Below are 72,089 nucleotides of genomic sequence, written 5' to 3'. Positions count from 1 at the left end.
GGTGGGTATCAGGGCCTGTCTCTACTCTCTGCAATAAGGGAGACGTCTGTTGTCAAATAAGCTGTCAATCCTCTGGCCCCCGTGGCTGCTCAGAGGCTCTTCTTCAAGGAGGTAATCAGAACCATCCAAACTAGTCTCTCCTCCATTCCCTTCTCTCCTGCTCTTGCTTTCTCTGCAGTTCTATCCCTAGCTGATATTTCACATATCTATTATTTCACTTTTAATCTTCATGTTAGCTCATTTGAGCCAGATTTTATCTGCCCTTTCCAGAGTTCTGTCCCTTACACCTTCCCTGAGCTAGCCCAAAGTTGGTTCCACATGTGTGCCCTACCACACTTTGTATGAATCCCTGGGTAGAACCCAGGGCTTCACACATGCTAGGCAAGCACTCCACCAGCTGTACTATATACCTAGTCCTCACAGCACTCCACCCCCCCCACACACACACACACGAGAGAGAGAGAGAGAGAGAGAGAGAGAGAGAGAGAGAGAGAGAGAGAGAGAGAATATGAACTTTATGTTCAAATCTTTATCCTTACCCCCCTCTACTCTCTCTCTCCCTCCCCCACCACCCCCCTCTCTTGCTCGCCCTGCTCCCCACCCCAGTTCAGTAGACTATTTTTTCCTGCTGGTTAAGCCCCTGACATAAGCTAACCACTTAAAAGGGCATTTTCACTGTGCTCTCCCCACTGAGTTTCTTGTGCCAGACCCTGCCCCCTTACATGTATGTATGTACATGTCTTGAGTCCCTGTGTCCTTTCCTTCTTTACCAAGCTTCCAGATTTTTCATAGCAACATCTAATTATTTTATATCTCCTAACCCAAATGCTTAAATGCCAGCTGCAAGTATCCAGCCAGCTAATGGCTGGTAACTGGAGCAGACAGGAGCAAGTTTCCTACAAGGACCCCGCACAGACAAAAGCACAAAGGCACAAGAAACCCAGTGGGGAGAGTACAGTGAAAACCGCCTTCCTAAGTCGTTAGCTTATCACCAGGGGCAGCGTAGCCACTGTGAAAAATAAAGTCTGTTCAATAGGTATAATTGCTGTTCATCCCTTTCAACGGCTGGAGTCCCCGTGTCCACACCTTGCCTCACAGCACACGCGCAAGTTTAAATGCCTAAAATACCCTGTTAATCTTCCAGAAACTTCTCTAGGATGAGATAGAGCCAGGATAAAAAATGTGTTAATCTCTAAAACAAGGACAGATGGCAAATTGATACCACTATGAAGTAATCAGAGGACGTAGCACGGGTTCGGAATGTGTCGCAGGCTACAGATGCTACGTTCGAGTTTACAGAGGGAAACGGGGAAACAACAGGAAGACTGAACTCGCTCCTTCACTGCAGAGCTCAGCACTCTCCAGGGGAGTCAGTGGAGCCAGGGCAGTTCATCCAATACTCACTCCTTTCTCTCCTCAGCACCTCAAAGCAGAAGAACAAAAGGTAACCAGAGCCCGCCCTTGGGATTGGCCCATGTGACTCAGGCCCGGCAGAGCCCCATACTGGCTCTTGGCAACAGTGTCCACGATAGTTTCTCTGCTTCAAGGTTGTCCACAGTGACACACATGAGCTTTTTTTTTTCTCTCTCTCTCTCCAGACATTTTGTCACGTTATAATATATTCCTTTCGTAGGTTCAAAGAATTGCCACCCCTCTCTCCTTCCTAGTTCTTGTCTCCTCTTTCCTCTTCACTGAGCCTCGGTCTCTCTTATTCCCAACACCGTTTCCTGTAGCCCAGCTCAGAATGAAAGAAAATGTTCTGTGTAATCAGGGACCTTATACCAGGAAGCTGCTTTACGGAGCTTGATTACTCGGCTCTATAAAAATCCTTTCTAAATCAAGCCAGTGCTTCCCAGCCTCTGGAACAGATCTTTTTGTAGGAGGATAGGGTGCTCCTCCTTCCATAAGCAGCCACCTTCTCCTCGCTACCTCCAGACCTCGGGAGGACCCTGATTCTGCCCCTCTAAGTCTTGGCTACAGAGGCAGGAAACTGTGGCTCACAGCGGAGCATGCTGGGACACTGATGGCTGGGTGGCCCGTGGAGAAACAGGCACCCCATCAACTCCATCTGTGCAGAACAGGGTGTGAGCCCAGCTTGCCCCGGCAGCCTCTGATGAAATGTGAAAGCACAGATTTGGAAGCGGGCCTTATGGTTAATAGCAAATATGTCCTCATCTTGGACAGATGTAAAGGATAAGGTTAATAAAATGTGCTGAGAAAGGAACTCTCGCCAGACCAGCAAAATGATGGTTGGTGCTGGCGGGGAGGGCACTGCAATCCAGAGCTGCAAGAAATGTAAACGGAGCCGCTTTCCTGTGAAAGCTGTTCCAGTAGGAAGAACACGCTTGCCCAGACATGCCCTAGTGAAGGCAGCACATTCCAATCAGATCCACGTGTGTCTTGTTTTAGTCTCATCATAGTTTCTTCTAACATCTAAATTACATATGTAGAATAAGTCGGAGTATGCTTCTTTTAATATAAGACATTTAATATGAGACATACAAGCGTCATCACTACAGGTTACATACATTAGCGTTAACATATATTATCCACTGGCATAGGCTAGCATACTCATATAAACGAATATATACTTATATAGTTCATGCATGCTAATACACATTGCTTTTAAGTATATGGTTTGATGAGTTTTAGAAAAACATATACTTTATGCAGCCATCCCCATAATTCAGTTCTAGAATACTTCTCTTGGCCTGAAAGACTGTTGGCAATTAGTGTTACATGTCCTTTAAGATCCGGTACATCCACTGCCTCTTTTGACGGCACAATGCATTCATAGATCATGCAATAGAAGATACTTTGGATTTAAATGAAGCTTTTGCTTTTGTCTCTTCTTTGCAACTTGGCTTTATATTGCATAAATAACTTTATCATATACTCTTTCCATTCATCTTCCTACTTTTGGCTATATTATCTCTGAAGTATTTTTGGTGTTTACTCTAGAGATTAAACTGTGCATTTTTCAAATAATTTTTTATATTCATGAATGAGTTTTTGTGTGGGTGTGTGCATGCATGTGGAGGCCAGAGGACGCGTCCCCTTCACCTTATTCATTTGAGGCAGGGACTCTTGCTGAGCCTGGTACTTGTATGTTTTTTTTACAGGTTGGTAGCCCATAAACCCCAGTGATTTCTATCTCTGTGCCTTCCTCAAGTATTAGGGTTATGGGGAAGCGTAAACAACCAGCCCTGGTTTGTCACATGGATGTGACAATCGGAATCAGGTCTTTATGGTTATGCAGCAAGCACTTTTAACCACACGGCCACCTCTCCCACCCTAAAGTTCCTATCTTTACGTTATCATCGGCCAAGTCCATATCGGTGTGTTTTTTAATGTGTCAATGCAATGTTCTGAAAATACATCTCTCATTGGACCTCACAGCCAGAGTTAATGATATACCTTGAGGCCACTGAAGACTTAAGACTGTCATCCTCCTGTGTACTCAAACTGTTTGTTTAACCTGACTTTAAGAGAACAAAATAACAGCCAACCTTACTTGCCTTGAACTCCCCATATAGTTAACTTTACAACTGATTCTAATGCACAGCTGTAATCTTAAGTTACACGCTCTTCCAAGCCCCAGACCCAGAACAATGCCTGGGCATCATTTGCTGAAAAGCAGCAAACATAGAAAGTTGAAAGAAACTTCCTAAGATCTACTATAAATGTTGAAAGCAACCATTTATGGATATTGGTTAGAAAACAATGTTATTTGTTAACTGGGTCTGTAAGGGTCAGTTGGAGACACTGACTTGATCCCTTGCAAAGTTCTATTAAAGATACTATATCCCATTCCTTTCCCTATGTGATGCTTTCTGTGCTGTTGAATAAATACAGAGAAAAACTCTGTTAGAGACAGACACACACAACCACACAGACAGACAGACAGACAGACACACACACACACACACACACACACACACACACACACACGGGTTGGGGGTGGTGGAACAGGCATACATAATGACAGAAAGGCATATACACAGCGACAGATTCACAAGACAGCCTTGGAGCAGACACAGATTCAGACTCGTACAACAGACAGGCAAGGCGAGCAGACACAAGGACCGTGAAGCTGAGAATCCAGACCTAGACGCGCACTTGGTTAAACGACTCCAAGGGGAGTGCTTTTATTTCTTTCCTTAATGCAACATCGGTGCATTACTGGTGACTCGGAGTTAATCGCTAATGTGTATAATCTGTGCCTTTAGCATGCCTCAGTGCATCCTTTGTGCTCCTGTGTCTTACATGCCATCCTTTCAGCCAGACGACATCCTTGGACGTTTCTTGTATCACAGGTCTGTCAGCACTGACTTCATGCTTTGCTGGTTTCAAGATACATGTTTTAACGTTCATTTTATTTTTGAAATATAATTTCACTATCTATAGAATTTTCAGATCGTTGTTTTTGCACTCTGTCCAGTGTTTTTTAGGTTCTAGTCATGATCATGTGGATATTGCCTCAGACGTTGCTGCCACGAGCCTCTTCTTTGGAGATTTTCTCCCCGTTTTTGGCTTTAAGCAGCTTGGGTGAGCTGCTCCTGGCTAAGGTCATCTTTTGTGCCTATTCTAACTGGGATGTGGTGACAATTTTGGGTCAGAAATTTAAAGTTTTCTTCAGGGTTGGCAAAAGTGTGGTTCTGTTGTTATCTGTTCCAGTATATTTCTGCCTCTTTGTCTTTCTGAAACTCTAAAAATGTAAAGATGAAATATTTTATATTTCACTATAGATTTATGTCAGCTTTTCTTCTCTCTTTTTTTTCAAGTTCACGGGTTTTTTTTTTCTTTTCTTTTCTTTGCAGGCTTAAATTTGCTGCCAAAGCCACACGTTAAAAATTTCATTTTAGTCAGGGTAGTGAGTATTTATTTTTCAATTTAAGGCAAGCTAGAAACATCTGAGAAGAAGGAATCTCAACTGAAAAAATGTCCCCATAAGATTGGCCTGCAGATAAAGCCTATAGAGTATTTTGGGGTTAAGGTTTGATATGAAAGGACCTAGCCCATTACGGTTGGTGTTACCCCTGGAAAGAGGTTCTTGGAGTATATTTCTTTAAACCACACTATGAGAGCTGGGAGGAACCGGCCAGTAAGCAGTGTTCCTCCACAGTCTCTGCACCACTTCCTGCTCCTAAGACCTTGCTTGTGTTCCTCCCTCAGCACCCCTTAACTAGGACTTCGAAACGGCAATAAACTTTCTTCCCCAACTTGTTTTGCTCAGTGGTGATTTATCACAGAAATAAAAACAAAAACTAATTAAGAGCGAAATTGGTACCAGGAGTTGGGTATTTCTGACTGACGTGACCCAATTGTTTTGGGGAGCACTGTGAAAAGAACTTGAACCTTTAGGCTGGAAAAGCTGTTGAGTGCTTAAAGCTTAGTGACCTCTGAGGTTGCTCAGGAGAGACTTGTGTGAGCAACGCAAATGACAGAAGGCTGGACTGTGAATTTTCAGAGGGAAGTTAGGCATTAATTTAAGACTTTGTCAGGGCCATTATGTGGTACACATCTGTAGCCCCAGTACTCAGGAGGGTGGGGCAGGAAGACCACGAGTTCTAGACCAGGGTAGGCTACATGGCAAAACCCTGTCTCAAAAACTGTAATAAAAATTAAAAAGAATTAGATTGTTTTTACTTTTAAGACATTTCTATATTAGAGTATATGTCTGCTCCATTCATTATTAGTAGCATATTTCCTTTATGCAAATGTTTCTTTAATTTTTAAAAATACATTTAAAGAAACCTGCTTTCTCAGCGTTGCTCAGCTTGACATCTCTGCTCACATGGATTAAGTTTTTATTAAATTCTGGTTTTTTTTTTTTCCTGAATGTTTGTGATGCGTTCTTACTTGTTTGTCTGTCTAGTGATTTTGGATTAAAATCTGACAGCATACTAATACATAATAGAAACCATGTGATTTGTTTTATTGGCAGGTTTTAAGGGGTGGGACTAGCTGTTTTTATTGACATTTCTTTTTTGTGTCTAGGCTAAATGGGATAGATAATTGCTTCAATTATATGTGAAATTGTTTATATCTCTGTCTACTATAATTTTGTTCAAAAAACACATGCTGTGCATAGTGAAGTGCGGTAAATAATTAATAATAAGAATGCATTCTGATACATTAGATATGTGATTCTGGATCCTTACCTACCACTAACACCTCCAACATCATAGGGCCTGATCCACTGTTTGACCTGAGTGATAGGAAATATGGACTAAATATTGAAATCCCAACTTCGTTGTTATGACACTAGGAGGTGAAACCTTTAAGAGGTGATGGTGCCAAAATCATTCTGAGTGAGGGTTACAATACCTTAGAGTTGTGCACACCGCATGAATGAGACTTTGAGAGCTTGTCTAGCAACTCGAATGCAGAGAAAAGATCCCCCGGTGATACATCCATGCAAAAACATCCATGGGAATCACACAAAAGCTCATACTTGGAAAACATATCTGCGCTTGTACACAGGAGACCTCATGGTGCCTATGAAAAGAGAAGGCCCAGAGAGCTGGAGAAGCTTTTGGAAGTACGCCTTGGAAAGCCTTCCTGCCTTCCTTATGAGATGCCGTCTTTTGGACCATCTAACCAAGCAGGAATCAATAGCAAGATTGAGTTTGCCGAGGATTCATCACACTTCCCTTTAGGACAGCCACAGCACAGGCCTCTGGGTTCCTGTCACAATGTCAAGTCCATAGCCAAGAATCCTAGTCCTACTGAAAGGCAACTCATGCATGAGCTTGTACACAATCTGGCAAAGAGCGATTTGTTTGGGAGTTTTGTTTAGCTCTCTGTCATTCATTTGTCCATTTGTTTGTTTGAGAACTCATTGACCCTCTAAAGCTACAAAGATCCATTGTGTCAAGCTACAGAGTTGGACAGGCTCAGGTGGGGTCTAGGATGGGAATGTTGCAGCTCCATACATAAGTAGAACCAGAGGGCACAAGCTGACTCATTGTATCCAATTGAGTTGCAACATCTATCTCTCGGTTCACACGCTGGCTACAAGGAGGATGTCAGCTGGAGAAGCAGGAAGAAGGCTTACTTGATGTATAGCTGGGTTGGTTGATCATGAGGGTGAGGGAGCTAGCTGGAAACGGGGCTATAGCACATAAATCTGCAGGGGTGACTTTAAAGCAGGAAGAAATGTCTCAATAAGTGGCCACTTTACTCATTTATTTTGAATGGAAGGAATAGCCTGAGCTAAGAATACATAAATATATGTTCTTTATAGTAAACACGTAGATATTCTTACAGTATATGTTAAATATGCTGTGTCTTATATCATAATATATAAGCTATAAAATCTTTAAATACAAAGTCAGAGACAAGACCAGAGTAGAGACTTGTGGATGGATGCCTGGAATTGAGAACAATGTGTGAAGTTTGTGTATCATGTTTCCACACCTGCCAGAAAGCATTCAACAGAAGGACCGTTGAGTAACAATGTGAACAAAATTATTTAGTCAGTTGATATTACCTACCCCTCATCACTGGAAACATGAGGGCATAAACACAGTTGTCATGGTGGCAGAGGCGGGGCTTCTGCTTTTGGAACCCATTTCACAGGAAACAATTGGTGGAAATGGGCCCTTGACCATAGCAATCACTGGCAATGTCATGTGCCACATTAGGAAGTGTACAGCACACAGTGGCCTCACAGGACACAGGAATGACTCCTGACAGCACCACTAAAATCATATTATGTATACCTACCGGATGAGACCAGTCTAATTACTACTGCTGCCTCTCAATGCAAAAGCCCACATCAGCCAGTGACAAAGTAGCATCAATAGAAGAGACTAACTGGTCACTTGTTGAAAGGGTTCCTACTTTGAGATTCTTCCATCTTGAAAGAGACAGTAACTTCCCGGATGTTTATTCCGTTATGGGCATACATTTCCTGGCTGCCTCGATTCTGTCAGCCCCATGATTCAGAGAATGACTACATGGTTGTGGGATGCTTCACACAAGTTTGGAGACCCACACAGAACAGCTGTTAGGGAATCCACTCCCTAGTAATAGATTCTATGTTTGTGAGCTCAGATGGTGTAACATATCCAGCCGTACAGTCACACTCCCTCAAAGGAAGACCTCATGATGTCATACCTGGATCAGTTTAGAGTCAAGGTTGCACAAGGTTGTACTCCATGGGTATTGCTCCATAGACTTCCATGTCTGCACTAAATCAGAGACCTATATAGGACCATATGGAAGACTATCTGAGTCTGGAGACCAAAGCTAGGAAAAGAAAGAAAGAAAGAGAGAGAGAGAGAGAGAGAGAGAGAGAGAGAGAGAGAGAGAGAGAAAGGTGGCTCCATTTGCCACTTGATGCTTCACACTCCACAACGGAGCACCACAGTCAGCACAGTGTTGTCTTGTTAGGCACCAAGCATATGTCCAGCTAATTTCTATGTTGTGGCTATTGCTTGTGCTTGGTGACCATAGAACAGCAGGAAAAGGAGCCATGATCTATAAGAAGGTGGGGATGTTCTCTCATAATCGAGCATGAGGAGAGCATTGTGGAAACCAGCTGACCGACTTGGCACCTCCTAGAAGTCAGTTTTATTACGAATGGACACATGCACTGAACGTGGCTTGAAAACTCTCCAACTCCTCAGTAATGGGCTGACCACTTCAAGAGTAAATTACCCTCTTCTGCAAAAAGGCTAGCTGAGAAAGGAAAACTAAGGCTGAGAGTGAAGAACTGTGGTAGCATGGGCTCATTGCTGGGTCCCAGGTTCTGCCTCGCTTCGCCAGCAGTGTTTGAGTATCACCAATTCACCGGCTCAGAGAGGAGATGGTGGAGTGCGAGGTCCACTTTTTCCTTCAGCGTGTCAGATGCCACTACATGCCAGACCGGAAGGGGAAAGCAGGGTCTGGGACAAATGCTGTGGTTCCTAGTCTCCTCTTGTATTCCTGGGTACCACTAGTTCACACCTGGAAAGGAAGTCAGGAACAGAGGTCCTCGGTCTATGTTTCTCCTTGGGGCATCTGCCCACCAGGCCGGAAGGGGAAAGTAGAACTGGAGAGGGGCAGAATCCGGTCTGATTGGGAGCACGTGCCAAGTAGTAGAGGGGCAGGAAAAGAGAAAAGGCCCTCTTCAGGAGTCTTAATGGCAGTGTCTTGGCTCTTTTAGGTGAAGGCCTTCCCCATGGTGATCTCTAGTGAAGCAGGTCACAGAGACAACCTTTGCTAGTTAATATTTCTTTATCGAGGGTCGATGTGAACACATACACTATTCAGGGCAAACGAGGAATTATATAATTTCAGGTGTGTGTGGGACACTATCCAGGGAGGGAAGGTCATTGGCTGAAGGCTAAGGCTATCTAGATACGTGGAGAACTCCAGGAGCTAAGGTAGATGACTGAGTGCCTGTGGTCCTTTCAGTTGGTGGTTGTGATTATGTGTTCCAGAGCAGGCACTGAAGGCTGGGAGGGGCAGCTCCACTCCATCAATCTCGGATATCCGAGATTCGTGGGGTTTGGACACGCCCACTTCACCAGTCTTACACCTGTCTGGTAGCGCAGTCCCTCGTGCTCTTCAACGGACGGACAGGATGAATATACCACATGCGGTTTGTTAGCACCTACAGCAACTGGCTGTTGTTTCCACTTAATTAAACCCTACCTTCTGTTTTCTCTTAGAGAAAGGGGCCTGTAGTTGCTTCTGGAACACACACAGAAAACTGGCTCTCTACAGTGTAATGAATGTTCTATGGTGGCCATGGAGGGACACTCCTTGGCTGTCCTTGTAAAAGAGGCTGTTGTGGAAAGATTGACAACTTCCAATCACCACTCCTCGGTATTCACCATATCGTCCTGTTTAGCTATAGCTTCCCTGGCCGCTGCCAGCCCTCAGCTAAGCATCTTGGGAATTGTCATAAGAAGTTCATTTTGACCCAATGCCAAACACATTGAATCACACCTTTGCTAGCTGGCTCCTTCAGCTCAATCCAGACTTCCTTGAAGCTCTGCTGCAAACTTTTCTCGTCTCTCTCATGTTGCAGAAGTCAAGCCTGTACTGCAGCCCGAGGGTGTCTCCTCTTCCTCGTGTTCTCTTAGCCTTTATCCTTCATAGATGCTCACAATGTAAGTAAATCCTCTGCCTAACTTCTATAAAAGATTGGTTTTACACTTATGCATTTATTACTTACATAGAGGAGTATTTCTGTCACTGCACATATATGGAGGTCAGAGGACAATAGTTGGGGGTTGGTTCTCTCCTTACATGGTGTGGGTCTGAGGATCAAACACAGGTTGTCCAGCTCAGTGGCAAGCGCCTGATCACACCAAGCCACCTCACCAGCCCATCCTACTGCATATCTAATCCCTCCTTGCTCTCCATTTTTTAAAGAACTCAAATCTTCACTCTCATGAGGAACTTCACTGCAGTCAGAGGTAGAAGAACATTAATTCAGAATAAACTGAGCTGATGATGTGTTCCCTACCATAGCAACAGTGTAGACAACAATATAGAACAAGGGCTTTTAAAATTTACATTCCATTGGTTGGTTGATCGTTTTGATTGATGGATGTATTTGCATGTAGGCATACGCACGGGCAGCTTCCAGGAGCTGGTTTTTTTCTTCCACTGTGTGGGAGCTGGGGTTGAATTCTGGTCCTCAGTTCGGGCAGCAAGCACCTTTACCTATTGAGCCATCCCACCAGCCTGTACATAGGGTTTGTTTTCTTAAGCCAATTGAAAAGGACTAAAGAAATAGTTTTTAAGTTATTAATCTAAGAGAAGTCAGGGGAATAAAAGCAGAAAGAAGCAAAAGAGCACAAATAAATAAAAAATCGGCAAGATGGTATACGTTAGCCCAACCATATTGATAGAATATAAATGGATTAAATACTCCAAGTATAATACAAAAATGTCAGGTTGAATAAAAGGAAAATAGGCAGCCATATGTTGTTTATAAGATGTATGCTTTAAATATAATGGGGGCTGGGGTTGGAGCTTAAGAGTAAGATTGCAATGCTATATGAAATTTAGTTGTGAGAAAGCTGGTATGGCTTTATAACACACAAAATAAGTCCCATGTGAAGAACAAGGAGGAAATGACAAAAGATGTTTCATAATGATGAAAATAACCAGTTCATTAAGAAGGCAGAAGTAAGCCCCCAAAACTGACATGACCAAATTAAAAGCTAAGTACCGATAACTCTGTGTATGAGTTTTAACACTTCCTCTCCCAGTAACTGAAGTAACAAGTAGATCGAAAGTTCAGAACACTCAGCACTGACATATGCAAAATTCAACCCGGGGAACCCGTGGAGCCCTCTGGCCATATGCGTTTGTGTTTGCACAGTCAATGACGGCTGTTACAGAGAGTCTGTGACACATGAAGATGAGAGAGACTGCTTCCCATTGTCCCAGGCAGGTATAAGAAATCTGAATACCCCAGGCAAGCAACTTGACCTAGTTACTATTAAACACCAAAAAAAGAAGAAAAATGCAGAGTTCACCTTCTTTTCAGATGCCCGTAGAAGAATGCATTACAAAACCCATCTCAGTTTAGGTGGTTGTATGTACATTGTCTTGATATGAAGTTAATAATTAACAATAAAAATGTATCTACAGAAATCCTTAATTATTTGAAAATTCATTAACACATTTTCTAAATTGCCCATGGATCAAAAGATAAACAAAAAAAAATTTTTTTAATGGGTCAAAAATATAAACAACTCTCTTGAGAGTCTAGCCAGATAAGTGTGGTCCTCACTCTTCCTCATGAAAACTTACTTCTGCCATAGTCAGAGATCATTACAGACAACCACAGCCAATCAAAGTGCAGAGTTCTGGAACCTAGTCCCAATGATTGCATCTACAATATATCTACGGTTGAGGGATCTTTGTGGAAGAACAGGAAAGATTGTAAGAGCCTAAGGAATGAGAGTTGGTTGTGAATTTATGTCTTCTAGAAATGGCAGAAGTTACACCCGTGACGCCTCACAGCTGTAACTACCCTGACATGACCGGCCAAGGACACCATTAAGCATCCTGGTATGGGACGGGAGGCACTTATGGGGCCTCAACTATAGACAAAGGACTACAAACAACTATGAATGGGAGAAGTGGGAGAAATGGTCTTTACCAGGGAAGGGCACGCCAACTGGTTGTCTAATACTGAATGGTGAGCCCAGAAAACATACATACAAGTAATGTTATATAGACTAAGCAGGTTCTCTTTATGTATTTAAGAATGTGTGTGTGTGTGTGTGTGTGTGTGTGTGTGTGTGTGTGTGTGTGTGTGTGTGTAAAACAACATTTAAAGAAAAACACTGAATTTGAAAGAGAGCAGGGAGAAGTACATTGGAGGGTTTGGAAGGAGGAAAGGAAAGGGGAAATAATGTAACTACTTACAATTTCAATGAACTGTTTCAGAAAACCAATGTTGGATTAGTATTAGGAAATCTATAGTTCCTATAGACATCCAAGGACAATAAAAGTTATAAATAAATTCAGTAATCTGGCTGATATAGTCAAATTTATTGAAGTATATAACAAAAGTAATGCAAGGAGAAGGATAAAATATGTCATCTACCTATTAAATAAACTTAGTTCATCATAATCTTCAGAAAAAAAATAAACCCTCGTAGGGCTGGTTTCCTTGGTGACATCTATTCAATATTTAACCAAGAAATAATATTATCCTCACATCAGCTGTCAGAATAGGAATGAGAAGGAAATATTTCATAATACCACATCAAGGCTGGTGAGAACACAAAGAAAGAAATTACAGATCGATCAGAACTCCTCATAATCCTAGACAGAGAGATTCATCTCAACATTGCAGTGAGTGGAACCAGTATGTAAAGAAGACGGTGCAGCAAGATTAAGTGGACTAGTACCGGGAGCCAAGGTAGGCTTTTGAAAACCCTATATGGAAGTGGATGCTCCCCTTCAGAAGCCTTTCCTAGTCACCTTCCTGGTGTTACTATTCACTTGTTTCTAGACAGATACAAAACATTTCTAACCAAACTGTGAATCAGTTTCTGTTACAGGATTACCAGCCACTGTCCCCAGAGGAGCCTGATGTGAATGTTTACCAAGCGGACCCTGATGGTGAAAACCAGCTACATCCCGAAATTTATGACACCTCAAGACAGCAGGAAGTAGCCTAAGAGACTTGGCACCCCATTCCCCTTTCACCATCCACCTCCCCTTTTCCTTCTTTTTATAATAAGTAAAAGGGAGGAATGCTGGCATTAGGATGGCTTTTACCCCTAGTGATGGCGCCACCCTCAAAACCCTCAGGTGACAAGAACCTGGAGCATCCATCACCATGGAAACAGCCAACATTCCCAAGATACAGCAGTTCAGGTACTCACTCACACCTGAGAGCAAGTGACATCACTAACCCATAAAATATCAACCCTCCTCCCCATCTCTCTCTCTCTCTCTCTCTCTCTCTCTCTCTCTCTCTCTCTCTCTCTCTCTCTCTCTCTCTCTCTCTCCCCTCCTCCTCCTCCTCCTCCTCCTCCTCTTCCTCCTCCTCTCTCAACCCTGACCCCTGTCCCATCATTCTATTAAACCTCTCCATGTGGAACCCTGTTGGTTTGGTGTGGTTTGTCTGGACGAGAGCCAAGAAATTTATCCCAACATCTATGTTAGCAGTAACACTAGACAAAAGAATGGAGACTTGGAAAGATGCATCGTATTCCTAGGTGATGACACTCGACACATTAAAGTACCATCTCCCCAGTTGAGCATTCAAGTAATCCCTATTAAAACCTAGTAGATTGATTTTCCTGGTAGAAATTGTTAATATTAATCTTTAGAGCAAATACAAAGGTTAGAATATAGAACAATCTTGAAAAACATTAAGCAAGTTAGATACACTAACACAGTTGGTATTTAATAAGAATAGACAGAACAGCGTGAAGACAGGAGTCCAGATGTGCATCTGTATCTGTACGGAAAGTAGGAAAAGAAAAGCCTTGCTCACAAACGATGCTGGAATAGCTAATCAATTGTCCAGCAAAAATGCACATTAGCTTCTACTTCACCCCATGCAGAAGAATTGACTCTAGCTAAAACATAAAACTAAGCTTAAATCTGAAATTGAGAAATCACAGGGACTCTCTTGGTGACCAGAGAGGACTTTGTTCTATTTCTAAAGGTTACATAAGCATTAACTATTAAAAATTAATTTATAAGTGGACCTTAACATCAAAAACTTCTGTTATGCTTTCTCCACATTTGATACAATGCACCATATTTGATTTTTGAGAATAGATTGATAATGATAGTATCCAAGGAGCTCATTGATAGCAATAAATAAAATGGACATATTTGGCCATTTTCCCTAAGACTCAGAGAATCATAGAAGAGGGATCAAAAAACCTGGAAGAGCCAGAAGACCAGGACCTCTGCTGTGAAACGGTGTCTTCTAGAGATGACAAGATGTGCCCATGAGTTCTCATCTATATGGTTGCCTGGACAACACCAGAACAATGACAATACCAGTTGACATGCTAAAGTGGATGGGGGGGGTTGCACAACCCCACCCCTAGATGAAGAGCTACAGGTGGTAATGTTTGCTGAGAAAGGGAGATTCTGTCTCCTCCAGGCACATGCTCCCACAGGTTTCCAATCCCAAGTGCTCCGCTCTGGGCACATATACATATGAGCAAAGTTGAATGGAGTCAGTTGTTTATACATACATTTGTGTGTGTTGAAGTATATTTTGGAGAGAGCATGAATGTGCAGGGAAGTGGAATGAGATGAAGAGGAGAGGGAGGGGAGACGGAGCAATGTAGATGCAGTGCCCGTGTATGAAGTTCTCAGATTTTTATTAAATAAAAGATAGGGAAATAATTAAAATTCAAATTACATAAAAACTGGCCAGAACTGAGCAGACACCCCACAAAACAAGATCCAGAAAATCCATCCATGCAGATGAAAATAATTTCAATATCACTGATCAGGGATACTGATTAAAACCACACTGCGTATATTTCACACACTATACAAGGGTTAAAATTAGAATGATTAACATCACCAAAAATTACTGAGAATAAATGTTACTAGGATAACTCCTATTGTAAAAACCCCTGTCCTTTTCTCATCAAACTATAAATGTTCAACTATCCTATGGCCAGCAAATCTATCTCTAGTTCTTCACCAGAGAAGGAAAACATTAGCTTGTAGTCATGCGTGTCCAAGAATATTTCTGACTGCTTTAATCAGGATCAATGAAGTCAGTAAACCAACAAGCTGTCATATTTTCACAAACATAACCTGCTCACCATGAGAAGAAATGAATCCTTGAAACCCACAACCAAACAGATGCAGATCATAAATGTCAAGTTAGACAAAGTCATAAATAAATGCAGGTGTACACATTTCATTTCAATTTATATAAACTCCACACTAATCCACAGTAATAGAAATCTTAGCTGCAGCTTTGTCTGAAGGAATACAGAGATCAGCCGTGACCTTAGAAAACATGTCGAGTGATAGAAATAATCTCATCTTGATTTGCATTTGAATTAGATGCATCTATACATTTGCCCAAAATTAATCATGCATCTGAGATCTGTGCATTTTAGTAATGCACATTATTTTTTAATTCTTAAAATAAAAAGAAACTAAAAAAAATTCTTGAGGATCTGCTATAGATTAGGCACTATTCCAGGGATATAATTTATATAGACAGAAATACCCCTGGCCTTGTGAAGGTTACTTCTAGACTATACATCAGGTGTATAAATAAAATTCCTATACGCTAAGTTAAAACACTGCCATCACAAGTTCCTCCCTGACTTAAAGGGGCTCAGAATGCCAGTCTTCCTCCAGTTCTCTATGGACCATCTTGCCACCTGGTAGGAGTTTTTAGCTTGTGAAGACAGGCCAGCCCACCTGTTTAGGAAGTAATGTGTTGATATTTGGGCTTCCCCATGGACCAAGATGTGCTGACTGAACTGAAAAACGGCCCGGGTAGAAAAATCCCTGGGGGCCATATTTCATGTCTGTGCAAAGCAGGATTCTTTTGATTACATGTCTTACGTAGGATTCTGGAGGCCTGGTTTGGTCTGGGCAAATGCTTTAGGAGAGGCAACAAAAAGGATGCCTCAGAGCCCATAGTCTTCAATGGCTAGTTCCTATGCCAACATCGTTTAAAAAATACACTTGGCAAGTTTCAAGAGATTAAGGAAGACACAAGCCACCTATTAAAACAGAAGCTTAACCTAGGCAAGTGCAGATTTCTCACAGGCTGCCAGACTTTTGTGAAATTGCTAGGTTTCTTGTTTGACCTTCGCAATAGTGTGATTCGACCGGATGATAGGCCATGAGATCAGAGAGGGTAAGAAATAGCTGTGGCTAATTCACTGACTGTGGACTTCTGTAGGATATGGACAAGTACCTCAGCATATGAGGGGAAATTCATAGCTAAGACTACAAGAAAGTGATGGTTAATAATGGAAGGGGGCTCTCCTGAGCTATCCTGGTAGGTGGCCGAGGAAGAAAGGCAGAAGCAGACAAGAAGGCCGTAGTCAAGGTTGTATGTGAGGTCAGAAGTCCTAGCTGAGGACTGCATTGCAAAGAGATCTCAGAAGAAACAGCATTTGTTAAGGCAAGTGACAAAGGACTGTTGAAGCATTTGCTTGCAAGAAGAGCTAGGGACAGCAAGCAGGAAAATTGCAGTCATTGAGGCCAGGTGGCCATAAAGACCACGATGACTGGTAATATCAGAGGGAGAGCAGCCACAGACTCTTGGGCACAGGAAATTATAGCTATGGTCAGTGTAAAATGATCCAGGGGAAACGGAGCTGAGGACAAAATGAAGAAGGTAGGGATAGAGAAAGAGGCTGAAGAAAGTCACTTAGGTTGAAGGTCATGTTCATGTGGTCATCAAATCCACTGATGGAAGAGATGGCCAGGTCCCTTGAAAGAAGAACTTGGTCTTTTCTCAGGGCCTGTGACCATCTACTTGGGCAATTAGTTCTAGTGGAAACCAATAACATTGCGGCATTTCACACAGTAAAATGTAGGACCTGAGTTGACAGTACATTCACTATTTCTGCATGAAACCTAACTAACAGGGATCTTGCTTACTGTTCTGGCTTATTGTTCATTGATCCCAGGGACCCACTTTTGGCATTTGGAGTGACCCTCATTAGTTGCCTGACCCTTGAGTAAGAATTATCATAATGGAAAAAAAAACACATAGAAGCATCTGAAGGAGATGCACCAGAAATACCATAAATACTAATAGTATTGCATGATAAGTTGGATTTTAGAGGGATGAGAGGTGGCAGAAATATGACTGTTAGAGACAGGGACCCTCAAATAAGACCTAAAAGATGCAAGAGTGGTTAGTGTTCTTAGCCTATCTCCATCTGAGCTATTAGTTTGGCCTCTGAAGATACAGATGCATTGAGAAAGATGTCCACAGACCACCAAAGGCCAGTAGACCTGTTTACAAGTGTTGGACACAGTATCTCCCTATCACTCAGTAGAGTTTGGGGGATACTCATATGTGACTACTAATTTGGCTTTTTTTTTTTTTCTGTTCAAACTAAAAAGTATTCTAAGAGACCTTTGCGTTTACACAGACTAGATAACATCATTTACCTGGCTTTGTCTCAGGCCTGTGTTAATTGCCCCATTCAGTGCAGTCACACAGTCTGAATAGATGAACTGTCCAGGAACTAAAGACCTTTCCAATAGCACACAGGGCCTTTGTTCTTTATCTTACAATTCTGAGCTCTCCAGGGTCAGAGGTTCTAGTCTGGAGGCAACTCTTGCCACAGGTTAGAGTTGCCATTGAGCAGCTTTGGACCTCTGTTTCCAAGAGATCAGCAACCCGGAAGAGGCAGAGATAATTGTCCCTGGTTATCAGGAAAGAAAACTACTTTATACAATGGTAGCAAGAAGAAATAGGAGCAAGAGTGGGGGAAAACCAACTAATCAAATTTTTAGTATTCTTTCTCCAGATGTACTATGGGTTCAGACCACTTAAGAAGAATGTTGAGTCTTCCACTAGCAGCCTTCAGATGAAGACATAGAACTCTCAGCTCTGCCTGCACCATGTCTGCCTGAATGCTGCCATCCTCCTGCCTTGATAATAATGGACTGAACCTCTGAGCCTTACCTGGCTCACCTTGAATGACCCACCTTGAGCAGCACTTTTTGGAGGTTTGTAACATTAATTCAGATTATGTCATCCATCTACCCTCATACTCCATATGGTAAGGTTTCTGGCCTTACATAAACCCAAGCAAGACCTGAAGACAGTTTTAGTTTTGTGACAGGAGAAATTGGACTCCATGTGTTACACAAACTAATGTACCAGAGGACTAGAATGTTACATGTAGATGTGTAAATGTACAGTTTTTCTTAACAAAACCTTGCTGTCCACCAAAGGGAGACCTCGGCACTTGTTTATCTGGCTGGATAATGTCAAAAATTTATACTTAAAAGCAAATTAGTCAACAAAGCCTAAAATACCTTTGGGTTCCACTAAGTAATTATGTCTGTGCCCGTGTGTTCCAGGCTTTTCCCCACTTTCTCTTCTATTAGTTACAGTGCATCTGGTTTACTGTGGAGGCCCTTGATTCCGTTGGACTTTAGCTTTGTGCAAGGAGATAAGAAAGGATCAATTTGCACTCTTCTGCATGCTGGCCTCCAGTCGAACCACCATCATTTGTTGAAAATGTAATTTTTTCACTGGATGGCCTTAGCTGCTTTGTCAAAGATTGGCCATAGGTGTGTGGGTTCATTTCTGGGTCTTTAATTCTATTCCATTGCTCTACTTGCCTGTCTCTGTACCAATACCATGTAGGTTTTATCACTATTACTCAGGGATGGTGATTTCCCCAGAAGTTTTTTTTTTATTGTTGAGAATAGTTTTTGCTATCTTGGGTTTTTAGTTATTCCAAGTGAATTTGCAAATTGCTCTTTCTAACTTTATGAAGAATTGAGCTAGAATTTTGATGGAATTGCACTGAATCTGTAGATTGCTTTCAGAAAGATGGTCATTTTTATTATATTAATCCTGCCAATCCATGAGCATGGGAGAATGTCCCATCTTCTGAGATCTTCTTTGGATTCTGGGGATTAATTCCATATACAGTCACCAAACCCAGATACCATTGTATATGCCAAGAAGTTTATGCTGACAGGAGCCTGATATAGCTGTCTCCCGAGAGGCTCTGACAAAGCCTTACAGATACAGAGGTAGATGTTATCAGCCAACCATTGGACTGAGAATAAGGTCCCTAATAAAGGAGTATTAGAAAATACTAAAGGAGATGAAGGGTTTTGCAACCCCATAGGAAGAACAATAATATCAACCAAGAAACACCCCCACTAAGAGCTCCCAGGGTCTAAACCACCAACCAAAGAGTACACATAGGGGGACCCATGGCTCCAGCCACATATAATAGCCTTCTTGGGCATCAGTGGGAGGAGAGGCCTTTGGTTCTGTGAAGGCTCAATGCCCCAGTGTAAGGGAATGCCAGGGCAGGGAGGTGGGAGGGAGTTGGTAGATGGGTAGGGGGGTCACCCTCATAGAAGCAAGAGGAGGGTGATGGGATAGGTGGTTTTTGGAGGGGAAACTGGGAAAGGGGATAACATTTGAAATGTAAATAAAGAAAATATCCAATAAAAAAAGAGTATTGAGCCAAACCACTGGGTGCCTATCATGATCTACTGAGGTGACACTGAGAAGGAGCAAATTAGATGGAAACAGTGACAAACTGTTGAAATGCAATTGAGTCCATCCACCTCTTCTCTCAGCTTCTTTTGGGAAGAGAAGCCCACAGGACCTGAAAGGGAGCTACTTAAAGCACATGTGTGGGGAAAAGGATCTTTGTGGCACTGGAAGTAGAGGAAGTAAACATTGTCTTAGTTACTGTTCTATTACCTTGAAGAGATACCATGACCAAGACAACTCTTACTAAAAAGCATTTAATTGGAGCCTGCTTACAGTTTCAAACGCTTAGTCCATTATTAACATGGCAGAGAGCATGGCAGCTCTCAGGCAGGCATGGTGCTGGAGAGCTTTACATTCTGATCCATAGGTGTACACACACACACACACAGAGAGAGAGAGAGAGAGAGAGAGAGAGAGAGAGAGAGACAGAGAGACAGAGAGACAGAGAGACAGACAGATAGAGAGACAGAGAGACAGAGAGACAGAGATAGAGACACAGACAGACAGAGACAGACTGAGACAAACAGAGACAGGAAGACAGAGACAAAGACAGAGATGAGAGAGAGACAGAGACATAGAGAGAACAACACTGGGCCTTGCAAGGGCTTTTAGACATCAAATTATACCCAATAATACACTTTCTCCAACAAGGCCACACCTCCCAGTCCTTCTTAAACAGTTCCACTCCCTGATGACTACGCATTTGACTATAGGAGCCTATGGAGGCCATTCTTATTCAAACCACCACAGCTATGGATGTGTGCCACACAGATCTCTCAGGAGAGCCTACTGTGAGCAGAGTGGATCTGGAGCCTCCAGCTGTGCACATCTGGATGAAATTTGGCATTTGTGCTGAAGCTCTACTCTCCATAGGCTGACCATATTCCTAGAGCCACACCTGTCCAACCTGGCATCCTTTGCTGGGAAATCTTCGCTCTGGAGCTCCATGCTGTCTTGGCTAAGAGTTTGGCTGGAGTCTAAGCCTCCTCCCACTCAGGTCTCCTTTTCTGCTACCCTGGTAGAGCTGACAGCCTCGCACCAGAGTTTGCATCCATTTCATTCTGCTTGCATCCTCTTCAGTTATCCAGTGTGACACAGGAGGACACAGGAAATAGCTACCCTTTCCCTCTACTAAACAAAACTAGTAAATTAATAAAGTCCTTCATTGCAAGGTGTGGAGGTGAATGGGTGGGGCTTCCAGGTGCCTGTTTTCTGGGCGTTTTTGGAATTTCAAGGGAATATGAGTAACTGCAGTGGAGAGACCCTCAAGTGCACAGCTCTGCCTATGTGTCTCCATAGTTCCAAGTTCTAAACTTGTCAGATAGAGTGCAGGTTCTCTGCTGTGATTGGAAGCTTTCCCTCAGAGGAGAGGCTAATAACTGAACCTGTGCTCCCGAACCTTAAATTTCAAGGAGACTGGTCTGACTCTCATCTTTTAGCTGTCTGTCTGGAACCCATGAGGGCAGATCTCCCCTTGGTTTCTACAGGAAGTCATGAAAAGAATTTGATACACTGCACTTTACAGCTTACATGAAAGATGGAAGAACTGCTCTTTATTTATCATATCAGTCCCTATTGCGGACCCCTCAGAGCTGAGAGAGGATGTTTCAGACATCATGGACAAAGTACAGGATATAAACGAGGCAGGGCACATCACCTCCTTCAGCCACACCCAGCCAGTGCTCCTGCAGACACTCTTTGGAGCACATTATTTAGCCACTGGCAGTGGTTGCCTGGAATCTCAGGTTAAATTGCATTTTCCTGTTGTCTTTCCCACTGTCTAAGAGTGTGGAGATACCAGATTAATAACGTTGGCTTTGACCCAACCTGGTCAACTTATTTGTCTCATGTTACTAGCTTAAAATTAATTTTAAATTCATCTTCCACATAGTTTTCATCTTGCCTGAAATCCTGGGAAGGTCATCCTTTGGATTCAAGAATCCTATTGAAAGTTCTTGTGGAATAGTTAGGTATTTAGTGGACAACTGTGGTAGAAAAATGGAAGTGGCTATAATATATTTGCTCTGCTTGTCTGTCTCTCTCACTGGTCACTGAGCTCACACAGGTTAAAAACTGCCTTTATCTCTGTGGGCTCAGAGCGTACTCAAAAGCTAAGCAAATGGAGACATCAATAACTGTTTGGTGATCGGATGGTTGAATGACGTGTCCAGAGTCAGAATTCACCAGCCAGGATGAGTTTGTTGAGTAGAAAAGAACATAAGGAAGAAAAAGTGGAGATTGTAAGTTATAAGGGGACCCAGGACCATTTCAGGGAGTGGGATGTGGTGGAGGAGAGAAAGTCACACACTTGGGAAAGGTGAGTCCTAAGAGCATCAGAGTCTATGTGTTCAGGCTCATGAGAATGACCTGAGGGTTCAGGTCATAAGGACTGACATGGCCAATGCTAGTGGGTAAGCAGTTGGTGCAAACTCCACCCCTTACTATACTCTGTGTCTGGCCTCATCATCACCAATGCAGCATCACAAATTGTTCAATGTGGACAAAGCCTTTGTTAAACCTTATGCTAGCCCTTGATTCTAGCTGAGCTTAACTGGACATAACCTTAGCAACAGTCTCTCTCAGCCTGCATCCTTACTCTGGGTTTTTGGTCTGATCTTTTATGTGAGATAGCTCACTCCAACAACCTCCTCCGTGGGGGAAAGTGAGTAATTTGAAATGCTTTTCCTATAAAAATAAGCAGCTAGTACCATGTGTGGGAAAGTTGTGAAATCCTTCATTCATTCACACTTCTTATTGGAATACGGTAACACAGACACACAACTCTCCATCTAGTGGAGTTGTTTATGTGGGTCAGTTCATGCCTTGACACTGGAGATTGTCCCCACCAAACAAGACATCAGGAATCATCATGAGGATGTGTACACATGGTAAGAGCAAACGGAGCCAGTATAGAGGCTGGGGAGCATTGAATTCTACCCTGCGAAGGACCAACGGTTTCCAGTTTCAGATGCCCGTGTTCACAGAATCAATTAAAGAATCCAATGAACTGTAAATCAAAGCAGAGTTTTAGGAAGACTGCAAATACGGGCTGCATGAAACCTGACAAGAACACATAACAGAAGTCCAAAAAAAAAAAAAAAAAAAAAAAAAGTCCCAAGTCATTGGTGCCACTGAGCGTGCTGTTCTGAGACCCATGATGATTTGATACTAAATAAACATTGTGGTCCTCCCATGACTCTGAGACTCTGACTCTGGGTTCCAGGAGGTTCTGCTGACAAGCATAGTACTGTATGGGGATTCAAAGACAGTACAAAGGATCAGGCCCACCAACTCCTGATTCTATCCTATGGTCTATCCCTGCAACCTCCTTCAGGCAAGACTCAATAGCTCTTTGGAAAGAATCTTTGCATTGTAAGTAGTAATTAACACAAATAGCTATTTCTAGTATTATAATAAGTTGGGCTAATACTTAAGTGTCCAGGGAGAAGGTCTTGAGTTGGCTAAATCTAAATATTTTGCTTTCTTTCACAACTGGAAATTAAACTATTAAATCTAAAGGGTGACATCCTTTGATGAGAAAAGTGTAAAGCTAACATGTAAGGCTAAAGACAGGTCCTAGAGACAGGGGGAGTCTTTCTCAGAGTCTACAGACCAAGAAAGGGCAGATGTAGTATCCTGCCTAGAATTGTCTGTGTTCTTGCCTGTATCTTCTGAGCTTGAAGGCTGCTGGGACATTTTAACTATGCTCTTTCTTCTCCCAAATCAGTAACAAAGGGGGGGATAGGGAGGGAGAGAGAGAGAGAGAGAGAGAGAGAGAGAGAGAGAATATTCCACTGAATCAAACCCCTTCTCAGAACTCAAGTCATTCCCATTCATGGAGAAAATGAGGCAGGGAGATTATGATGGTCTTTGAGATAATGATGGCTATGGTTTCCAGAGAGTGTTTGACACACCAAAGCTTTATCTAAGACACATTTATCCCACAAGGACACTGTAAGGTTCGTGTGGTTCCCTCTAAGACAGGGAGGGTCCAAGCAGGCCTGTGTGCCTCCAAAGACTGTCCCCTCCAGTTCTCTGCAGGAGGATCAGGGTGAGAGTCTGGGAGTGTTTTCCTAGAGCAATGGCAGATCCTTGTAATGAAATGAAACGGAAACAAAGCATCCACACTGAAGCCCAGAATAGCCGGCAGGAAGGAGAGCCTGGCTGGTAACAATGCTTGAACATTTAAAGACTAGCATATGTGTCTTCTGAACAACTGTGCATTTCATTTGAGCACATCATCTGGACCTTATTAGGACTCAATAGATGTTCAGAGCCAATAAATAAACGTGTACCTCTATCAAAATAAAATTGGCTTTCTGCCAGAACAATAGGTATCTCTGCCTGCTTTACATCTTCCTTCTCAGCCAGGGTCTTAATCTCCGAGTTTACGCAGCTCTCTGTAGTTGGTGAGCATGATTTACACAGAGCAACGTTATGAGGTTTGGACAGCAGAAATTAATTCTTTTATTTTTAGGACTCTGGGACACAGAGAGGTTAAGTGATTCCTCCAAAGTCACATAGCTGGCTTCATATTTACTCTTCTGCTGATAGGCAGAGTCTGCTTGGGAGAAATGTCCCTTTCTGATTTATCACTGAAGCTTAACACGGCCAGACCCTATACCTTGCACACAACAATCCATACTTACCTCTCGGGTGCTTTAATGAACGGCTGCCTATGGAAGGAAGGAAGAAAACACTCTACACAATGGCCCAGTGAAATTTGTACTGGAGCAATTTGCCTTTCAGATTTGGATGGAAAATATTCTAGAGGATTCCTTTGCCTGTGCACATTTCATTTGAGCGAGTGACCTCCCAAATGCTCAGAGATCATCTTGCCACACTCTTTTGAGCTGGAGAATGTTTGTTTTAGGTCATTTTGGAGCCATAAATCTTTCTAATCGGTGCCTAATGGTTCCGAGGATGACTCAAGCAAGTATCCCATTAATTGAAAAGAGGATGTTGTCATCTGCCACACAGCTTTCTTGTTACATCCTATCAGATTTAAACCGGAGCCGGGTTTGGAATTCTTTTATGAACAGTATAATGACATCCTATGGTGTTTGGAAGGAGTACTCACAATTAGCATCCCTGTCATAAGTGGGAAGTGATCCGTGCTAGACAGGAGCAGGGCCAGATGGGCCTCACCAAGACCCCCACCCCGCCTTCTTCAGTTCCATTCAATTAAGCAGTCCCTATGTGTGTGGAAAAGGCATAAATCAATCTTTTGCCTCCGTGAGTGTTAAACAAATGCATTGCTTCCATTAATTAAAAGTCAAGCATTGAGGTTTGCAAAGGTGTGGCAGAACCAGCATTTGTTCCTGAAGATTCCAGAGAACCAGCTAAATCCTAATGAGACGCCCCAGGCTCCAGGCAGGCTGAGTAACAAGAAGAACTCAGAAGACAAACAGCCTTTGTTGCTCTTGTTCTCAGAGGCAGGAACAGCAACCCAGCATCACCCAGGTCTTTGTTTTCTCACTACAAAGTAGCACCTCAGGGACCGAGCACCTCCATGGTGGGACAGAAAGTCTTGCCCTCATGAGAGAGATTCCTGGGCTTGTGAGTCCCACGTGACACATGTGCTCCAGTTCCCCCTGATTTGGATAAAGTTGTGTTTTGTTCTCTTCTTTACTTTGTCTTCTACCCCTGTCCTTCCCACATCTGCACCATCTTCCTGATTCTGTTTCTCCTTCATTGGCAGGGGCTCCTGGGTCACATGTCAATCAGTTATAATTTGGTAAGAGATACAGCCAGTGTATGCACACTTAGATATAGTATGCATATAGTATAGAAACTCCTCATGTAGGGGCACTATTAATCTTTGCACCTCGTTACACGGGAAATGATTTTGTTGTTGATTAAAGAGTTTTTCAAATATGCATTTTTCTCATATGTCAATGATCTTTTTTCTTCTGCCATAAATATAATAATGGACAAGGAGGGAACTTTACATGAAGAGTAGGAAAAATTTGTCTATAATTCTCTCTCTCAGAATTAGCTGCTACGGATATTTTAATGTACTTTTCTTTTGGATTATATCAATACATTTTTATTAAAATGTAGAGAATAATATATTAGGCATTTATATTTAAGTATTCAATTCAAGCAAAGAAAAAAAAAACTAGATAATCCCCAACCTTACATTTTTGGTTATGAGCCTAGCCTTTAATGGCTGAGCCATCTCTCCAGTCCAGTCCCCTACCTTAAACGAGTTAACAAGGATCCTAACTGTGCAGTGTTTTAGGCCTTCCTTTGTCTTTTACTACAAACATGTTTACGTGTTAATAAAATCTGATTTTGCTTGCATGCTTTCAAACTTCAGAAAAGCCTCCACACTATAACCATATGGCTTTGCACTGTACTGTACTCTTGCCATGTCTGTAAGTGGGACCACGGTGCCAATCTCTTGCTTCTGCCACTCACTGTAAGTTCTACATAGTGTGATGCTGTGCAAAGGAGCTTAACTGTCTCCTGCCCACTCTCCTGGTGAGAATGGTCCTCTAGGTTGTTAAGAAAAAGATAAAGAGAGTGGAGGGGGGGGTATGTTCTGTGGAGGTGTGGTGAGGTATGGGGGCAAAGATGCCTCTGGTAAACTCATGTTGAGGCATCCCTTTTCCCTGAGGGACCAGTCACAGGACAGTATAGTATAGAATAAAGTTTATTCAGGGTATGGGGAGGGGAGTTAAGAAGGTAGTAGGGGCAGAGAGAAAGAAGAGAAGAAGAGGAATAGAGAAGTAGAGGCCGGTCATAAGCATGTGGAGAGGGAGAAGGGAAGGAAATGGGGAGAGGAGGGATGAAGGGGGTAAGAGAAGAGAGAGCAAGAAAGCAAGAGAACAAAAAGCCAAGGGGGGAGGGGCAAGCAGCCTCTTTTATAGTGCCAGGTAACTGTGGGATGGCACATACCCAGCTGTTGCCAGGTAACTGTGGGGTGGAGTTTGGAGAATCCTAGCATAGGTTGTCACAAGTCTTTTGCTATTGTATATATAAAAAAATGCCATTTCTTTCAGCGTATATATGTAGGATTTCCACAGAGGATAAAGCTTGGTCTCAGAAACTGCAGCCTGAAAGCTGGTGGCATGCATCACAAAGAACAGATACGGCTACTTGGGCTGACTCCTGTGGAAGGATGCTACAGTGCTCACGGATGAAGGAATGTGCAATTCAGACTCTGCAGCTCAGGCAGAGGATGAGTCAGGAGATGCTATAATCTGGATATAGTCTGAGTGTCTCCACAAAGGTTCATACTGTAGGGAATGATCTTCAGGGCTGTGGCACTTAAAAGTAGTACATTTAGAAAATGTATATGGGTACTTTGCCAGTGCTGTTAACCACTCAGCATCTCTCCAGGCCCCATAGTCCAACTCCAGCAGATGCTAATTAGGTCATGGGGCAATGCCACTAGAAAGAACCGACCTGGTTGTTCTCATTAGTGGCCACAAAGGAAGATTATCATGAGAGAAAACAGGCACCTCACCTGAACTTGCTTTCTGATCCACATGTGATTCACTTGTATTTGCTCTAAAGAGTAATCCACCATTCTACTGGGTGGCCAGAAGTACTCAGCACAGTCTGAGATGACCATACAGTAGTGGGCTTTCAGATTGTAACAGTGAGTGAAAAAAAAACCTTCTTCCTCTTATACATTGTCCAGCCTCAGGCATTTTGCTATAACAACCAAAATGAGACAAATATAAAAGTTGACTTTAATGTTATGAAACAGTTTTGCAATCTATATATTCGGAGGATGAATAGATAGTTTATCAGTTAAGATGATGTTCTTTCAGAGGACCTGGGTTTGATTCTCAGTACCTACATGGTGGCTAACAGCTGTCTGGAAGTCCAGCCCAGGGGACCAGACTTCCGCTTTTGGTTTCTCCAGGCACTGCATGCACATGGTATACTGACGTACACGCAGGCAAAACACCCATACACATAAAATAAAATAAAATAAAGTAAAATAAAATAAAATAAAATTAATTAATTAAAATATTTGTAAACGTCTATGTGTTCAGCACACATTTAAACCAGGTTTGATTGTAACTCTCCACTCTTAACTGGGACCCCTTCTACCAAGCAGCCATAGTCTCAGAACGGTCAGATCGCCTAAACAATGTGTCACTCGAAGAGGCTGATATGCTTCTCGTCTGGAAACAACCTCTCCTACTCGGCTTGGCTCTAACAGAGTTTTCTCTACTTTTCACCCACAGTAGACTGGTGGTCATGATTATGAAACATAAATCTTGAGTGTCAAGGGCGGATGACAAGTTGGCCAGGACAGTGAGTCCCCATTTTGCTCTCCCGAATTTCTTCTCCCACTTGTGCTCCACACGCTCTGGGGAGCAAAGGACTGGACAGAACCATTGGGCCTTTAGTGGCAGCAAATATTTCTCCACATACAGAGTGAACTGAGGCTTCAATTTATATATAAGCAACAAGGGGAATAACCCGTGTTTTACTTACAGTGATGGGGTCATTAAATGAGTTCATTCACGTGATGTTTACAGCCCTACCAAAAAAAAACTAATATAAAACATTTAATTAAAAGAAACATAATTCTTCCCTAACCTGTAACAGAATAGATGTGATTTTTTTTTAATTAGTTAGGAGGGCCAGGCATGTGGTACATCACTTGCTGAGAATGTGAAAAGCCCAGAGCTCGGTGCCCAGTCATGGTGGAGGGAGGGGCGAGTGAACAGAAGTCTGCATCCTGCCCCTTATGCAGAAGTCTGTCTTTATGCTTCTATGTTAATGCTTCCGTCTTCTTCTATTATTAAGTGGGTCTATTCCAGTGAAACCGTTGACTTCTACTTTGTAACTTGGGTTTGTATCTCAACAAGCTGTGATGCCGTCCCAGAAAACGGTCACAGCCTGTCTCTGCTTCTGAGTCACGGTGTGGATCAGATCCCTACGCTTGCAAAGACCCGGGAACACTGTTAATGGCATTTTAATAACAGAAGCTTTTAGCAAAACAAGCCCGAGGTACACAGTGAAGCTGCAAACATACTCAGCCTTCTCTGCCAAGTTGGATAGAGGTTTCCACTTTAGGGAAAGCGAGGCACTGATTTTTAAATGATGGAAAGACCTTAAGCTGGCAAACTCCTTGCTGTGCCCACAGAAACCACAGAACTATCTGGTTTGGTAGGACTGGCAACAGAGAAACCATCAATGTTCACAGTTAGTCTTCACCAAGGAAACACCACTTGATGCAGTAACCTCTGTTTCTCATCGCTCTCATATAGGGTTCCTTTTCTTTTGGATGATGCGGGCCTGCTCTTCACGGGGCAAACAGATTTCTGCCCACAGGAATGGGCAGGTGCAGACTGACAGACACCAGGACTTACTGACCATCCTGCCTCCTGTAACTCTGACAAAAAGGGAGAAATGGAGCTGGAAGAGTTTAGAAAAGTTTGTGCTTCCATTTCCCCCACTACTGTTAGAGCAAACCACATACAGGGCGACTTTGGGTCAATAAGACCCTCCATGGCAATCGTCCTGCCCTAAAGGGTCCTAATTCTGAAATCCTTTAATACAGTCTCTTATGCTGTAGTAGCTCCCAACCATAAAATTATTTTTGTTGCTATTTTGTAACAGTAATTGTGCTACTGTTATGAATCCGTCATGACCCATGGGTTGAGAGACATTTCTGAACGTCTACAGCCTCTTGCTTCAAACTACTTAGTGTGTGACACACCAAACCAAGCTGAGCTTGCTGTTCACTGTTGACTGGTCCTTAATGGACCCTCGCTATGACTGAGTTTCTTTCTGGATGTGCTCACAGCCATGGGTTCTTGCTATCTGTAAGAATTCAGGGGTCAGACATGTATTAACCTAAAGTAGAATTCTTCATTAGAAAAGAAAACACATAGTCACAGCTCTTCACTTTTGAAAGCATTTTATAGTTCATAGATGCCGTGCAGTGATTGGAACAAAACAGGTGACCGTTGGAGAGAGTATGAGGACACTGTTGTCTATACTAAAAATATGGGGGCAGGGGTCACAGATACTAATTGACAAATATGTCTGTCTCTCTCCATCTCTTTCTCTCCTATGTCCCCACTCCAAGATGGCCTTTCGTTACCCCCACCCCCAATAAACCTCTTATGCTAGATCTGTGGGATTGCAGCATACCTTGGCCCAGACCTGCCAAGGTATCTTTGGGTGCCTAATCCTACCAATCCCTTCTAAGCCAAACATATCATCAATATTCTGAAAGAATACTTCACAAAAAAAAATATGAAAGGGTTTCCTGTCACGAAAGTTTATTCGGACCAATTGACAATCATGATTACGCTGTGATTTACCCCCCAAAAGAGAGAACAACCAGAGGACTTTGCCTTATGGAACTGCAACCGATTGGAGACAGAAGCTTCTTCCCTCTGTGACTCTGACACCCTTACCCCAGGACTGAGGTGATCTGAAGCCTCTGTGCTTGTCCCCAGCCTGAATTTACAAGGAGACAAAGGTCTGGCTGTGTACCAAGCAGGAGGAGCCAGACATTGGAGGAGTGGCTCAGCTGTAAAAGAACACTGTGAGACGGGGTTTGGCATGCTTAAGGAGTGTGCTAGTGACTGTGTCCTAAGCCTAGCTGTAAACACTGCTGCCAGCCAGCAACTGTCCCACAGGGACATAGGCACAAACACCACACTGATAGGGGGTCTCCTTGAACATCTCTAGTCTTTTGACACAATTTAGTTCTTCACTTCTGAGCCCACACATTATCCAAAACCTTCCGGTTTCTTCAGTTGCAGAGTGAAGGGGGGGGGAGATAAGGTATTGGAAGCCATTTCATTTTCTAGTGTTCTCTGGAAAGCCTGTGTCTATGAGATCTGAGGGGAGCCTTCAAAAGTCAGAGCAGCCTGAAGACCCTGGTATGCTGGAACTGCTCTGGTATACACTCTAAGGGCTCCTCTCAAAAATGCTTTGATCCGAGGATGCCAGTTATTTCTAAAGCAGACACGATCTGTATTTCAGAGAAGAAAGAGGAGGAAGAGAAGGAGAAGAAAGAGAAAGAAGAGGAGGAAGAGGAGAGACCCTTCTCTTGTGTGTGACCTTGAACTGACCTCTAAGAATCAGACAATAAGTAAAGTGTAAGGCTCTCTGACAGTATGGGTTTCCTGTACCCCCAAACCTCTCATCAATTCTCTTAGAGGAACCTGAGGGGCTTGAGGAAGGCTGGCCTGAGCAAGCCTTGAGTCTTCATAAGTAGCATGAATTTTAGGGAGTTCAGACAAGTGATCCCCTTCTGTACTTTCTGCATGGGAGCAGAGCAGAGGGTATAGATGTTTGTGGGGTACAGGTGGGGGGGTACAGGTGTAGAGGTGTTGGGGTGAGGTTAGGGTGTGACAAACCCAGACCTTTCCTCATGTAAGAGAGAAAGTAAAAAGACGACATAAATGTTCTGCATAGCTGAGGTTGTTTCCTGTTTGTTGTGCAGAGGGAGAGGAAAGAAGAGAGGGAGGGAAAGAGAAAGACAGGGGTGGGGGGGAGAGAAGAAAGAAGGTGAGGAGATGAGTAAAGCCACAGATAGCTCCAGGGTCCGTTTGCTTCCGGATCCCAGTGTCCAATAGGAGGCTTGTTCTGCGAGAAGCCTTCACTGTCTGGAGCACTGTGACGTTGCAGTTTCTATAGAGACAAGCATCTCTCGTAGGAAATCAGGGTACATAGAATGCCAGCAACCAGCTAAAGGGTTTCATCATTCATTGTCTGTGCTTCCATTCAAAAGGCCTCTCCCTGAGAAAGCTGCTTCTCAACCCAGGACCTAAGAATGTGGAAGTAAGATTTGAGAGCTATTCATGGACTAGAATAGGGAGAGGAAGAAAGGCTTCAGTTTAGGCACCAGACTGACCAGTTTTCACCTGGCTGCATTCCATAGCTAGTCAGAAGCCCACACCACTCCTGCATGTTCTGGAGACTGATACAGACACAGTACTGCCCCTGCCTCTGCAAGACCCCGCCCACCAGGGTCTTCTCTTTCATCTGGCAAAGCCCAGGCACTTTAAAGCAGGGAATGGCAAGAGTTCAAGGCCTGTGAATCTGAGCGTTAACACTATCAACCTGCTCCGTTAGCATAAACTAGATGTTCTGCTCCTCTGAAGGTTGACTCCAGCATCTTCCTGTCAGATACACTCAAAAGCCACCCCCTCAAGACAATGGTTATGTCTTAGTACATTGGTTCTCAACCTGTGGGTCTCAAGCCTTTGTGTGTGTGTGTGTGTGTGTGTGTGTGTGTGTGTAAAGGGGGTGAGGGGTGTCAAGCCACCTTTCCCAGTGCCTTCAACCCTGAGCACCAAGGAAGCTGGGATATATAATCGTTTAGCTGAGCCAGCGGCTTCCATGTCAGAACAATGGCTACGCTTCAGAAGCAAGATCTGAATGAGGAGAGGAGAGGACGGGTGACCACTGCTCAGCCTTCCTTCCTGCAGAGGTCTCCTGCTTCCAGCCTAACCCCAGCCCCCTGTTAATTGGCCCCAGGTGGTGCGATGCTGGCAAACATTTCACCCTCAGCTCTTTGGGATAAAAATAGCACTAATCCATAGCCGGCTTCCCTGCTTATCTGTGGTGTGAGCACATCCACTCTGGCCAGCTCGGAACTATCAGCAGGATGTCCCATGGAGCTGGGAAGACAAAACAGGATTTCTGTCACCCACACAGATAAAAAGAACAAAACCACTCTCTGCATCATAGACTGTAAAGCTGGGTAGCAGTGAGCTCTAGATATTTCTTTCTCATTTTTTAATAGAACTGAGTTAATGGTGAGCCCATTTAACGTTTGCAAACAGCTGACGTGCACAGCCTTGCTAGAAATTAAATAATCAGTGTCTGGTGATCAACGTACACTACTAACACATTCCCCTGTTGCTTTTATTGTCACTGAGATCAAGTGAATAACTTAGAGCAAGAAAGGAGGGTTTTCCTGACTTGGGGTTTGTGGAGGAATAGCTGAATCAAAGGCACAGTCCCCAAGGACATAGCCCTGCTCACCCCTGTCCCAACCACCTCACGTTCCATTGTCCTGCTACCTCCAGACAATGTATTCCAATTTTAAACCAACATTGTATTATGCCGTCTGAGACACACCCGGGAACGTGTTTTACCATCTTCCTAGGCATCCCTCGGTCTAATCCAGCTGACAGTCAAGATCAGCCATCAGACTGAGCTTCTGTGGATCCCCTGGGCCTTGCCGGGTTGTGCTTCTCACAGGGTGTGATCACTGAGCTATTGGTGTGAACTGGCGGTAAGGATCCGCTTTCCCGCACGGGACTCTTGGTTCTACTAAGGCAAGGCTTGTGCCTGGTCTTGGTCAAGATGTCTGGCACCCAGTAGGTGTTCAGTGAGGATTTGGGACTGTGGACGAGTGTGTTAGGAACACACTGACTTCGAGGCAGCGCGCATGCGCATGTATATATCTGTAAGACCTAAGTAAATTGGTGAATTCTGCTTTTGAAGTCCTTGCATCTTGGCCTGTGTTTCTGGTTTCCCTTCTCCAGGATTGGACAGCCTCCTGCTTTTCGGTTTTAAGCATGGCCGTTCCTGCCTTTATTAACGCTCAGATGTGTGTGGTGGATCTGCTACGGGAGCTGATTGCCTGCGCAAAGACGCAGCTCTGGGAGGGCCTAGCTTGGTTGCACGGGTGCTCCGGAAGAGACAATGTCTCTTTTCAGTGACACACGAGCACTGCCAAAGCGACAAATGCAATGACCCGTGTTGTTGAAGTGTGGGATTCATCAGGCCAGTCTGGACTATTGGATGACTCAGGAAAAGCTTCCAGACAGTCTGAGCTATGATACATGCTCACCCAGGATGAGAAAGCCAAGACCAGGATGATTTCAGAAAACTGCTTTTCTGGATGCTTGCAACCCCGATTTACCCAGGTGGCGTCAGGAAGAGTCTGTGATTGGTTTACCAAAAATAAAAAAAAAAGGACTCGTGGGCTCTTTAACCACTTCCAGTGAGCGAATGGTTCTAAGGAAGCAGATGCCTAGCTCCAGGTTCCTGGTGTGGAGCAAACAAAGCTCAGGTTTATCGCAAAGGGATGTCGGCTGAGGGTGGGGTCTTGACATACACGGACGCCTCTAAGCCAGTGGCTGTCGAGCTTCCCCATGTTGTGACCTTTAATACAGTTCCATTTGTTGTGGTGACCCCAACCATAGAATTATTTTATTGCTATTTCATAACTGTAATGTTGCTACTGTTATGAGTCACAATGTAATGATATGCAGGATACCTGGCGTGCATCCCCAAAGGGGTCATGACCAAGGTAAAGAAGCACTGCTCTAAGCAACTGTTGTAAGTCATCAGCTCCCAGAACTCATCTGGACCTCCTGCCGATGCAGGCTAATAAGAATACTGCGCCTCTAGTGGCAGGTATCTAAATTGCAAGCCAGTGTTCAGTCTCCAGTGGAGACCGGGTGTTTCACAAATTCAAATGCTACCATGGCCTTTACGTTTGTGAGATTAGCAGTCTTAAAAGTTCTTTTGCCTTCTCTCTCCTCCTCCCTTTCTCCCTCCTTCCCTCCCTCCCTCTCTTCCTCCCTCCCTCCCTCTCCCTCAGGTCTTCAGAATTTAAATTTAAGTCTCTGTCCTCTACACCCTGTGTCTTTCCTCTCCTGGCTTTAAAATTAACTCAAGCTGTGGTCCAGGTCTGTAAGGTGTTGAGCGGAACCGAGCAGTCTCCAGCTCCCACATTGCCCCTCCCCCAGGGGCATGTTCTGAGAACAGTGGTTTCAGGGGAGACGATTTAACCTTCAGGGACAGATGGTGACTGTTGGATGGTGAAGCTTGGATGGTAAGTGTCTCAGTTACTAAGACTCAGGGGAAAGGTTTCTGGAAAGGTATCTCTGGAAACACGCATTCCTCATCTGAGCAAGATGGAGATTAGAATAGTTCCAAACTAAAAGCTACTCTTGTGCCTGCAGTTTCTCTCCTATCTGTGTGATGTGCTATTCCTTTGTACGGAGAAATGCCTTACTTAGACACTGGACTTAAAGCTTACAATGCAAATATCCCGGGAGAGATAAAACATCAGCCTAAACTCATACTAAGTTGGAGATGACTGGCTTTCTGAGCACTGTTTGGCTGACTCTGTGGACAGGGAGCAGAGGTTCAGAACAGCGTGAAGAGGCCAAGGCTGGAGGCCAGCTGTGGTGCAGAAGACAGTTTCTAAAGATGCTATCATTTTTGCCCTGCCTGAAGAACTTTCTTCTGAATCTCAGAGATCAGCCTGCTTCTGTCTTCCCAAGTGTTGGCTGGCATTAATGGTGTATGCCACCATAACCAGCTCTCAACTGGCTCTTAATAGAAATACGACACTGAACTAGAAACACCAGGAGCCTCTATATGATATACAACAAAAAGAAGCACCGTTTTCCCTGCAGGAAATGTGTGTACCTGTGCAAATGAGGGCCCGTGGCTTGCCAGTGTATGAGAATGAGCTAAGAGAATGTTTTCATGCATTAGTCAGCCTGAAAGGAAAGCTACACACATTTCAGGCACTCTCCCAAAGGCACACAGGTACAACTAACACACACTCGGAGCAGACAGTTTATCCATGCACACATGCACACATGCACACGTGCACACACATAGATGCGCACACCCTCATACCTCTGATTAATGGTCCTCTAGCTAATGACCCCTTACATGTTTTTGAACTACAGCTCTTTTCTTTCTCATGACATGGACTAGACCAGAGAATAAAATGATCAAGCCTGACCAATCCTCCACAGATTCATCTAGTGCTCTAGGGCCTCACTATCCAGACTCCACCACTCCTCCAATGGCAGGAAGCCCCAACGACATAGGTTTGCCCTCTGCAGCAAGCATAGACTCAGAGCAGACAGGCTGCAGCTCTGCAGAGCCCGGAATGGAAGTCCCAGCTATGCTTTGCTATGTAAGCAGGAGAAAACCTTGAAGACTTTCTCTGTCTCATCCGATGTTTTTGCTGATTAAAGGCTCAGGGACTGCCAGAGCTCTCTGACTCCTCCAGCAGACACTAAGGTCTGGCAAGAAAAACAAACAAAACACTCTCCGGAATTCAAAAGGAGTGTAAGAGATCCGATCTAGACATACAGCCCGGCTGCCACCTGTCATTCTCTTGAAGAGGCCCTACAATCTGACAAGTGAAAAGGGCAAGCCTGGGACAGGCGGTGACAGACTGAGAACCCACAGTTGATGTTAAAACATTCTGCTTGGGGTAGAGTACTTATCTACTGGAGTTAACAAAAGGAAGCAAGGATCTAGGAAATCAGTGAGAGCCTAGTACTGCATCTGGGTGGGCTTAAAGCAGGACAGCCAAAGAGACCAAGGTCAAATGACCTGTCGATTCTAAATGCTAACATACACTAAGCTCAGTGCCCAGCCTTTGTGGTGAGGAGCTGGGCTGTAGGAGCCACACCAGGGATTTACTGCCCTAGGGAAGAGTCACATCACCAGTAGGCCCTGGGAGTCGTGTGTGTGTGTGTGTGTGTGTGTGTGTGTGTGTGTGTGTGTGCGTGTGTGTGCAGAAACAGTCTTTCAGACCTTCTGTTTACAAATGAGGACCTGGAAGTCAGGGATCATTTACTGAGGGAGCCTAAGTCAGAGCTATCCTACCATACAACCTCTCCGTCAACTTACTGTGGTAACTCCCAGTTGATCTTCAAGGCAACACACACACACACACACACACACACACACACACACACACACGCATGCATGCGCTCACACTCGATCAGACTTTTTATGAACTATTTTTAGAGTACCTTTTAAGTACATATCAAGCTTTAGTTCACAGATTTCCCATAATCCCCCCATCCTGTCCCCATACATACATCAACTCTCTCTTCCTCACTAAGATTCCTCTTCATAATTAAGTAGCTGCCACTGAGCAAATATATTGGCACACAGTCCCTACTCACAGCCTATGGTTGGCACAAGCGTCTCAGTGTTTCATTGCAATGAGGAGACACTATGACCGAGACAACTCTTATGAAAGGAAGAATTTAGTTGGAGCCTTGCTTACAGTTTCAGAAGGTTAGTCTATTGCCATCATGGTGGGAAGCAGACTGGCATAATGTTGGAGCAGAAGCTGAGAGCCTTACATCTTGATCTGCAGAAAGAGAAAAAGAGATGGAGACAGACAGACAGAGAATGGATCTAGTGTAGACTTTTAAAACCTCAAAACCCACTCCCGGTAACATACTTTCTCCAACAAAGCTGTACCTCCGACTCTTTCCCAAAGAATTCCATTATACACTTGACCTTAGCCAAAAGGCCGAAAAGTGATAAGAATTCCATTATACAAAGACTAAGCATTCAAACATATGGGCCTATGAAGGCCATTCTCATTCATACTAGGGTTCACCTCCGGTAATATACAAATGTGTGTTTGGACAAATGTGTACCCACCACTGTGGGATTATTTGAAATAGCTTCACTGTCCTCAGTCCTTTCTTGGAGGGTTTTTAAAACAACCCCTATAACAAAGGCTGTAGCAAGGTTTGGTTGCTCTTAGTCTTGTAATTCTTCTGTGCAATACAACTAGATAGATGCTCGCTGGTTTAATAACAGCCCTTCTCCTTCGGTCTTTGTTGCTGACACCCAGGATGGTAATGTTTCAGTGTGAGGGTACAGGATTAGGATGTCGGTGCCTCAGATGACAGAGTGAACTCACGTTGATATTGTAGAATACTTATGCCTGGGAAATTTCCATTTCCACCTCCCAACTGCCTCCAATCCCACACTTCTTTTTCTTCCTTCTAGCTCAGTAATGTCTCCAACTCCACCTAAGTCTCCAGGTGCCTCTGTGCACTGTGTCCCCTTCCCATTATAAAAAGGGCTCTCAGGAGATGTCCAAGGTCATTCAAATGTTCTAGCTCCAACATTCCATTGTTCCAGATGGAGAATTAGAAGCAAATCAGATTAATAGAGATCTTCAGACTTTGCACAGTTTTTGCTTTTGATAGTGGTGATTATAAGAAGGCCTGGGAAAGCTGTGTCTGTCAAACTTTGTCATATACCTTGGGCAGAAGATGCTAATGCCTAACATTACAGATGACACTGTGATGAAGAACTCTGCTCCTTTTAAAAAAAGGGGGGGACAGTATATTGATTTTTGCAATAGTCATCTTCTAATGTCTATGACTTTGAGCCAAACTAAGAAAATTCATGAAGGTTCAGCTTAAGCTTATAAATTTTTAAATCAATAATTGCTGCCTGGAAGAATCTTGACATCACAGTGGCTCAAAAAACAGCAGATACAAGGATATTTGTGCTGATGTCAGATGCACCAGTTAAATCAAGCCATATAACAGAGGTCACAACTGCACAATCTGGCTGTATTATATCCAAACTAGAGGATGGCCTCTCAGATATAGCTTTGTCTCTGATATTAATCACAGGTGAGCATTATTAGCAAGCCAGGATTCATATCTGTGTTGATATTATATCCACTGACATCATATACAATATTCAATAATGACTTTAACCAGTGCTTTACAGTGTTGCTTATTGTTGAGCCTTCACTCTTCTTTCTTCCTCCTCCTTCCGTTTGATCCTTTATTCAACCCACTTACCCATTTTGGTAAGCCACTGTTACATTTCACTAAATTACTTTAGAGAAGTAACACCTTCGTGGACTGGTTCTTGCATCCATCTTATTCACTCTCCAACCAACTAGGGACTTGAAGTGTATCCTAGTGGTAAAACACTATCCCAGTATGTACAAGACCCTAGTTTTTATCCCATCAAAACACACACACACACACACACACACACACACCAGACACCAGTCCTCTTAAGAGTCAATTTTTAGAACATACTTTTATTTTGTTTTAGTGTCTGTAGGCTCTGTAGTGATGTCTCTTTGCTGCACAGTCTGACACATGGTATTTGGTAAATGTTCTCTATGCAGTTGACAAGACTATATTCCTCAATTCTTTTGGTGCACTGTTCAATTAGGGCAAGTTGTTGAATTATGCTGCTTAAACTTCTGCCTCCTTAAATGATCCCTTTCCCTAACTGTTCCATTAGTTATTGTGAAAGTTATTTTTAAATTTACATCTATGAAGACAGAAAATGATAAGTTGGAAGATTCTATTTTATTTTTAGAATATTAATTTTATACAAGTTAAATTAAGTACACATTAAATGCAATTCCAGCAAAAACTGGAGAATTATTTTAAAAAATTTAACAAAACACTAAATTTACATAGAATACAGGGTGACCTAAACAAATTTGAAAAAAAAAGAAAAAGAAAAACAAATCTATAAAACTTATGTTCCCTGAACAATCCGTTGGTTGTGGTACTGACATAAATACTTACAACTAATAGGCAAAAAGTAGACTCACAAATATGTGATCTATTGAATTTATAATTAAGTTGCATGGTAATTCAATTATAAACAAGTTGTGCAGAAATAACAAAATACCTACTAGGGTATGAATCTCAATATCTTTTGAAAATCATAATAACATTCTATTTGCAGTAGATCATGTATCAAAATGCAAAAGAGAAAAATACAAAGTTTCCAGAATAAAATAAGTATTTATACATCTATATGTTAAACAATCACTTCTTAAAAAGACACAAAAATACTTAATAACAGGGAAGTCAATAACTTGTATCTCTAAATTAAAACTGCCTCTGCTTCTAAAAAGACCCTTAAGAAAATTACCAGGCTGGACAAATGGCTTGGTAGTTAAGAGAGCCTGCTGCTCTTCTGGAGGATCTGAGTTCAGTTTCTGGAACCCAGGTCTAGCAGCTCACAACCATTGTAACTCCAGTTCTAGAGGATCCAGCACCTTCTCCTGGCCCCCATAATATACACACACATGCACATAAAGATAAAAATAGTTCTCTTTAAAAAAAATAGAAGGCAAGCTGGAAAAAAGGAGAAAAAATGTATAATACATACATAAATATATTACAAATGTTTTGTAACTATATATATTATGTATATAATATATGTATGAATGAATGAATGAATGGGAGAAAGGACTATGTCAGGAATCGATAAGTCACTCCATAAGAACCATAGAGAGAAAACAACCCAACTTTGAAGTGGGCAAAGAGCATGGACAACACTTGAAAAGATCTGTGGATGGTCCACAATGATTCTCAGCATCAGTTCTTAGATGCAAATTAAAGCTATCAAATATCGCTCCATACTCAGGAGACTGATAAAGTATAAAAGACAGACAATCCTGGGTGTTTGTGTGAACATGGGCAGACAAAAGCTCCTTTCTTATTGTGTCTGAGACCCTATAGCAGATTCCAACACAGCAAACAACACAAACCAGCTTGTAGTTGCTGTTGGAAATGTAACATGATACAGTTTGGAAAACAGAATAAATTATAGCAGTATCTTAAGATGAGAAACAGAACAAATAAAAAAAGCTAAGCTTTAAAGAGAAAACATTTTGTAATATTACTTACATAAAGTTCAAAACAAGCAATACTAATCTATGGTGGGACATTTCTAAAAAGTAGTATCTTAGCCTTCCCATGCTATAACAAAGAACCTGACAGACCAACTTAAAGGGAGAAAAATATTTCAGCTCAGGTTCCAGGGGGTTCAGTCCACATTCCTTAGAGCCACTGACTCTGAGTCTGTGGTGTGGCAAAGAGTCATAGTGGTAGATACTTCTTTTCTCACGGCAGAGGCAAAGAGACAGACAGGGGAGCCCGGGGCAAGGTACAACGTCAAGGACAAGCCTTCAGTGATGTATTTTGCCAAATGGGACCAAATTCTAATATCCTCCCAAAACATCACCATCCTCTGGGGACCAACCCTTCTGTTCAGTAAATGAACCTTTTAGGGGATACTTCATGTCCAAACCATGACAAGTGGTTACTTTAGGAAAGGTGTGTTGACTGATAGACAAGAAGATACCTACTAAGACTTACATAGGTAGTAGCCATGTTATGGTATATATTTAACAAAAATGAGGGGTTCACTTTGTGTAAGATGACCAACATGTCCTAGATGATCTGGAGTGGTCCTCACATATAAGTCTAAAGTATTGTTCTGGGCAAAGTAAGATAGTGGTCACCCTAATCATAGATTTGCATGTTATCATTGTGTGTATACTCTCCCTCCATCCCTCCCTCCTCCCCTCCCTCCCTCTCTCCCTCCAGGAAAAGATGTTATTTATTCCATGTTTTTTCTTTCTCAAAGACACCCCTGTTATCCCAGGCCTGCTGCCTGCTGCTCAGCTACACTCATCTCTGTCCTCATATCTTCCTCTCCTTTCTTACCGCCACTCTCTGCCATTCCACAAGAGCGCAGAGTGTTTCTGGAAGAGTGCCCCTGAAAGAGTCATTTCTACTTTCCCCTAAGAACTTCTCTTCACATTTCACAGTTCAAGGCTCTTTCACACTGGTCAGTCCCATGTGTCTCCAGGTGACCCAACTGAGTCCCCAGCTTTTTCTCGCACACCTTTCTCTACCCCAGTCTAACCTGAAGCCATCACACCTTTTTGTCATGTTGGTGCATCTGGACTTTCTAACAGGTCATAATTGAATGTGTCTTGTCTCTGTTAAGTGACTGGCTACTTCAGTTCCTGTAATTGAATGAATTTCAGTGTGTGCACGTGCTCTAGCTCATGTGCAATTTTGCATATTAATGAGGTGGGTGTGCTTGTTTATTTTTACATAAAGCATTAAATCTTGACTGAATCACTGATACTTCAAAGCATCTTCAGTTTTTTACAGAATCAATTACTGTCTTGATTTTATAATTGTCAATGCTGAGAAGTCTGCTTTGCATGAATACTTAGTATAAATTTGTGGTCTATTTAGCACCATTCAGAAACTGGAACTATTGTCCTTACCTTACGCTGACATTCATTAAATATTTTTTACTGAATTGGGAAAAATTATTCTCTCTGGGTTCTTTATCTACGAAACCACCTGGAAGCTTGCAATCTCAGTGTTGTGAATGCAGGTTGGGACTCTGAAGAAGCCTTCTAACTACCCTATGGCCACCACCAGTGGTGCTTCAGGACACTGATCCCAACATTGTCCCTGTAGCAGAGTCTAAGGACCGGAAACAGAGCCCATGTGCTTCCAATACAAACCCCTGTTCTTCCTTGACTCCCCTTCAAGTTCAGCTCTTCTATGTGGTGCATAAAGCTTTGCAGTGTGGCCCCTGGGTACCTCTTCAGTTTCATTAGCATGCTACCTACACTCCCTTCTGGAGACACAGTGACAGGTAACAGATCCCCAAATATACCGCACCAGCCCTCATGTGAGATAGGCCCTTTGCAAAGAAATCCTCCCCCATATAATCCCCATTTAATCCTTCATTCTTTAAAACTGAATGTCATCAGCAGTAGGAAACTTTACCTGCACATCTTCGGTTTGAAACATCCAAACCAAAGCACATATAGAAATGACCAATTATTTGTATGTTCCTTTATACAATAAAACATCATGTTAAACCCATAAAAAGGTATCAGAAAGTACCAGCCATGGGGCTTTGGGTCTCATAGGGCTGATATAACCATAAAAAGATCTTGGCAAAAAAAATTTAGGCAAATGAAGTATAATCTAAGGGACCATCTGTTGTGTAACACTATTCTTGGGAGATGTGAACAAATGTTTATTCACCTCACATGGGGAACTGAAAACAGACAAAAGTAAGAACATGATGACTCAAATGCAGCAGCATCACTGACAGCCTATTGTACCATGGGTGACATCTCATGTCACTGGCAGCCTATTGTACCATGGGTGACATCTCATGAAATCTGACACTCTCTGCACCATTTACAGGCAACTGTACAAGTCTCCTCTCCTCACAAGTCCTTGCTGGTTATATAACCTTGGGGATGGATGAATCTATCTGGTAAGCTTCAGGGAGTTTCTGAGCCTTCTGAGTTGTTTAATTCTTGTGTCTTAATGAGCCCCTCTTTAGAATGTTTTGAATCTTAAAGAAATCCCCTGTGGTGTGGAATGTTTTGTTTTGTTGTTGTTTTTAAAACACCATCTCACTTTGTAGCTCTAGTTTGTTCAAAACTTTCTATAAAGACCAGGCTGGCATCTAACTCACAGAGATCCTCCAGCCTCAGCCTCTTGAATGCTGGCAATGGACAAAAGGTTTTAGTTGGGAGGAATACCATTATACCCTAGGCTTGCAGGGAAAGGGGGGCTTCCAATGGCTTTTGCAGATGAAGAAATAGTAGGGTATAATTTGTTTAACCTTTTTCAACTCATTATCTACATTTATTAAAAGAAGAGTATGCTGAGAGGCTAAAACAGGAGAAACAGGAGCTCAAGGCCATCCTTGGCTACATAGCAAGTTTGAGACCAGCCTCAGCAACACGAGACACAGTCACAAAAAAGAAAGAAGAGGAGAAGGCAGCAAAGGAGTAGGAAGTAGTTAAGAAAATGAAGAGGGCAGAGGAAGAAAAGAAGAAAAGGAGTGTGGGGAAAAGGATGTAAAGAAGGATCATCTTCAGGCCATCTCATTAAAAAGAAAAAACTACATTTATTTGGGTTTTTTCCCTCAACTTTGTGATGCCATCCAGGTAGACTGTGATCTGTAACAGCCGTTATACATGTTGCATGTGATTTTCAAAGCTTGCTGAGTGTTAAGCCAAAGAGACACAGTTAGGAGCCTATTTGAAGGTCTTGCTACCCATTGCCTATGGCTAGCTGACTACTTACCTGCTTTGTGACCCGAGCCAGACATAAAAACTCTCTGAGCTGTAGTTTGTACATCGAAAAATCTGAATAACAGTGGTGCTCACAGCATACTAGCTATGGAGAAGGAATGAATCAATGTACACTAAAAAAGTGTTGAGAAGAGACTTGCAGACACAATCGGCCCTTAAAGGTAGCCTTCTTAGGTGGAATAAGCAAAGCAGAGAGACCAGGCTGCAGACACTTGGCCTTCCTCCAAGTCTCCCCACTGGCCACCGGCTTGCATTACTCACAGCTTAATGGGGAATGACTGACAGTCCAGCAGCTCAGAGTAAGACCAAAGAGCCTCAGGCGTACTTCCCGATCATTCTTCTGTCATCCAAACCGAAAGCACTAAAATCTTATTTCTCAGGCCTAAAGAGGTGACTCCACAGCTAAGAGTACCGACTACTCTCCTAAAGGACCAGAGTTTAATTCCCAGCACACACTATGGTCTCTAAGCCTAGCTCCAAGGGAGCAGGTGCCTTCTGGTCTCCTTAGATGTCAAGCACACACATGGTACACAGACATACATCAAGCAAACACAGCCATACACATCAGTTTAATTAATTAACTATTCTTTGGAATCAGATTTCTTTATATTTTCTTCCATATGTATCATTTTGCAAATCTGGAGACTTCTCATAGCTATAGTAAGTTTTTAAAACACTGATGAAATAATGTACTCTTGCCGCGAAGTCACGAATTAAAGTGGCTATAAAAATATGAACGAGAACCAGGTTGAAGGAGCTAGATAAATAGCTCAGTGGTTAGGAGTCTGGCTGCTCCTCTAGAGGATCCGGGTTCAACTCCCAGCTCCCATAGGGTAGCTCACAGGTCTCTAATCCTGTTCTAGGGCATCAGATGGCTTCTCCTTCTGGCTTCCTTGGCTCCAGGCATACACATGCTACTCAGGCATACATGCAAAACACAAGTACATATAGTAAAATAAAATGATTTTTAAAGACTAGTTAAATATGGCCCTTAGAGAAAATTTTCAAAATATTTTCCTGTCATTTTTATTTCAATAAAACGAAGTAAATGCAAAGACATGGAATTACAAGCATTTAAACCCATCTTTATCTCTTCTTTTTTCCTGTGTGTTTTGATGTTTCTTTAAAAAAAAAAGAAAGAAAGAAAGAAAGCAAATGAACAAAAGGGGATGTGGCATGTGGCGTGCCTTTGTCCCCAGACTGCCATACCATGTCACTTAGTGTACAGACACCAGGCTCAAGCAAGAGAGGAAGGTCAGAAGTACCCTGAGCTGGGTTTTGCCTGAAGATTCTGCTGATGAGAGTTAGTCAACCATTTCAGGGGGAAAAATCAGCTGGTTTTATTAGTTTCTTTTCCCATAAATTAAGTGGGGTTAGGAGTGAAAAAAGAGAGAGAAACTATTTCCTGTTGCTTGGTTACAGTTACCTGGGAGGAATCTCTCTGTAGGCTAGATCTCTATGCATAGTGTATTCTATATATAATAATAATGGCTAGCATTTTTCAAGACCATGGTATTAGCTGGGGACTGCATATAGCACTTTATACATAGCTTCCAAAGTGTGGCTTGTTTCAGCTGCAAACATCCTAAAGTCTCGTCCAAATGGAGTCCAACAATAGGCACTACATAGGATCATATGCCTAGCTAGATAAGGAGGCAGCCCCCTGGCCTGACTCCTGGGAAGGTCAAGAGCATCAGGTGATCCCCAGGTCCCTCCCCTCTCTTCCATCTTCCCAGGTGACATAGAAGGGTACAGAGTAAGGATTGCATACGTCCGTGTTCATATCTAACTGTAGAGGGCCACAGTTGGCTCAATCTGTCCAACCAACAAATCATCATTGAAGGAATAGAGTTATTTATCAACACCTTGAGGCTTTGAGCAACTGGGCCAGCATGTTTATTGGTAAGAGGGCACATCACATCTACCATCAGCACGTTCTCACTGGGAAGACGAGACAATGAAGGCTGGGGAGTTTTATCAAAGGTGCATGGCTCATAAACACCATCTCCCCAACAGCTAGGTTATAGTCTTTCCATGGTTGGGCGGTGTGTGTTCAACTGTCAATCATGAGACTTAGGGAAATTGCAGTGTCAGCTCTGTGAGCCACCTAAACTCTCGGGCGATAGTCATCTGTATCTACCTCCAGGCACTCATTTTGTCCTTGGGTTCTAGAGTCACCTTTCACTTCTCACCTCAATGACACACCTTGTCCGTTTATATATAAGGTTTCAGGATATTTACAACTGAAACAACCCATACTATGGAAGCTGTGTATAAAGTGTTGTGTACAGTCCCAGAAGATACCATGTTCTTGAATATTATTAGTATATATACTATATTCATAAGTTCATACATATATATACACATACACATATACATATACATATGTACACATTTATACATACATCATATATACATACATACATACATACATACATACATATATCCTTCCTCAAGCTCACCTCCTACTCTGGGAGTCTATATCAGGGCTCCTCCCCAGGTCTCTAGAGAATGTTCTCAAAGTGCTCATCTGTCTTTCTAGTCTTTCCTCTTTGAAAAGTCTCCCATCACAGTGGAAGGCCAGTTATCTGGGTGGGTTTTCTGGTTCTCAACAACGGTAATATGCTCATGTTCCAAGACACCAAATGAAACACCAAGAATCACCAAATAGTGTGTGTGTGTATGTGTGTGTGTGTGTGTGTGTGTGTGTGTGTTTGTACAGTGAAACTCATTGTTTTGTACCACTAATACACACTGATAAGAGTAGTGCATAATGTAAGCCAGCAGATCAGAAGTAGGGTTCTGGGTTTTTCCTACACACCGGTAATGACATGAGTGTAGATGTGTTAATGTTGGTGCTCAGTCAGAAACTCCACTAGGAACACCAGGGTATTGGGGGTTTAGAATCAGGGAAGAGGTATGTCCTCCAGAGAGCCAGAAAGGGACATGCCATTTGTTATAGTCAGACATGATGCCAGGTGGTCAGAGGCTGCCATTAATAAGAACCTCTCTACTCCCCCCAGCCACCCATCTTCTTGAGACCTGGAGACCTGTCTGAAAGGGTGGCAGCTAACTGATGACAGTGTCCTTCATTGGCAAGCCCTTTATAACAGCCAGAGCTTCCTCAGCTTGAGTGTTTCCTAGCAGAATGGAAAAGAGGCAGAGGAATGAAGGATGGGCATGGGGACCAGGATTCCCCCTAACCCTGAGAACTGGCAGCGTGAATTCAGGATAGTCAGGATGCTCTCGGCAGACAGTAGTGAGCTGTAGCGTCTTGCCCTAACAGCTTCCTCTCCCCTTGGGCCACATTTTTCCAAGCCATTTGCCATTCCATCTCTGCTCCTTGTGCGTCTATATTAGTCATCTGCAGTAAAGCCTGGCTTCCCTCTCCTCTCAGAGTGGGTTAGCATCACCAGGAGCAGCAGCAGCAGAGGAGTGTGGTTTGAATGTGAGGAGAATATTGGCAGGTTTGTACAGAGACAAAACTAACTCTGGTGATCAACACACACCTCTCTCCCTTTCCAACCTCCTGGCTTTTCTACAAATCTCTCTCTCTCTCTCTTTTAAAATCCACTTTATTGTTCGATAGCTCTGAGAAAAATAGTATAATTGTGTACAGCTGAAATTTGGTATTGTTTGGTTGGTTTTGGTGTTAGAGCTACTGTGGGGCTAAGCCAGGCTCCACCACTGAGCTACAAGTCTAGCCCCTGGTCTCTTCTTTGAAAGAAACAACACAGACTGTGTGAGAAATGAAACACTGTGGAATACTTGCCCTCACACCTCCCAGCTTCATGGGGCAGTCCAGCTTTTTCAAGTGCTTTTGATCTGGGCAAAGGCCAGCTATCAAAAGGCAGAGAACTCAGAAACACAAAAGAACGCAATGGCCGCCTCAGCAAGGGAGGCAGCTGGAGCCTCTAAGGAAAAAAAATGCAGCAGGAAGAAGGCTGAGGAAAGCAGGCTTCACGCGTAGCTGTCCCTCTGAGATGCTCCCATCTTTTTAATACAGCTGTGAAAGAAGTTTGCTTCTCTGATCCTCTCTCTGACGACGAAAATAGGGCGAGTACATTTGCATAACAGAAGAAAGGGACAGATTGCCACTCCAGAAGGACCCGCAGGACACCTGTCAGAAATATTAGAGAGCAGGAGAATCTCTCAAGGCGAGAAATGCTTCATGTCCTGTGTTGAGGTAGTTGGTGGAGAGGCCATGTCCTGACTACAAGCCCTTTTCTCTTCTTCCTCACCCCACTTCTGATACCTCTAAGCTGCTAGGTTGCTGGCTCCTTTTACATAGGATAAAGAGTATAGATTCTAGAAACCCAACAGCAATTTTCTTGGACTCCCCCCTCCCCGAGTTTACCTGTGATTCCTCCCATGTCCCACACCCTCACCACTGGCCTCCAGTGTGGGTTTCAGGAGATGTGTTCCTGTATGAAAGTCACATTTCTGTGCATTGTGTACATGACAATCATGATTGTCACTAGGCAGCCCTGAAATCATGCAGTTGGAGAACTCTAATTCCGCCCCGGCCTGAGTTCAACTATGATGACTACCTGCGTATTACACTGCGTCTTGTAGCAAGCACTCCAGATACGCAGACCAATCTGGAAACTGAGGCTCTACGGCTTCAGGATGGAGATTCAAGTCTCCCTAGACTCCGTTATCCAAAACAAGCAGAGTGGGCTGGCTGTGCAAACAAGTGGATCGTGTGCGGGTGCAGCCGATGTGTGTGTTCCATTGCCTCTAGTCCGTACCCCTAGTGGCTGAGCCAGAGGACAGTGGGTTTGGGAACTGGCTTCCTACAGCTTGATATAGAAAGGGGGGAAGTTTTGCTCTGCATTAGAGATCTTTGGGGCCACAAAGACAATGAATTGGAAAACAGATGACGGGACTCAGAAGATGGGTGACAATGTAAGAGGGGACAAGGAGTTTAAAAGAGAGGGTCCGCGTGAATATGAAGGCCCTGTGGCCTCCAGCAGCTCCAAGCAGCCAGGAGAGGAGGAAGAGCCTGGACTGCCCCAGCTTATGAGGTGGGAGCAAGCCCAAAGCTGCTGGCTGGGTGACTCAGAATGGAATTTTCCTCCCAAACACGGAAAACTGAGGTTTCTGTTGTTATAGTCATTCATATTGATCATTCACCTCTCTCTCTTTCTTTCTCTCTTTTACTCTCCCATATATCCTACAGGAAAAGTACCAGGGCAACCAGGGCTACATGGTGAGAACATGTCTCAATAATAATAATTATTTTTTTTTAATTATTATTATTATCATATAGAATTTTTTAAAGATTAATTATAACTCTGATATTTTCTAGGGCATTTAACCTACAGGTGAATTAGGTAAAAACATGAATCCCTAAGTCCTCTCCCCTTGTTCTCACTGCCTCTCAAACTTTTTTTTAGTTAAATCGAAGTATCCAGCATTACCCTACCCATGAAGTAGGTGTTTGCTATTGGCTGAAGAATCTATATCCACAGTGTTGCTACACAACAAAAGCAGGGGTAATGAAGATGTGACTCAGTGGCTAGAAGATGCATACTATTCCTGCAGAAAACCCGGGTTTGGTTCTAGGATCCACACTGAACAATCACAATCACCTGTAACTACAGCACCAGCAGATCCCGTGTCCTCTTCTGGCTTCTGGGGCAGCCTCACACATACAATTGGAAATAAAATAAACCTCCTTTTTAAAGGGCAGTGTAAGGAAGAAGTAAAATATACACAGTTCTGGCACGAACCCACTCTCAGCAAAGAGGAGGAGGCCAGCCACCCGGTCATGTGATGTTGACAATCTAAGGAAACTAATTATAAATGGAGGGAACCAGGCTATGGATAATAGGCACAGCCTAGAACCCTGCCTACAAGTCAGCTCCAGACACTGGCTGTTTAGGCTCACCCGGGCCAGGCTCAGAGTTTCTGCTTGCCAGGGTCCTGCCCTGGCAGTTAGGTCCTGAGGAGGGACACAGACAGGCAGCCCAGAGGCTGATGACCTCTGGCTATCAACTCTCTCTTACTGTTCTGGGGCCAAAAGCTGGTGACTTCTGGCATCTGCACATGAGTAAAACAGCTCATCTATTTCCGAGGAAGCACCCAAGAGAGAGCCTAATATATTTATCCGACCCTTTGTCACTATTAAGGAGGAGTTTCAAGTCAAATTCCCTGTTCTTGAAAGAATGAGCCCAGTGGAAGAACCCGATTCAAGGACGGCTAATGGTCTCCCAGAGCTACCCTAGACCAGCACAGCTGGGATGCATTAGGTCATTTCATGTTCAAACAAAGTCTTCATTCAAAGCAATGACTCCTTCCTGGGTTTCTTTAGGGTTTGTTTTTTAATCACAAGCTATCCTGTGAGGTTGATGTTGACTGTGAATGCTCCCTCCCAAATAGATATGCACAGACCCCTGCCTCGGGTAAGCACCCAGGGACCTCATATTAAGAATTCCCAACACATTGCTTCCCCCACATGCATTCTCCTATCTGTCTTTGAAATCAAATCTTTCTGCTGCTCTAAAAATAGAAACCATATCCAGAAAGAAATTGCAGAGCTGTATGCCAGAAGCCGACAGAAACTCAGAATCGTTCATTTTCCCACCTGCAGGCAATATAGAAAATGCCCCCTCAGGCAGGGGGGCGGGTAAGGCTATGCCTGGTAGTTTATCTAAATCACTCTTGCTGTGAGGTGAACCGACTTCCACGGCTAGTGGGTGGCATCGCCAGTAATGCCAGCACAATAGATGATGAGTTAGGAGTGTTTCAAGATCAAGGCTAGCCTATGCTAAGAACACGTTTGAGGCCAACCTGGGCTATATAATGAGACGCTGTCCCAAATTAACAAAATAAGATGAGTCTGATTTCTTTAGCCACCTCTCCTGGGAAAACAAGCCAAATAAGTGCTCGTCCTAAAAAGGATATTTGGAATGAATGAACATACACACACACACACACACACACACACACACACACACATACACACACACATACACATACACACACACACACACACTCACACACACACACACACACAAGCACACTCAGGCACATACACACACACACACTCACACACACACATACACACTCACACACATACACACACATACACACACACTCACACACACACACACACACAAGCACACTCAGGCACATACACACACACACACTCACACACACACATACACACTCACACACATACACACACATACACACACACTCACACACACACACACACACACACAAGCACACTCAGGCATATACACACACTGGGGGGGTGGAGGAGGAAAGATGGGAGATGGGAGAGTACAGGAGAGAGAGGGGGAAAGGAAGGAAGGAGAGAAAGAGGAAAGGGGAAAGGGGGGGAGAGAGAGAGGGAGGGAGGGTAGAAGGGAAGGAGAGGGAGATATATATATAAATAGATAGATAGATAGAGAGAGAGAGAGAGAGAGAGAGAGAGAGAGATTTTTCTTTAGGGAAAATAAACAATCTCTGGTCTATTTTCAGAAAGGCTGGACCCCTGACCTGAGCTAGCACAGGCATGTGTCCCATAAGACTCTGGGGACTGAAGGGGAAGGAAAGGCTGAGCCTCCCACAGTCTACTGGGAGACAGAGCGCATTTTCCAGCAAACAATTTTTTTTTGATACACATTGTTCACACCTATATTTCAAGTTTGGAAATGCATATTTGCAAGCAGCATTACAAAAGTATTCATGAAGAATGCATAATCTCTGAAAATTAAGAAGACATCTCTGCTACCAATACATTTCTAAATACAAAACTGCCTAATATATTTGTAACCTCTGTGTAGCTAGAGAAGTTCATTTTCAAAACAGATAAAAGTCAGTCTTTAGGTGTGAATGGTATGAATGACAGTCTTTTTTTTTTTTTTTTTTTTTTTTTAATTCTTAGTTGTTTGGGATCCTTAAGCACACAAAAGCTTTGAACAGGAGGGTCCACAAAGGAACCAGTGTTGTATTGTGGCATCCAGTTAGGCCAGAGCTGGGGATACCTCTGGGTCATCTACATCAGGAGCAGAAGCCCTTGACTTATCAGTCCTGCTGCCACGGTTTGGACGACCACCACGCCCACGTCCACCACGTCCTCCTCTGCCACCACGTCCTGGGCGGCCTAGGTCTCCATAATTGATCTCCAGTTGAGACGTTATATCATTTGCTGGCTTCCGGAAATGATGGTCCGTAACTGAATCTTCAGCGTGAGCCTCTTCACTTTTTGATTTATGCAGAACAAATCCCTTTTTCCACTGTCCACCAGCACCTTCATTTGGTTTTCGGATATTAAATTCTACTTCTGCTCCGTCTTTATTTTGAATAGCTTTCCACTCATCCAAAGTCGTCTCTTTTGGACCCTCTTCCTTAACCTCTTCAACTTCCTTCTCCTTATCTCCAGTGTCTGCCGCTGGGTGCTCTTCACCTTCACGTATTTCTTCAGTCACATTTGATTGACCCGAATCAGTTCATTCCTCTTTGACAGTTCCCCAGTTGTGAGATCCGCCACCTCCGCGTCTGTCCTCATGCTTCAGGCCAGATTGATCACTTCCACTATGCCTATCAAATTCTCGCTTGTCCCGAGAATCAAATCCATCACCTCGCCCCATTCCACGTCCACGGCCTCCTCGACCCCTTCCAAGACCACCTCGGCCTCGGATAGGCCGTTGGATAATCGGTCTATCAACTGAAAATTCACCTCCTTCATCTTTATCTTCAAGTGGCTTTTCAAATCCTCTTTCACAAATTGGTCGCCTTTCTGGTCTCTTATCAATTATTTCCCATCACCCTGAAGTTGCTGATCGGGTCTTCTTTTATTGCGCCTTATTCCTTCTTTCTTAAGTGCCACCGGAGCTGTTTCCTCCTTTTTGTCAACGCTGGGGGGCAGCGGGTTCTTGCGGTCTTTCTGGGACTCTACACCTTGGAGTTGGTCTGGGCCGCGTCCTGAGCTGCGCTCTTGGCCCCGGGGGGGCCCCCAACTCCACCCCCACCGGCTTCTTTTTCCTTGTTCTCTGCTGCCTTCAGTACCTCGAAAGGGTCCCATTCGTCGTCAAATAGCTGGTCGAATCGGTTGGTGACCACGCAGCCAAAGCCTTTCTGTAGGTGTCCAAGAATGATGGTGGCTTGGTCAGTGCGTTCCTCCACGGATTGCACCGCGCCGAGCCAAAAGCGCCTGCTTCAGCTCTTCCGCCAGCAAACAACTTTTGTTTCCTGAAGTAAGGTCCATAATGACCCAAAAAGACACAACACACGGGGCCAGCAAGATGACTCAGGGAATTAAAGTGTCTGTCACCAAGCCTGACAATCCCTAGGAGAGAACCAGTATCTCAAACTTTCCTCTGGTGTCCACAAGGCACAGCACGACTGCCCTGCCCACCCCGACCCTCACCCAGGACACGTACAATAAACGTAAATTGTTTTCAAGTGGGGATTTTTCATGGCCTGCCCTAAAAGTATCTGCCGGATACATGATGCTGTCCCACAGCCTGGCTGTCATTGACACTTACTCTTACTTTGGGGACAGTTGGTCAGATGGCAATATTCAACGAGACCTTGGTCTAAGGGAACAAGAGAAAAGATACGTCACAGTGTTCAGACTTCCAGCTCTTCCTTGACTATAGCCTGCAAGCTGTGAATGTGCTTTACAGGACGAATGCTCTCAGCTTCTCTTCTGAAGCAAGAATGAGAGATCAGTAAAACTCCCTAGGTCAGCAGTAAAACTTTCCCATAATTCTCTTGGCCTGGCAGTCTGCGTCTTCCCAAAGCAAACCTACCTAGTGAGTAACAAAACCCATGGGTAAGAGTAAAGCAGTCCACACACCTGTATCTGATCAAGGACAGGTTAGGAAGCAATTACCCCATCAATATTTTTTTTTGTCCGGACTGGAGTTTATTTAACAAGGACTTTGGTAAGTCATGGACATTCCTAAAGGAACTAGATCACAAAATCAATGAGACCGAGGAAAAACTGCAGTAAATTCCCCCCGGAGAACGCAGAGGGCGAAGAGGAAGCAAGCAGAGCTGACGTATTGATTGTTCATGCCTGAGCTTTGGCCACCTGAGCTTTAGCACGTTTGAGGAGCTTGGTGTTACAACCCTTTTATACCTTCGCTAGTCCCCAGCTTCCCTCGGCATGCTTCCTGAGTTCATACCAGTCTCTCCTAAGCATCAAGTAACAGCCACATGAGACTCCGTTATTCCCTCAGCTAATAGCTCACTAGCCTTGGAAAACTGACCAGATCCCTGCTCCCCTTCTTAGCTCAGGGTTCCTCAGACAGAATGCTATATACTGAGATAGCAGGCATTCCATTCTCACGGCTCTGGTAACGTGGGGACTCAAGCTCCGTATGTCACCACAGTGTTTGCTGAGGGCCCTGGTTTGCAGGTGGCCATATTCATCCCCACCTGGTTTGCCAATAGCTACATATTGTGTCCCCATCTGACAAGAACAGGGAGAGGAACTAAAGCTTTCCAGTATCTCCTCTTCAAAACAGTACTAATCCTACCCCGAGGGTTCCCAAAGTCCTCATCTTCAAATATCACACTTTAGCATTGGGTTCTCACATGGGCTATGAGGACTCACTCGCTTTATGGCAAACCATTTTGGCTTACCTGTAAAATGTCCGCCATAGGTTCTTGTGTTTGAACCCTACCAGTGGTGATGGTTTGGGAAGGTTGTAGAACCTTTAGGCAATGGGGCTTTACTTGAAGAGCTGGGTCCCTGGTGGGAGGTCTTTGAAGTTCGAGGGCATAGCTTCACGTCCTGATGGTTTTCTGTATCTTGGTTATAGATGCCGTGTGCCCAACAGACCTCCTGCTCGCACCGCATGCCTTCCCAGCCATGATCTTTCTGGCCACAAAGGGTTGGTGAGAGGGAGGGGCTAGATCAGTGGTTCTCAACCTTTGGGTCACAACCCCTAGGGGTTGAACCCTTTCACAGGGGTCTCCTAAGACCATAAGAGAACACAGCTATTTATATTATGATTCACACAGTAGTGAGCTTACAATTATGAAATGGCAACAAAAGTGATTTTCTAGTTGAGGGGGGAGGGTCACCACAACATGAAGAACTGTGATTAAAGGGTCTCAGCATTAGAAGGTTGAGAGCCACCAGACTAGATGGAGAAATTAGACTTTCCTCTTTCCCTCGGCGTACAATTCTGCATGAGCCAGAAACTCTGGAAAGGAGAAACTCACTCTGTTAATGACCAACCTCATCCCTTGAAGGAGCTAATTAGAGACCTAAGAGACTTGGGGACACCACACCCTTTTAATTGGTAGGAACTGGGCTCTGGTAAGTTGCTGGGGGGGGGGGAAGAATCATCTTCTGGAACATATCCACTGACTCTACAGGAAGTGGAAGTCTACAGGGAATAGGGGATGACCTGGAGAAAATATCCCGAACCTTCTCAAGCTTGAAGCTCACACCCAGGTTTATTCTCAGTACTCAGAGCTTTGTGTATCCAGCCCCCTCCTCCCTTTCCCACATAGCCGTGGGACCTTGAAGATTTATCCCTGAGACTGGAGATAAAATTGGTTTATTGGTTTAGGAAACCTTAAGGGATTCTTCCAAAAATCCACTTAAGTGTTTGTGAGTGTAGTGATTTTGAGGAATTGTGATGCTTTACTGTGCTTCTTGTGTATGGTTGTCAGAGCTTGCCCTGGTCACCTTTCCTTTAGCTATAGAGTGCGATTTCCTAAAGTGTCCCTGTCAAGGTGTTTGGCATCCAGAGACTACCTACTGGGTCTCCATTGTACACAGACATTTTGTCTGTTGTTGGAGGGGACACAGGGTGGGAACGTGTGCTGTAGTGTAGGGTCCAAATAAAAGAGAAGGTATCGACACTAGTTTACAGAAATGTGCACTGAAGATGTGAGTGAATAATTGTTTTTTCTTTCTAAAACAGATTGAAAGCTAGGCTCTGTGGTGCACGCCTGCAGACCCCTCACGTGAGACGCTGAGGTGGAACAGAGGACCAGGGGAACAGCAGTTCAAGACCAGCCTGAGCCAGAAATCCCAGATCTCCTCCTGCCTTCCTCCTCCTTCCTTCCTTCCTTCCTTCTTTCCTTCCTTCCTAATGTCCTTCCTTCTTTTCTTTTTCTTTTTTTTTTTTCCTTTTGGTTTTTGAGACAGGGTTTCTCTGTGTAGCCCTGGCCATCTTGGAACTTGCTCTATAGTCCAGGATGGTCTCAAACTCAGAAATTCACCTGCCTCTGCCTTTCAAGTGCTGGGATTAAGGTGTGCACCACCACTGCCCAGCTGAGGTCCTGTATCTCGAAGACAGCACAGTATTACACATGCAGTATTACACATAAAATAGAATAGAACAGACTAAAATAGAATAGAATCTTCTAGAGCACAGGGAGGCAGCTTGATGGTGGAGCATTTGCCTAACTGCAAAACTTCATCATTTTTAGTAATTAACTAGTTAATTAATTAAAAGAAACCTAAAGTTGAATCTTCTACCACCAAACATCATTTCTGAGTAAGTCCAAGCTACCGAGCTATCTACAAAGCAGAGATGATCTGGCTGGTTTTGCTTCATAGCTAGCCCTCCCTATCTGTATTGTGATTGTTATATCAAAAACCCCACAAAGAATGAGGTTCTTATTTTGTGTGTCTGCATCCTGGTGACAGACCTCTGCACTATGCCTCCTAGGATGTGCATCTGAACTCTGCACAGGGACAGAGTAGATTGTGTAAGGTGTTAGGAAGAATAACCACGCAGACTGACTCTGTTGCAAAAGAACACATAAGGAAACGAACTGAACAAAGGCACCAAGAAAGAAATAGGGTCAAATAGTGGGAAAAAATGTCAGACAGAAGTGTTAAGGCTGTCAGAAGTGATCTGGCAGTTTCAGATGACAATTTAAATTAATCTCTGTCTATGAGTGCTCACGGCAGCATTCACAATAAGTAAACTATGGGACGACCCACAGGTCTGCTGGCTGACGAGGAGATAAGCAAGTGCGGAATATCCAGACATTGGCATAAATACTATGTCACCATAGCAAGAAATGCAATGGCGACACATCTGTACCACAGATGAATCGCTGGCACCTGCTGCTTAGCAAAAGATGTTACAGCTAAAGAATTATGTCATATGATTCCATTACAGATGTCTGGAATACGTACAGCTATGGAGACCACAGGTGGGCCAGAGGTTTCTGCAGGAGAGAACTCAGTGAGACTGTAAATGGGTGTGGCATTTCTTGTGGGGATGATGAAAATGAGCTATAATTGGATCATGGTGATGGTTGTTTAACTCTATGACCCAACTGAGAATCATCTAGTTGTATAATTGAGGAGGTTTATGTGTGTGCGCGCGTGTGCACGCGTACGTGTGTGTGTGTGTGTGTGTGTGTGTGTGTGTGTGTGTGTGCGTGTGTGATCTGTATATATGGGCTTGAGTATGCAGGTACCCTTGCCCACCCATACATGCATGGATCACAACTCAGGACATGGGCATCTTTCTCTATTGCTGTCTATTGAGACGAGCTGTCTCACTGAATTGAAGTATCTCCTTTTTGATCAAGTTGCCTTGCAAATGAGTTATTGACATCCCTCTGTATCTTCCCCACAATGTCAGGTTTATACACTCAAACACCCATGCTGACTTTTCGTGTGGGCACTAAGGACTTATATTCAGGTCTTCAAACTAAATACCTTCCCATACCCAGGGTGAATCTGTGGCATGAAAATCACACCTCAATAGAGCTTTTAATTTAGAAAAGATTACCATCTAGCTGTATTGTCATTGTTTTGTATTTTTAAGGACTACCTCCTCTCTCTCTCACTCTCTCTCTCTCTCTCTCTCTCTCTCTCTCTCTCTCTCTCTCTCTCTGTGTGTGTGTGTGTGTGTGTGTGTGTGAATGTGTTTGTGTATTTACTTTATATTTATTTCCAGGTAGCCACAGTTGCATCAGATAGTGTGAAAACTACCCTTCCAGTATCCCAAGGGCACAAGGCTAGAGAGAGACATTGCCTCCCCTCTGCCACTATTCCTGTATGAATACTGTCTCTTCTTTAATTGTGAAGAGACATTACCATTTACCATTTTTCTGAGTTCAGAGGCTGTTGGTACCATGACAATGTTGGGAGCTCCGGCACAGCCACAGTGCAGAGCAGAGTGACTTCTAGTGAGGGAGCTTTGAGAAATGCCAGCCTCATGCACACATAAAATCAAAGAGGGAGAGCAGCCCTAGCTAGCAGAAAAGTTTCACATCTCCTCAGCTGACATGATTTGTTCAAGGCAGATGGCATTGAATTGCTGTGAATAGCCTCAAATTTGCATAATAACTTTCTTAGTTTTTTCCCCTGGCTTGTTTTATTTCTATTACCTCCAGATAATTGCTTTAGAATAGCACTGTTATTTCCAGCAAACTCCTCCTCCTAGAAAATGGTGTGAATATAAATAATATTTACCCAGGCCAGGGGTCATGAGTGGACCAAACGTGGCAGAACCCAGGTTGGATGAGCAACCGTGAGAGAGGAAGCTGGGGAGGTTCAAGTTGCTGTTGAAGGGCAGGATGGGGCTCAAGGTGAAAAGTCATGAAGCACGTGATGCTATCTTGGGGAAGCCAGTGATTTTCAATGCCATCAGCTGGAAAATGTACCAACTTCAGAGATGAAATCACCTTTGACAAGAACCAACAAATATTGGACTTGCTGCTACTGAGTGCAGAATAGCCTAAAGATTTTATGAGCTTGCCTTGGGTAGAGATGATTTGAGTTGCAATAAACAATGCATAACAGGGGTAGGCTGATTGGTTTCCACCTTGGGTAATCTGTGCCTATTGTTTTGGTTAAACTTGTAAATGGGAGCCTAGTAAATGGGCATAAAACAGCCCTGTTTTCAGAAAAACAGAAGTTTACAGGGTTAGAAGTTCTAAGCCTGTTGATTTAGTTACTAGTCTATTGCTGAGATGAAGCATCATGACCAGGCAACTTATAAAAGAAATAATCTAATTGGGGCTTGCTTATAATTTCAGAGGGTTAGTCTATATCATCATGGGGATACCATAGTATTAAGCAGGCAAGCATGGCATTGGAAATGCTTACATCTGATCCACAAGTTGTAGGCAGAGAGAAAGAGACTCTTGAAATCTCAAATCGCACTCCACAGTAGCACACCTTGTCCAACAAGGCCACACCTTCTAATCCTTCCCAAACAGTTCCACTAACTGGAAACTAAGCGTTTAAATGTATGAGCCTATGGGAAGCTACTCTTATTTAAACCATCACACTGTTTTTATTTTATTTTATTTTAGATACAGAATGGTAGCATGTAACCCAGGCTGCCCTGGAACTTGCTATGTAATTCGGGCCAGTCCGAGAACTTTCTTTGCAGCCCAGGTTTGCCTGGTATCCACCATCCTCCTGCCTCAGCCTCTGGAGTACTAGGATTACAAGTATAAACTACAACACTCCGATTCTAGGCCTATCTTCAGAAAAATGATATTTTCCATGTTACTTCAAATTATGTTTGCAGTACACCTTTGATCTAAATGATATAAACAAGCTATTGATGGCCCTCAGCTGCCTATAAGTGGCCTAGAAACTCCATGATTTTCAGCAAATACATTTCCAAAACTAAAATGGTGAAAAACAATTTAAGTAATATTTAGCTTCTTTTCAGCATTACTGCTGAGCCTCCTGTTGGTGTTATAAATCTCTGCCCAAGGAGCAAGGTTCAGTCTTGGATAAAACAAGGTCAGACAGATTGCCCATTCCCTTTGTAATGTGGTTGAGATTGTACGCGCAATTCAGTTTTGCAGCTTGTAAAATCTAGATGAAGTTTTCTCAATCTGAGGCGAGCTAACATAAAAGTACAACCTGATTAGCATTGACCAGGGTTAGTGCGCAGTGCTAGAACTGTGGCATATTAGTTATTTTAAAGTGAAGGCAGTTGAGGCACAGCACTCACTTGAAGGGCCCTTTAGCCTCTTTCTAAGTAACGAGGAAAATTTTCCAATTAAAAAAGGTGCTTTACCAGGAAGAGGAGGATATTCCTGGGCACGAGCAGTCAATACTGACATAAGTCTGTAAAGCAAACTTTCTGAAACAACTAACCCTTATCTTCCATCACTTTTCCTATCTATACTCTAGTCACTGACCCATAGTTGCTGGCCCACTCCAGCCTCCTTTATCCTTCATCTTGTTAGTCTCCTAAAGTCATCATTGTGTGCTAAAGTATGAAGCCCCATCTGCTTCCTTGGGTCTCCACTTCTTCTATTACAAGACCTTCATGAGCAGATAAAATACGAACAAAACACATTCAGTTTTTATACTCGGGGCTCACACACAGAACCGGAGAGCATAGAGGAAAATCTTCCCCACGGCAGCACAATGCCTACATTTTCAAGCCAATGATACAGAGTCCTTTGAGTAATCTGAGGTTTCTCAAGAACTACATAAATAAAGCAAATAGGAAAAAGAAATCCCTTGTAGTATTTCAACTTGTTCTTTTTCCTGTCCAGACAGAAAGCATCAAAGCTGTCTGTCTTAGTTTGGCTTGTATTGCTGTGAAGAGACACCATGACCATAGCAACTCTTATAACAGACAGCCTTCCATCAGGGGCCAACATGAAGGTAGACATGGTGATAGAGAGGTAGGCTGTGAGTTCTATATCTGGATATGCAGGCATCAGGAGAGAGAGAGAGAGAGAGAGAGAGAGAGAGAGAGAGAGAGAGAGAGAGAGAGAGAGAGAGAGAACCCACCCCAGTGACACTATTCCTCCAATAAAGCCACATCAACTCCAACAAGGCCACACACCCTAAGGCTTTAAATGATGCTAGACCCTATGAGCCCATGGGGGCCATTTTGATTCCCACCGCCACACTGTTTCTAACATGATAGCAGCAAGGCTCAGTGAGTAAAAGAGTTTACTGTGCAATCATGGGGACCTGAGTTTGACTCCGCAGAACCCATATTAAAGCTGAACATGTAATAGAAGCATCTGTAATCCTACCGATATATAAGAGATAAACACAGGGGGATCTCTGGAAGCTGCTGGGCCAGCTAGTCAGGCATAAGCAGCAAATAAAAAACAAGAGACCCTGCCTCAAACACAGTGGAAGTTAAAGACTGACACCCAAGGTTATCCTCTGACCTTCACACACACACACACACACACACACACACACACACACACACACACACACATAGAGCAGACCCTTTTAGATGGGAAGATGCCAAAAATATGCTGCCCTTTAACACTTTTCATGGTTAAACACCCATAATGTACATCAGCCACTGCTCAAAGCACATGAGATTTTTCTTCTCTGTGGGGAGAATTTTGTTATCATTACCCTACTTTATAGTATTACCTGACCAGAGATGTGGAAGGTATTACTATGGTCCCTGCCTCCTGTTAGTGATGCTGTCATTCACTGGGGGATATGTACGCAATGCTAAGGAAAAATTCTGTACAGATACAGAGGGAAAGTGTGTGTGTGTGTGTGTGTACCATGAACAGACTGTTCTATGTTTCCTAACCATCAGCCTTGTGCTCATTGAGTGGATGTGAAGGGAATGTCTGCTTACCCACTAGGACCCACAATAAGGAGATTTATTATTTCCTGTTTTTCAAGACAGTGTCTTGTTAGTTATTGAGTCTAGGCTGGTCTACAACTACTGTATAGGCCAAGCTAACCTGGAACTGAACACCTGCCTGTTTCAGCCTTTCCCCACTGTGAGATAACAGACAGGCATGAGCCACCATGCCCGGCTTGGGTGAGCCCTTTTCTTTCAGTCGTTAGCCCTGTCCACCTCTCCTTCAGATAGCACCCAATGAAGCTCTTACACCTGCAAACTCACAACAGAAAAGAAATGATTAGGTAAATGCTGTTCCTCCTACACAAGGCAATGGGGAGGGAAGGTTCAAGTGTTTATTGTGAACGCTCATGTCTAAGGTAGTACCATATTGTTCAGCTCCAGTATTAGCTTTCAATCTGCCTGCACCAGGGACTCACAGGAGGCCCTCCCAGGGGTGAACTCAGCCACATGTGTCCTCACCCTTTCATCATCCTGGGTACACCACCCATCCATTTCCCACCTGAGCCCTACCTACAGTGCTGGGCCTGGAGCACCAACCAGAGGTGTCCTGGCAGCTTTAATTAAGCCAGCTGTTGAGCAATCTCAGGCATTGTGTCTGCAGTTGCGTCACATTTTCTCTTCAAGGGAAGCCTCCTGAACACGTCTCGGTTCCTTTAATGAGCACCCTGACAAATGATCACATCAGAGCGGATCTCTGTGCAGTCTGCCATCTCACCCAGGTTCTGAGCCATCACCATGGGGACAGAAGCCTGTGACACACAGTGGAAAGACAAGAGCATGTCTGGCCAGATGTTTCCAATTCGTAAGCCTTAAGATATTTGCAGGTGATCCTGTGTGGAAAACCTAACGCCTGAAGAGGGTTTTTTACTAAAATGTTTTAATATGGTACAAGCAGCAGGATTATATTTAGGAATGGCCTGCTTTACCCAGAAATATGAGAAGCAAGGGGCAGGAAGAGGAGGAAAAAGAGAAGAGAAGAAAAAGGAGAAAGAGGAAGAAGAGAAAGAAGAGGAAGAAGACCCACCAATTTGAGAATGTGTAACTTTTACTTATTTGTTTGTTTGTTGAGGGGTGTGGAAAGCTCCTGGTCCTCTGTCAGGCACAAAGCAATGCTTCCAGATCATTCCTAGCGGTAACTTTCTTTTGACCACATGTTAATTGTTAATTAGAGTCGATATGCTTTGGGATCTGGTAGTAGTGGTTTTATTTCAGATTTAAGTGCCAGGAAATGGACCTTATGTCTGGATCATGTGAGCTATGTCCCCAGGCACAACGTGTTGTCAACTTAAATGCACTCATGCATTGCGTCTTTTGATCACTTTCTGCCAAAAAAAGTGTAAGTTAAAAGATGTTCTGGGGTGCATTTTGGTAACTCGTTAATCAGATTCAGACTCTACAAAATCTATGGTAGTGAATTGGACCACATCCGATGGGGTCCCAGTATTTTCTAGATGGCATTTTTCATAGCTCCTGGATGCAACAGCTCTAGTTGGTGTTAGCCCTCCACAGCAGGGACAGTGGGGCCCAGATGCATCAAGTGTAGAAGTGTCTGGGGAACTACTGAGTTATCATGGTATTTGTCTTAGTTAGGATTTCTATTGCTTGGACAAAACACCATGACAAAAAAAAAAAAAAAAAAAAAAAAAAAAAAAAGAATAAACACGCTGGGGAGGAAAAGGTTTATTCGGCTCACACTTCCACATAGGTGTTCATCACTGAATGAAGTCAGGACAGGAACTCAAACAGGACAGGAACCTGGAGGCAGGAGCCGATGCAGAGGCCATAGAGGGGTGCTGCTTACTGACTTGCTCCTCAGGGTTTTGCTCAGCCTACATCTTATGGAACCCAGAACTACAGCCTAGAAATGGCACCACCCACAATGGCCTGGGCCTTCCACCATTAATCACTAGCTGAGAAAATGCCTTATAGCTGGATCTTATGGAGGCATTTCCTCAACTGAGGCTCCCAGCTTGTGGCAAGTACACAAAACCAGTGCTGTATTGTTTCCCCAGACATCCCAAGTCTCAATGAGGAACACCCCATGACCTACATGTTCTCATTTCTATCCTTGGATAGTTCCTTTTAAATTTATTTAACCCAAACATGAGACCAGCCAGAGTATTCAATTTAGCCTCCACGGTTATCATGAGAAATACTTGGTGTGATAGCTTACGTCTATAGTCCCAATATTCAAGAGGTTAAGACAGGAATTCAAAGCCAGGGGCTCTGCAGTAAGACCCTGCCTCAAAAAAAAAAAAAAATCTCAAAATTAAATCAGGGGAAAGAAGATGTGATAAGAGATTGTGGGTATTTGCTTTCACTTTGTTAGATGCATGCGCCTAGCCTAGCAGCCTCTCAAAAGCACTGAAGTTGGGTGACAGCTTGGTGACACAGGACTGTAATCTTAGCTACTCAGAAGGCCTACCAGGCTATAGAACAGTTCAATAGAAATGCCTGGTTGCTATGGTTTCCCTTCATTAAACAGCAAGAGCCAATAGAAACTGTAGCTGTTTGGTCTCAATATTAAGCACAAAATGTTTTTATTTAACCCGTTTAAAGGCAGTGTGACAAGGTAAACACAGGAGATGGGTGTTTTCTAAATCTAAACCACCCTGTGTGGTCCCTTTAGAACAGTGGTTCTCAACCTGTGGGTCCTGACCCCTTTGGGAGTTGCATATCAGACATCCTGTATATTGGATATTTATATTATGGTTCCTAACAGTACCAAAATTATAGTTATTAAGTAGCCATGAAATAGTTTTATGACTGAGACTCATCACAACACGAGGAACCATATTAAAAGGTCTCAGTATTCAGGAGGTTGAGAAGCACTGTTTTCAAAGTGCTTCTTAGAAAATATTCATGATTCGTGCAAAGTCACGACCACTGGGGAGGACGTGTCTCTGACACCCCAGCTTCAATGTCCTGCCCAGAGAACATCCAGACATTTGTGAAATGGTTGGTGCCAGCCAGGATTGATGGAAGATCGCATTCTTTCCTTGGGGCATCTAAGCAAAGCTAAAACCAGATGCTGATGAGGTTTCCTCGACGGTGACAGAAATTACAGCCTCTGTGGGGTCCATGGTTCTCCTGAGCTTTTTAATTGCAGACTGGAGAATCTTTGGTGTGGTCAAAGTGGTATCCCCATAAATGCTATTTTTTTTAGTATCCATGGAGAGTGTAGTTAGGAAAAAACTCTTTACCGACTATGAGACATGGAAAGGGGGAAAATGAAACCTGCTGCTACTCTCCGTTTTATGCAGCTAAGTAAATATCCTCTGGCCGAAAGGGCTTGGCAACACAGTGGTCTTTAAGTCCGTGACTGGAAAAGATCAGAGAAGTGCTAAATTATGTTGGGCATTTCCAGCCCATTCAAAATACAGAAAATGTGGCTGGAATCAAAGACAGAGTGTCCTCTGAAAGGTACATGGTGATGCATTCCTGCATTCTCAACACTTAGGGAGCCAGAGGCAGGAGTGTTTAGAGTTTGAGGCCGGCCTGCGCTGAGAATGAGTTGCAGACCAAAGTCAACAAAACACAACCCAAACATACAAGCAAGTGCCAGTTGCCTCTTTAAAAGGTAAAACTGTGGACCTAGTAAAACGATGATTATTTATCAGGGGGTTGGGGAAGGAGACACAAAGGGCTTCCAGGTCAGTCAACCTCCTCTGCATGACACTCTCATATCAACTACGTGTCTTTGTACCTTAATCGAAACCCAGATGACTGGAACACTGAGAAGAAACCCTGAATGGCCTTTATTACTGCTCTATCATACCAGATTCATTGATAGTAACACATGCACCACCCTGATGGGGCTGCTGTCAATGCAGGATGCCGTGTACATTGTGAGGTGGCAAATATATGGGATATTCCACATTTTCCAGGCAAGTTTCTGTGAACATAAAACTTCCTTTAAAATGGTCTATTTTTTTTTAATCTGTTGTTTGTGTCTGGGAATAGAGAAACTGTCCAGTTTTAGAGGGAAATCGGGTGTGACCAGAGGCTGCTGCTAAAAGGCCAAACACAGCCTAAGACAGCTTTATTCAATGGGTTTTGGAACTCAAAATAGTGAGGAGCTCCCCTCAGCACACTAAGGTGTCATATTACGGTTTCCATGAAAATGCCCCACTCACATATGCCACTGCAGTAAAGTTGGATGATGGGCCTGAATTGCTGCCCCTTGGGACCACACTTAGGCCCAAGTCACTTGTTCACTAAGCTGATTCCAGAGCTCCAAGAGCACCATGGCAGATTTTCCACTGAGATGCTGGCCTCTTCTTCCAAGAACATGTCCAAAACAGGTGCCAGCACAGCCTTGAGAATTCCCCCATTGTCCTGCTTGGATCTCTCTGAACACTGGGATGAGGTCTGGATTTGTGGGAGGTTTTTTTCTCCCTCCCTATATTTCTTTTTTCTTTCCATCTTTCTATAAGTGTTCGCTCTGCAACAAAGTCTTTATTTTTCTGCTGTACATCTAATTGTGTCATGGCATCTGCTTCTGAGACAACCCAAATAAGACCTGCAGTACTTCCTTCTCCACCAGCCCAACATCGCTGCCACTCCAAGAACAAAACACGGGGTTTGTCATGCCTGGAGTAAGACAAAGATCATTTTTATTTCTTAGTCCCTTGCTGAGCTAGAAATGGGAGCTTCTCTTGATTTATTCTTACTGGGTAATCATAAAGTACTTGTACATTTTGTAATTTATTTGTAAGAGAGGGACAGGAGCTGACATACTTGCCAGTCATTAGGATGATGAGATGAAAAAACAAGAAGGCGTTTCCATGCTGATGTGCAATTTCTCGGGGACATGCAGCACTTTCGGGTCACCAAAAATGCTGGAAGCTATTCAGAGAGAAGGCAAAAAATTCCCTGCTAGCTCCTGTCTCTCAGACCCTCACTGACCTGTTGTGATGGTTAGATTTTTGTCAGCTTAACAAGAGCTAGAGACCTCTTTGAGGAGAGAAGTTCAATCTCCATCAGATTGCCCATAGGCAAGTCTGTGAGCTTTTTCTTCACTGATGATTGATATGGAAGGGCCCAGCCCACTGTGGGTGGTGCTATTCCCTGGCAGGTGGTTCTGGAGGTACCAGAAAAGGTAGCTGAACTGAGCCTGAGGAGCAAGCCAAAAGGCATCATTCTTCCATGGTCTCTGTTTAAGTTCTTGCCTCCAGGTTCCTGTTTGAGTTCTTGCCCTGACTTCCCTTAACAATGCACTATGATGTGGAAGTGTAATCTCTCCCCCAGATTGTTTTTGAACATAGTATTTGTCACAGCAATAGAAACTCAAGACAACTCTCCTCCAGATGTGAGTTCCAAAAAACCAAAGACTGTCTGCATTTGTCTTGTTCTTCCGACCACATCCCTGTTGCTTTGGCGGTGACTGGCCCATAGTAAGTGTGCTCAATAAATATTCACTGAATGACTACAAACCTGGATGGATTATCCTTTTCTTTTCTTTTTGAGGAAATCCCTACTGGCCTATAGTAGTTGGGTAGATGAAGGCAAATTATAGAGCTAAGCACAATTCATAGTTTGTCCTTGGGTCTGAGATTATTTGATTCAAAAGTGATTCTGCCTGGGGCTTTTCTGTCTTATCTTGTGTGGAAGCCCTTCCAGGGAGAAAAACCATTCCTTTGCAAACCTCAGATACTTCCTTGAACTTTATTCTCCCTAGAATGCCACACCTCTACACACATGTATACACGCACACATGCTCACCAACCATGGAAGAATGTTCAACACAGTTATCAAGAGTTATATGGCTACTCAAAAGCTTTACCATAGCAGAGAGGATTCCTTTTGATTCTGAATGATTAATTACATCAGCATCAATGAGAAAGAAGTTTATAAAAGTCAAAACACAGAATCCAGGCTCTGCCCAGTGGCTCTTCATGGTTCAAGGTTTCAGACTTCTAATGTGTTACCCTGTAATACATGCTGTTGCCCAAGTTCACACTGCAGTGCGAGATAGCTCACTCTAGCTCATCTAAAGCATTTCAAGAGGAATAAGAAGGAGATAAAAGGGAACACCGCCATATTTTACAAAACCACCCATCATCTTTAGAGCCACATCATCCCTTTTTTGCTAATATCCCATTGGCCAGAGCTTTTCTGCCCATCCTGAGCTTTGTCACATGCCCAAAGCTGGCTGCCAGGTAGACTGAGAAGAACTTGGTTTGTTTTCTGAGCATCCACGTACCCAGTAAAAGTTTTATGACTGTGGATGAAAAAAACGAACCAATCCTGGGATCACCAGCACCCTGAGCTGTCCATAGCTGTCTTTCAAATCGACGCTATGCACTTAGACTGTGATCAAGGCGCCTCAGCATCCTGCCAGGAGCCAAAGTGAAATTCCCTGGGATCTGTTTCCAGAAATCATGCATTCACCATTAACTCTGAATATGTAGTCTCAGAGCAAATATGGAGTCTTATTTGGGGTTTTATTGCTATGAAAAGACACTGTGAGCATGTCAATTCTAATAGAGAAAAAAATTTAATAGTGCTGCCTTAGAGTTCTAGAGGTTTAGCTCATTATCATTATGGTATATAAACAGATATGGTGCTAGGGTTCTACAGCCTGATCTGCAGGTGACAAAAGGATCCTGTGTGTTATACCCAGCACAGCTTGAGCATAGGAGACCTTAAAGCCTTCCCTCACAGTGACACACTTCCTTCAACAAGGCCACACCTCCTAATAGTGCCACTCCCTGTGGGCTAAGCATTCAAACATATGAGTCAAGGTGGGAAGTCCAAAGCAAACAATAGCCCACAGTAAATAGTCATTCCCACCAGGACCATGACCTTCTTGGGTACTCTCAAGAGTATGGAATAATGCTATACTGGCCAGGCATGTGATTTCTTTGACAATATAATTCTCTCAGAAACTTATTAGGCTTCTGACTTCCTATCTCCTATGCATCGGTTTTAATAGCCAGAGACCTTGTATAGACATGGGTTTGAAGCCTGAGGTCTCTTCTCACTGCCCCCCTGCATTCCATGTTTCCTTGACCCCATCTTAAGAGCAACTACCCCAACGCTAGATGAAACAGTAAGATGCTGATAAAGGTAATGCTACTAATTTAGTTCTTAATTCAGTCTTTGCTACAAGACTGACTGTCTCTGCCCAGCAGAGACACACAACTAAAGGTAAGGGGGGAAAGATTGAAATATGAGGTTTCTTCTTATGGGTAGCCCTCAAAACCACAACTTCTATCTCCTCCATTTTGGGGTTCAGAGACACTGATGTAATCATACATTTAAGTTCCTAAAGCTCATAAAGTCAATTGCAGGGAACAGACAATGTCTCTCCTGGTTGATATCACCATAGTTTGTGTGTATTCTTCAGGAAGCCATCAGAACCCATTGCACGGGTACCTGACTTGGGAGACCCACTGTGGCACCATATCTTAGCACAATTCTTTTGCTCTCAAGGTTCTCTTTGCCTAGCCACTATCCCTCTTAGGAGTGTGCCAGGGAGATAAATGGCTAGAGCCCAGACATACTTTGTAGCCCTGGGCCTTGGCAAGCCTCTCCAGTCACTTTCTTTGTGATCACCCCATCTCAGTTATCAGGTCAGTAAGTCCCATCCTTAACAAAAGCATCATCTGGGGCCTGGAAGGCCAGGCACAATGGAGTCTCATCACTTGTACCAACCTTGTTGGTACAATAAAAAGTCATTCACCATGAAGACTAGACTCCTAAAGATTCCAAACAGTGCTCATAATTCTCCCCACTTCTTTGCTTGTGGAGCCAGAATCTTGTAGTTGGATACGGCAATTTCTGTACTAGACTAGACCTTCTTCTATTAACCCTGTGAGCTCTGAAAGGGGTATGAGTTCATATTGTGATATTGTGACATTCTTCGAACTCTATGACCTCCACCTTTAGCCTTAAAGAGGTGGTTCATACAAAATTTGTAAAATGAACACAATATCTTATAGGGTTCTTTTAAGTTCAATTTAAGTTAAAATTTCAAACTCCTAAAAAAATTAAATGCAAATTTACATGACTGTGAATCAGACAATGCTTTCCTACACATAAAACATAAGCTATGAAACAAAAACATGTTAATGACACGCTGTGAGAAACTCAAAACATTTGTGTAGAACAAGATTGTAAAAAGGTATCCACAAAACAACATACGCTCTTTGCAAATAACATGTCTAGTATCCAGAACATGTAATGAGCTCTTACAAGTAATCACATCCAAATGAGCAAAGTGTTTGAATACATATGTCTTCAAAGAAGAGGTGCACTGGAGTTAAAAGTTATCCCATGAAAAGATGCACAATATCACAAGGAATCAGGGGGAGTCGATGAGATGCCAGTTCAAAGCCACTCAAATGAACAAATGAACTGCTTGGGAGATGACTCTCTGTGAAAAGTGCTTGTTGCCATGCAAGTGTGCCACAGTATGTGTATAATCCCAGTGCTCAGGGGGCAGAGAAAGAGTGTCTCCAACTCAGCTTGGCTAGCTGCACTCGCTGAATCAGGGTGCTCTGGATTCAGTGAGAGATCCTGCCTCAAAACACAAGGTGGAGGAGAGTGATTTCGGAAAATGCTCAGTGTCCATATCAGGCCTCTACACGTGCACGTGTGAGTGCTTACACTCACACACACACATACACACATGTGAAAATACCTATGCACACGCATGTACACTACACTTAAAACGAACAATAACCATATCAATAAAAAATGGTCAATAACAAGTGTCGACAAGAAAAGAAAAGTGAAAATCTTCTACCTTACTGGTGAAACTGGAAAATAGTGTTGTAGATTTAGGTTGTCAATACATGATTGGACAGAGAAGTAGGCGGAGAAAAGGTAGGAAAAATGAAAGAGGAACAGAGGTTGGGGAGGAAATCAAGATGGAGGAGATCCCAGTGGCTGTAATGAACATCGGTAGATATAAATATTTTAAGGGTTTTTGTAGGTCATTTTATCTCATATATTAGGGCAGTTTGTGTCTTTGTCTATTGGATGTAATATTATTGTATGAAGGGTTTGTGGATTGAGAATTGAATATATAAACCTGTATGAAAAGTTACCAGGCCTTAGAGTCATGTTTGTGCCGGGCGGTGGGGTAAAGAAACACACCGGGGCAGAAGTACCAGGGTGGGTAGAATAAACCGCCTGGGAAAGGAATCTTGTGGAGAGTGTAGCTCGTAGACCGAGTGACGGAGTCTGTGCACTCAGCTCCACACTAATACTGTGCCCGCAGAGTCAAATCACAGGGGCAGATAAAGAAATAAGCATGGTATTGTAATATTTACTGCAACGTATTGTAGCGCCAACTAGTCAACAGCCCAGAACTTCAGCACGTGTATTTTGTACAGCACCTGGGGACAGTGCTAGCTACCCTTGGTAGACGGTTCCTGCAGTCTCAAGTTGCAGCTATCCCAGAGAACACAGTTTTGCACACATTGGTCAATTGTTCAAGAGGATACCTTTTCCTTACTTCTGAGTCTCACCAGGAGAGGGCTTTGCCATGTCCATGGGTCTGAGATACTGAGGCCCTCACCATGGCTGTTGCTATGTCAACAACACTCATTCCCTCAGGACTTCATCCCCTCCTTACACCCTCACTAGGGGCTTTATCTGCTCGTCACACATTTGACCCAGTAATTCCTAAGGATACACTCAAGTAAACCGAAACTTTATGTCTCACCAAACACGTGCACAAAGAGACCTGTAACACAATGGTTCTCAACCTGTGAGTTTCTACCGTTCTAGGGTCAAATTACCCTTTCACAGGGGTCACACATCAGATATCCTACATATCAGATATTTATATTATGATTCATAACAGTAACAAAGTTACAGCTATGAAGTAGCAACAAAAATAATTTTATGGTTGGGGAACGCCACATCATGAGAAGCTGTTTTGAAGAGCTGAAGCATTAGGAAGGATGAGAACCACTACTTTAGCATCAACAAAAAGGTAAAGCACCCCAAATGTCCATCAAACTACAAAAACTACCAAAAGACAAAATTTGACATCTCCACATAACAAAATGTTCCTCAGCCATCAAAGAGAAGGCTATATTGATACATGCTACAACATGGGTGAACCTTGGCTACATATGCTCAGTAAAAGAAACCAGACACGAAAGCTACATGTTACAGAATTCTGCTTATATAAAATGCCCAGGATAGACAACCCCGTACTGACAGAAAGTAGATTCATGGTTAGCAAAGGGGGTTCAGGAATCAAAGCTGGACATCTTTTAGAGTGATGGAAATGTTATAAAATTGGATAATGATCGTTATACAACATGTGAGAATAATAGAACCCACTAAAGCATACTTTCTAATAGTACCTATTTTATGGCATTTGCATTACATCTTAATTAATTTTTAAGGGGTGGTAGCTTGTGCTTGCAATTCCAGTGCTGGAGAGATACTGACAGGTGAAACTGGCTCATTGACCAAGTGGTCCAGCCTAATCAGCCAGTTCAGGCCCATGAGAGAACCAATTTCAAAGCTAGAGTGGATGACACCTGAGGAATGAAACTCATAGTAGATGCCTGACCTCTGTATTCATGAGCACTCATATGTGCACACACACAAAAACACACGTGTACATTTTTTGGAAGTTAGTAAAAGGTCAGGCGAAGACTAGATGTGTACCTCAACAGCAGAGTACTATCTAGCATTGTGAGACTCTTAGTTTGGTCACCAATACCACACACACATTGGCACAAGTGGATCAGGTTTTACTGAAGAATTACCTCAGATTTATACTAGAAGCAGAGGTTTTAGTATACATCTTGACAAGTTCATCAGATTTTTTTCAGAAGTGACGCATATGCATACAAGTACATAAATTATGCCAATTAAGATTCTGTGTTGTTCCTTTTTAATTGCTTTAGTGGGGGGGGGCATACACATTTCTTCTCTTGATATGTTCATTTTCATTGATATGAAATGTCCAGAGTAAGCAAACTTGTAGAAACAAAATAGAGATTAAGAGTTGACGAAGGAGGTGCAGAAGTCAAAACTGATTGCTAATGGCCACAAGGTTTCCTTAGAGAATGACAAAAAATACTAAATCAATATTTGCTCAAAAGGAACCCAGTCACATGTATAGAAATAGTACTTGTCTTTCTAGGCTGTGTCAAGTTAATGACTAAAGCTAACTAAGGCAGCCAGGCAGTGGTAGCACACACCTTTAATCCCAGCACTAGGA

General features: G+C 43.3%; 1 pseudogene across 1 annotated transcript; it reads right to left on the bottom strand.

The window, feature by feature from the left end:
- Positions 1-51,316: 51,316 nt before the first annotated feature.
- Positions 51,317-53,963, bottom strand: LOC308427106 (SERPINE1 mRNA-binding protein 1-like; annotated as a pseudogene). The gene is made up of 3 exons: positions 53,946-53,963; positions 53,650-53,772; positions 51,317-52,472 (listed from the first exon to the last, which is right to left on the bottom strand). The product of its transcript is annotated as an SERPINE1 mRNA-binding protein 1-like (transcript).
- Between the last annotated feature and the right edge of the window lie 18,126 nt (positions 53,964-72,089).

The sequence above is a fragment of the Micromys minutus genome (genome assembly GCF_963924665.1).
Source record: "Micromys minutus genome assembly, chromosome: 11".
NCBI lineage: Eukaryota > Metazoa > Chordata > Mammalia > Rodentia > Muridae > Micromys > Micromys minutus.
The sequence above is the reverse complement of the archived record's forward strand: the minus strand, read 5'-3'. Positions and strand labels throughout refer to the sequence as shown.